The sequence below is a fragment of the Pteropus medius genome, unplaced genomic scaffold, assembly GCF_902729225.1.
Source record: "Pteropus medius unplaced genomic scaffold, Ma_sr-lr_union100, whole genome shotgun sequence".
Classification (NCBI taxonomy): domain Eukaryota; kingdom Metazoa; phylum Chordata; class Mammalia; order Chiroptera; family Pteropodidae; genus Pteropus; species Pteropus medius.
Genome location: NW_024352785.1, coordinates 63,300 through 135,288, shown reverse-complemented (window position 1 = coordinate 135,288; position 71,989 = coordinate 63,300). Strand labels below are relative to the sequence as shown.

The window sequence follows — 71,989 nt, the reverse complement described above, 5'->3', positions numbered from 1 at the left end:
TCCCACTTCCAAGCCCTCCCCACCCACAAACTTGTGTCTCTTCCTTACCTCCTCCATGCCATCTTGAGCTCCCTTCTGCCCTGGGTGTCCGAATCCCAGCATTCAGGTGACATTCTCTCCATCTTCTCAGGAACCTTACAACATGGCTCTTTAAGTTTTCACTGTCTATTGGCTTCTACCTTTCAGCATATAAATGCACTCAACTCTTCCTTTTACCTTGTGTCCTTTTCTATATCGATGTTCTCATCCTATATCTTTCTTTTTCTTAAAACAGCTTTATTTAAATGCAACTCGCATACCATACAATTCACCCATTTAAAATGTACAACTTAATCATTTTTCTTATAGTCAAAGTTGTGCAACTTTCACCAAAATCAATTATATATATCATTCTTGACATAGCCAAATAGTTTGCTAAAGGGCTGTAGGTATTGTCTCCTGTCTCATCTCCCATTAACTCCTCAGGGCACTACATTCTGCCTTTTGCTTCTACCTCTACTATAGCTTAGATCACCAATCATAATCTAACTGAGAGGCAGATATTAAAATCTCTGAGTATAATTGTGGATTTGCCTATTTTTCCTTGCAGTCCCATCAGTTTTTGTTTTATTCATTTTGACACCATGTTTTTAAGTGAATAATTAAGTGTTTAGGATACTTAAGTCTTCTTGATGAGTTTACCCTTTTGTCATTAGGAAATAACATTATTTATCCCAGATAATATATTTTTTTGTTGTGAAGTTTATTTGGACTGTTATAAATGTAACCAATCCGACTTCCTTTTATTAGTATAAGCACATATTATTTTCAATCTTTTACTTTTAGACTATTATCATTTATATTTAAATGTGTTTTCTGTAGGCAGTAATTAATTGGTTCTTGCATTTTATACCAGATCTGATAATCTTTTCCTTTTAACTGGAATGTTTACTATATTTATACTTAATGTTATTATTGACATAGTTCTAAATCATCACCTTGTTACTTGTGTACTTTTTTTTCTCAGTTAATCATCTTTTTATTGGAAAAAATAAAAAGACTAGCATTTACAACTTGGAATGAATGTAAATTATAATTTCTTGAACAGCAGTGTTGATGGTTATGCTGAAGTCCGCAGCAACAACCTACCTCTGTTGGCTACAAGTCATGGTTCAGGAGGTTTTAAAAAGAAAAAGGCCAAAGATGCTCCCTTGGTAAAAGTTTCTTTTTAAAAATTTGTGTGAATGGTGACAGCCTATTTTGCTCTAGTACAATGCGGATGACACTAAACCAATACACGTGGGCATACCACCAGGGCGTGTCACCGTCACCACGGGTCGGAATACATGGGAATACAAGAGGACCATCCTGTTTGTGGGAATATGTCTAGAAAGTTTATCCTTCACCTATTTTTCTACATACATCCTGAAGTAAATCAATTTTAAATATGTTTGCTTTCAGTAAACCAGCTATGACAATTTATACTAACGAACTGAACTAGAATACATTTGAATAGGTTTTGAATTTGTTTTTTCATTTTTAAAACAAATGCTGAGTGTGCTCAATTGTCAAGGTCCATGCATGAAAAACTGGCCAGCCCAGTGTATTAATCATTAGTAAATGGAAATGCAAAGAGTCCACTAAGTGCTTCCTTATCATTAAGGGGGTACAAGTATTTACATCATAAGACTAATGTGTAGCTTGATCTTTAGGGGACAAGACTACCAAACAATACATGCAACCAATGTCACCATAAAAAAAATTAATTAAAAAAGAAAACAATACATGCAGATTTTTTGTGAGTGTGGACAGAAGGTATTTTTGACATTCAGTTTTGCTATGTGGAAACTAAATGAGTAAATGATTTTTTTTATTTTTTATTTTTTATTTTTTTTGGGGGCAAGTGGTAAGTGAAAGATTCAATTCAATTCTTCGAGGTAGTGGTGGAGGAGTTGAAAGTAGGTCTTTGTTTTGCAGTCATCTGATTTAATTCTTCATAGTTTACTTGTCCTTCTCCATCAATATCTGTTTCTCTGATCATTTCATCTGCTTTCCTGTTAGTTGTTCTCCTAAGTTTGTCATAACGGGCCATAATTCTGCCACAGTGATATAATCACTGCCATTCTTGTCAGACTCGGAATGCCTCACGGATTTCTTCTTCTCTGTCTGTATCTTTCATTTTTCTAGCCATCATAGTAAAAGATCCTGGAAAGTCAATGGTGCCCTTACAGTCAAGCATCCTCTTCATCCATCATTTCCTGAAATTCGGCTTCTATTGTGTTCTGACCCAGTGACCTCATGACAATTCCAAGTTCCTTTGTTGTGATGGTGCCATCACCATCTTCATCAAACAGGGAGAAAGCTTCCTTGTATTCCGCAATCTGCTCTTTGGTCAGCTGATCAATCACGGTGCTAGCGGAGGGTGGAAGAGCACAGGGATCCAGTGGCTACACCAGCGCAGGGACTGTGACGTCAGGAGTGCCTCGCTGCCGCGACCACTGCCGCGACCACTGCCGCCACTGCCGGAATGTGAGTAACAGCGCCCGCATCCGTGATACTCCTCAGCAACAATGCTCCGCTTGTTTTCTTTTTGTTGTATCCATTTTGTTCTCTGGTCTTCTTTTTTTCTGCATTCTTTTGGATCAATCAAATATTTTTTATGATCCTACTTCATTTCCTTTCTTGGCTCTTTTATTGTTGTTGCTATTTTCGAGGTTCGCTAGGGCTTATGCTCTGTCATTATAATCTACCTTGACTTATCACTTCATATAATATAAAATGTATATCTCTTCATATTTAAGACATTTACAATAACATACTTCTGCTTTTCTTTACCTGGTCTTTGCATTACTGTCGTCATACATTTACCTTTACATAACTTATGAAGTCCACAATACATTTTTATTTTTGTTTAAACAGTGAGTTATCCTTTAAAGAAGCTGAAATAGTTAAAAAAAAATCATATATATTTCTCCATGGGTCTTGAACTCCATTTCCTCATTTCTGATGTTCTTTATTCCTTTGTACAGTAGCAATCCCTTAACCCACAATTTTGCTTTCCGTAGTTTCAGTTACCCACGGTCAACTGAGGTTCAAAAAAATTAAGTTGAAAATTCCATAAGTAAACAATTCATAAATGTTAAGTTGCATAGTGTTCTGAGTAGTGTGACAACATCTTGCGCTGTCTGCTTGATCCCACCCAGGACATGAATCGCCCCTTTGTCTAGCACATCCACACTGTATGTGCTACCTACCCATAAGTTACATAGTGGCGATCTCACAGATTGGTTAATGGGGGGAGGGGGAGAGGAAGCTGCACATTCATCTAATTTTTATTGTAATACATTGTTATAATTTTTCTATTTTATTATTAGTTTTGTTGTTAATCTTTTACTGTGCCTAATTTATAAATTAAACTTTATCATAGGTATGTATGTATAGGAAAAAACATAATATATATAGAGTTTGGTACTACCCACAGCTTCAGGCATCCACTGGGGGACTTGGGATGTATCCCCCAAAGATAAGGGGGACTATGGTATACATATCATTATTTCCACTTGATATTATTTTCTTTCTGCCTTTTAACATGTGCAGGTGCTCTGGGTGATTTATTATTTTAGGTTTTCTTTTTTTTTAATGTCTGAAAACGTCTTTATTTTACCTTCATTTATCCTTTCCTCATTTGAATACTGGCCACTGTACCTCCAAAATCTTTGGATGATTCTATCCCTGAAGTAAGATAGTTTCTTCACACACATGTGCTGTCTGTACTCAGCTGAGTACTTGAGGGGATCCCCTGCAGATGAACTCTGTGCAACTTTCATGTCTCCAGTACGCGGCCCTGCACATTCTAGACATCTTGGTTTCCTTGGACCTTTGGCTTTATCTCCTCAACTCAGAGAATCTGCTAGGTTTTCTGTGGATCTCACATCCTGTCCCACCCTTCCCATTCCACCACTTGAAAACTCTCTCAAGGCCATAGTAATTGCTCACCTAGTTTGTTTCCCATGTCTTAGAGAATACTGGCTTTCATTATCTGATGTCCAGTGTCTAGAAAAACTTTTTTCCCATATATATATATATATATATATATATATATATACACATATATATATATTTATATATATATATACACACACATATGTGCATATATATATATTTTTTTCATTTTCTTTTTGTGTGTTTCAAGTGGAGGTTAAATTCACAAAACTTTTTTCCTAGTATATATATATATATATATATATATATATGCTGTATATATATAGAAGGAGCATAATGAGATGTGTATATGTATATATACATATATATATTTTTTCATTTTTCTTTTGTGTGTTTCAAGTGGAGGTTAAATCTGGTCTCCATATTGGCTGAAAACAAAAGTCCATTCATTGGCTGTACTTTTATTGCCAGTTTTTTTTATATTCCATTTTTTATATTTAAAAAAGTTTAGTACTTATTTTGCCACTGACTCAAAAGTTTTTACTTCTGTAAAGTTTTGTTAAGTTTTACTTCTTATGGTATTTTTGGTATTATTTTCTATTTCTAGTCTAGCAAATTTTCATCTCTGATACACTGGAGTATGGAGATCCTTGTACCTTTTCTTCAGTTAAAGAGTAGACAGTTGCTTCTGTGAATTTTCTCATGCTTACTTAATTCTCTATTTTCATATCACTTTTGTAGGGTATACAATCTTTGCCCTTGTCTTTTAGGAGCATCTTCTGAAAGCTTTCACAAATAAAGTAGAATTATAGGGGTTTTTTTTTTTGTTCGTTTTGTTTCATTTTGCCTATGTCCACTCTGTTCCTTAAAGCTCTTGTGTTTACAAGTAAATTATTTTGCTAATAGTAGCCTTCTAATTCCCTCAGCCGCACACTAGACTTCTCTCAATTCCCAGTAAATTGTGAAAAGATTACTGTGAAAGAATATACAGAAATTCCTTACTCACCACTACCAGTGTTTCTGTTATTGGCCTATTTCCTGCTTCTGATTGCATTAAGCTTTAGGGTGCTTTCTAGAAGCAGGCTGCTGGAACAAATTATATCTTGATATCCCTTATAGTTCTATAAAACTAAATTTTAATAGCCTTCATCATCAACTTTCCTTTGTTAAAAAAAGGGTACAGACTCCCAATCAAGATGGTGGAGTAAAAAAATGCTATGCTTGCCTCTTCTCATGACCACATAAAATTACAACTAAACTACAAAACAACCATCACTGAGAATCGCCTGAAGTATAGCTGAACAGAAGTCCTATATCTAAGGATATATAGAAGACTTGCATTGAGAATGGTAGAAGGGAAGAGGCAGAAACACGGAATAGGCTGTTACAACAGCCACATGTGATGCTTAAACATCGGGAGCGATATCTTGGCTGCAGAGGTCTCCTCTGAGGAGTGAGGGGTCCCAGCTCCAAACAAGGCCCCCAGCCCAGCCCAGAGTTCTAGTGCTAGGAAGAGAATCTCCACAACTTCTGGCTGTGAAAACCAGAGGAAACTGTAGCTGAGTGAGATGAAAGGCTGCTGGAGTCCCAGGTGTTCCTCTTAAAAGGACTTTCTCACTGATGGGCTCCAGTACCAGAGCAGTTGTTCGAAAGGCACCAGCGGCATACAAGGAGGAACTGAATTGTCTGGATTCAGGGGGAGGACTGCAGGGGCAGCTTTCTTTCAGATGGAAAAACTGGCAGAAGCCATTTTTCCTTTGTTGAGCTCTTCCTCACCTAGCCTACATGAGCAGGCAGGCACCACAGCTGAGTCTCAAACAACTTGGCTAACACCATTCATCCTGGTGATTCCCTGAGACCTCACTCCACCCAACTTGCAGGCCCACCCAAGCCACTTCCAGTAGCTTTTCCATATAAATGGCCTGTCTTGGCTCATGCTGTGGACTTTTCTAAAATCTTTCAAGATTAACAAACCCCAAACAAGCAGCATCTAACCTTGGCATGCCTATTATCTCTTGCTGATCAGCCCCAAGCCTGGCACTAGCAGCAGCTGACCTTGGTTCACAGCATGGCCTCACAAGGCACCTCCAAGCCCAGTACAGTTGGCCATCTATGGATTGTTTGGTGGTTCATGCCAGATGGCCCTGGGTAGGGTACAGGCTGGGGCTAAACTTAACCTATGTTAGGCCCCCTCCCAGAGGCCCAGGGCCAGCATGCTCGGTGGCTGGCTTTAGACTGAACCAGAGCACCATTCAGGGTTGCATCTGAGGACAACACACTTAAAAAGTAGGCTGGGCAGGCACCAGAGCCCTGCTAAAGTGAATCCTGCTGCATAGGGTATGCTCCTGCATAATAGTTCCTCCACTGTAGTCACCAGCCAGTCTTACAACCAATCAACCTGAGGATCAATCCCTCCCATTGACATGCCAACAGCAATCAAAGCTCAACTTCAACAGCAGGGCACATACAACCCACACAAGGGACGCACCTGGAGAATCCAATTCAGAAGACCAAGGAGACTGCACCACTGGGTCCCACAGGACACCTACTACATAAGGCCACTCTACTAAGACTGGGAGAATAGTAGCTCTACCTAATACATAGAAACAAACACAGGGAGGCAGCCATAATGAGGAGAAAAAGAAACAAGTCACAAATATAAAAATAGAATAGAGCTCCAGAAAAAGAACTAAACAAAATGAAGACAAACAATCTGCCAGTTGAAGAATTCAAAACACTGGTTATAAGGATGCTCAATGATCTCAGTGAGAACTTCAACAAAAACATAGGAAACATCAAAATGGAGCTAGAAAACATAAAAAAGAACTAGTCAGAAAAGATGACTACAATAACTAAAATAAAAAATACATTAGAGGAAATCAACAGTAGATTAGATGAAGCAGAGAACTGAATCAGTGATTTGGAAGATAAAGTAGAATAAACACACAATCAGAAGAGCAAAAAGAAAAAAAAAAAACAAAAAATGAGGATAGTTAAAGGGACTCTGAGACAATATCAAGGGTACCAGTATTCATATCATTCATATCATATCATTCATATCATTCATACCAGAAGGAGAAGAGAGAGAGCAGGGGACTGAGAAGCTTTCTGAAGAAATAATGATAGAAAAATTCTTTGTCTTTAACCTTTTTCCTTTTCCCAACCTGGAAAAGGAAATAGACGTACAAGCCCAGGAAGTGCGATGAGTCCCAAGCAAGAGGAACCCAAAAAGGCCCACATCAAGACATATCATCATTAAAATGCCAAAGGTTAAAGACAAAGAATCTTAAAAGCAACAAGAGAAAAGCACTTAGTTACCTACAAGGGAAATCTCATAAGACTGTCTGCTGATTTCTCAGCAGAAACTTTGAAGGCCAGAGGGACTGGTAGGAGATATTCAAATGATATTCAAAGTGATGGAAAGCAAAGACCTACATCCAAGATTACTCTACTCAGAAAAGCTATCATTTAGAATGACAAACAAAGAGCTTCCTAGATAAGAAAAAGCCAAAGGAGTTTATTACCACCAAACCAATATTACAAAAACAAAAAACAAAAAACAAAAAACAAAGAAAAACAAACTTGAAGAGACTTCTTTATAAAAATGAAAAAGAAGAAAAGATCAAAAATATGAATAATAAAATAGCAATAACTACATATCTGTTAACAATTACTTTAAATATAAATGGATTGAATGCTCCAATCAAAAGATAGGGTGGCTGAATGGATAAGAAAACAAGACCTATGCTGCCTACAAGTGACTCACTCTAGATTGAAAGACACACATAGACTGAAAGTAAAGGGATGGAAAAAGATATATCATGAAAACAAAACAAAACAAAACAAAAATCTGGGATAGCAATGCTTATACTAGACAAAATAGACTTGAAAACAAAGGTTACAACAAGAGAGAAAGAATGACCCAATAATTCCACTTCTGGATATTTATCCTAAGAAACCCAATATATTATTTCAAAGGGACATGTGCATCCACATATTAATTGCAGCATTATTTACAATAGCCAAGATATGGAGGCAACCTTGGCGTCCATCAATAGATAAATGTATAAAGAACAGGTGGTATATATACACGATGGAATATTACTCAGCCATAAAAAAAGAATAAAATCTTCTCATCTGCAACAACATTGATGGACCTAGAGGATAGTGTGCTGAGTGGAGTAAGTTAGAGGAAGACAAATGCCATATGATTTCACTTATATGTAGAATCTAAAGAACAAAACAAAAAACCAAACCAAACAGAAACAAACTCATAGATACAGAGAACATTTTGATGGTTGCCAGATGGGCGGGGAGTTCAGGAAGTTGGTGAAAAAGAGGAGGAGATTTAGAGGTACGAATTGGTAGTTACAAAATAATCATGGGATGTAAAGTATAGCATAAAGAATACAGTCAATAATACTGTAATAATTATGTACTTTTAGATGAGTATAGATTTATTGAGGTGATGACTTCGTAAGTTACATAAATGTCTAATTACTATGTTGCACACCCGAAGCTAAAATAATACTGTATGTCATCTGTAATTGAAAAATAATAAAATGGGTAGGGATTAAATGGTGAGTTGACAGGACTATTAAGAGTTGTAGTATGTCTATTTATTCAGTAACAATGGCATTTTGTCATGATCATGACATTGTGAATACATATATGCTACAGAATTACAGAATATTAAAAACTGTTTTAGGGCATCAAAATCGGATCTTGAGTAGAAAAGAAATATGTTTCAGAAATATCCTAATTACTAATTAAAAGTAGAATAATTTCTTCTAAAGCATTTCTTGAGATATAAATCCAACTATGCTTTCTTCACTATATCTAATGTTGTGATATTTATAAGTATGCTTTTATAGAGTTTATGTGTTTTGAATAAATTATAATAACTTGAGATTATAGTAAATTTTACACTAATAGTATATTTTTCACTACCTACTGGATTAGTTTTCTTATAGAATTATTGTATTGTTTATTTTCTTTTTAAAAAATTATTATCAGCCCTGTTCATGGATATATCTCTTTCATAATGATTTTAAAAAAGTATAGTTGAATTTCTTTTCAATATAAATATCTTTCTTTGCTATTGCAATTCAAAACAGTATTTAAAATAATCTAGTTCAGTATTAAATTTTTTCATAGATATCATATGTTATTTCTAATTATACATTTTGTAGAGCATTTAAAATGGAAAAAAAAAGGAAGAATCCTAAGATCACTTAGACTGCTTCATTGGTTTTATTTAGTTAATAAAAGATCTAGTGGTATTAATAAATCTTTAATACAGGGATTTTTTGTTAACCTCAACAATACTTGCACTTGACCATCTTTATATTCAGGCTGTCTCAAGGTCTATCTAATTTTAATATTCTATAAGCCTCATAGTGTTATACTGCTAAAGGATTCACATCCAGTCTGCAGCTGTAAGGGAACTAATAAAGTATTAAAAGCATGCAGAAAGGAAAATGATAAAGTACTCAACGTAGGCATATAAGTACATTTTCATCTTATAAGTATATCTACATGGAAGGTAAAAATATAATTTTTAACACTGTTTTTAAGCATGGAGTCTGAGCAAGGGGAGTTAGTGACATAATCTTGATAGCTTTTGTCCATTACGATACTTTACTTTGGTTCATCCAATTCCTGATAGGGAAGATCTACTATATATCTACTATATATCTCAGAGAATGATATCTATAGGCAGAGGCATCTGCTCCTGGGTACACTGTTGGAACTTTACTATAAAATTTGGAAACTGTTCTTTCTCTCATTCTCTACCCTTCAAAAATATAGCAAATAAAATCCACTAAAAGAATAGCAATTTATTAATTACCTTCTGAAATTTAACATTGTATATTTTGACTATATTCACTAGGTTTACCCTAGATTGGTCAAAGAATTAAAAAATGACAGTTTTCTATAGAATTATGAGACAAAACCTATCAAAGCTTTTTTTTTTTTTGGTCTTTGTTGCAAACCTGAACCTCCTTCCTTCCATCATTGCAGCATAAAGGGTGTAGAGGAACAGGAAAGTGATGTTGATGACACTTTCAGTAAGTGCAAGATGTATTTAAAATGAAGCAATAGCACTTTTGCTAATGTTTCAACAATACTTTACTCTCTAACACTGCGAGTAGACTTTTCCTTAGTATAGATTTAAGTGTGTGATGATTGTGCTAATTTGATAGTATAATTTGAATTTATTAATTCGAAGCTGGAAAAGTCTTAAGCTGTGACTGCATATAATCACATTTCATCAAAGCAAAATTTGCTTGTTGGTTAAATTACTTCATATTTCATAGAGAGAATGGCGCTCATATATATTTACACCTTTAGATACCACTTTAAGTCTATTTCTGTGTTAACTTTTTTTTTTGATAGAAGGCCTAGGAGGATTACATACTAAGCCTAATTTAGATATCAGCAAAATCTGGGGTATTCAGAGCAGAATTAGTCTTCTAAACCTCATCACCATCGGGTAAATATGAGTTTTGATCTCTCAGAGTTGCTATGTAATAATTCTAACCAATAGAGATAGGCTGTAGCAATTAAGAGAGAAAATACAAAGTCCGGGGAAGATATTTGACTGAGAAAATTGAGTTTATATCTTTAATAAGTGGCAGGCCATTTATTAGCTGTATGATTTTGGGTGAATTACTAATCTATGCTGAATATAGTTTCTTTAATATGTAACATGTAAATAATAGCTACTGCTCTAGTAAGGATTAATAATGGAGTACATAATAGACATTTAAAAATGTTATTTCCTACTTCTACTCTTTCTCTGTGTTCTAGGTCAGTCTAGACTTTTTTTGACTGTAAGGGAACAAGGAAAAGGATGTACATCTGTTCAAAGTAAGATTTTTTTATATCTCAATTCTTCGACTCAGTAAATAAAGCATATATAATTGAAACAAAATTTTCACAAAATAGTACTTATGTGGCATGTACTGTGTATTTTTTTTTCTTCTGAATTCTAGTTTATTTCATTAAGAAGTAACAATGTTTGAAAGATATTCCTCTAGGCCATCTTAAATGAGCCTAGTGTCTACCGTTAGAAGAAATAAAAACATCTCATTTCATTATGAGAGGGGACCTTTCCATCACCATATTCTCTTCTTTGGGTTTAAGGCTACACTCGATATGACCATCATATGCTACTAAATCATTGCTATTCAAGAGGTATTAGCACTGAATCCGGAAGTAGATTCTTTGGCAGGAAATCAAGCAGGTGTTAAATGAAAATAGCAAGACTTGAAAACTCTCCCTAGAACTTAATAGCATGATTAATTAATATTTAGTGAAATACTCTAACATCTAATGAAAGGGTCCTTATGTGTGAATAATAGTACTAGTGTATGGAAAACAATATAATATAGCATTATAGTATCCAGTAACATCTGAGACCTACTTTGAGATATTTTATAATCAGTAATTAGATTTAGGGAAGTAGGTTCTTTAACACTCGAGCAGCGGTCCCCAACCTTTTGGCACTGGAGACCGGTGCTCCTATGAGAAACTAATGCCGGATGATCTGAGGTGGAGCTGAAGCGGTGATGCTAGTGCTGGGGAGGGGCTGCAAATACAGATGCAGCTTTGCTCATCCACTCACTCACCACTTACCTCCTGCTGTGTGGCCTGGTTCCTAACAGGCCACAGACAGGACCGGTCTTCGGCCCAGGGGTTGGGGATGCTTGCTCTATAGTCTTATGAAGCAAAACAGCTTTGTGTATGTAGCCCTGATTACCTAGCAAAAAAATATATGTATGGTTTTATTATGTTCCTTATTGGAATAAACATTTCAATTTAGGGAAAGATAAACATTCTGAGATCTTGATATATGGCTTTAAAAATGTCTTTGTTTAAAATATATTACTTTGGGATGTATTAGTCTATCTTCTGAAGGGGAGAGAGAATGGAGATCCTTTGAAAACCTAATTATGTCACAATCATGTCACTCCTTGGCTCCATTTCCTATTTCACAATAAAAGCCAGCGTCCTATAATGGCCTACAAGGTCTGGCCCCAATCACTTCTCCCCCACCCTACCTGCTCTCCTTTACCTGCTCCCAACTCTTACTGCTCTGCAAGCATCTCATTTCACCTCAGGCACTATTTCCCCAACATATCAGGCTCCCTCCCTTACCTCCTTCAGGTCTTTGCTCAAATGTCACCTTCTCATTGAGGTCTTCCCTGACTACTCTATTTAAAATTGCATCCTATTCCTCCCTTTCTCCCAACACACACACTTTCTAGCCTGTCCTTGCTTTACTTTTCTCCATAGCACTTATCACCATGAAATGTACCATATATTTATTACTTACTGTCTGTCTCCTATAAATGTAAGCACCATACGGCTAGGGGATTTGTCAGTTTTTATGCACGCTTGTATCCCCAGAGCCTAAAAGCGGTTGGCATCCGGTAAATAAAATTTTTTTGATTAATAAATGAATAAATTGTCACTAGCGCATAAAGGTGTTCAGTTCTTCACAGTGTTTTTCTTATTCCACAAGTAAAAATTATTTACATGATTCTCAACGCTGTTGATCTTAGATAATATACTGCACAAAGAATCTCATACATATGCTTTTAAAGTTTCTTAATTCATATTTCTTAAGTTTTAGGAAAGTAAAACCAAAAGTGTGGCAATGTCGTGATGATAATGGCAGTGGTGATGGCGGGTAGGGGTGGGAGGTGGGGATTTATCTTTTTCAGGGAAGATGACAGGTAAAAGTCTTACATGATGCTCACAGAGTATTGTACCTGTGGCTGCTTGTTCTTGGAGTCTAGACCTAGCTCGGTTTAGGAGGCAGCTAAATAAGAAAACCGCAGGTTAACGTTTGTTCTTGAACGATCTCCTGATGCAACCGTGTTTACAGCTTTCCTGCCAGCACCCTGGGGGAGCTTTACGGTCACCAGACTCCTACAGCCTTTATTTGGTTCCCAGTCCCTGGGCTCCACGAAGGAGCGCAGCCGGCTGCGAGCCCAGCTTAGGGGCCCGGGCCTCCTTACCTGGCGGCGGCCAGGCCGCACGCCCACACCGAGCATTCGGGTTGGCCCCAGCGGCGACAGGTGAGGCGCGGCGGAGTGCCAACTACATAGCCAGGAGGCGGCAAACTTGAGGAGGAGGGTTCCAGCGGCAGCCTCGGCGGAGGCGGCGGCGAGAGCCCTAGAAGAGGAAGGCCGGGAGGCGGGGAGTCTTCCCGCACGGGGGCGCTGCCACCTGCCCAAGGGTGGAGCCAGAGCGGGACCTGGTTATTTGCTGCTCCGACGCACTGGAGTCGGGAGAACAACCGGTCCTGACCATGAAGGGCGGCAAAGGCATTGAGAACCCGGCTTTCGTCAACTCCAGCCCAGACACCCCGCGCCGTTTCTCTGCATCACCCTCTTACGTCGAGGTCTCCGTCTTGTGCTCCAGTACTCAGAGAGAGGATTCGCAGCCACATGAGCCTCAGGAGCCCCCTTTGCCTTCGGCAACACACCCTGGCTCCCGAGAGCCTCAGTCGCTGTCGGAGTTCGAGGAGGGGCCGTGCGGATGGGGGAACTTCCAACCCCAGTGTCTCCAGCTCTGCAACACGCCCCAGGGGTTTCTGGTTCTCTACTGCCTCTTGGCTCTCACGCAAGGTAAGGTCCAGCGCAGGCTGGCGAGGGCGTGGGCCTCGCGGAGGGCGAGGAGGGGGCGCGGAGAGCTGGGAGAGGAGAGGGCTGGTGCCTTGCGGGCCAGGTGATCCACGCGCCCTGCTTGGCGACTCCGGCTGGGGACTTGCAAGTGCTCGCATCCACATTAACCATCTCGGTCCAGACTTCCACATTTTAGCTTCTCCTGTATCTCAAAACTATTTAAAACTTGCCATACAGCCTTTTTAACTTTTTTTTTTAACCTCAGTTTGGCAGATTCGAGTTCTCCAAGGAAGGTGGAAATTACGGGAGCCTTCCTGGGGGAACGGTTTGCCCTGGGGGAATCCATTCTAATGACAAAAGCAAGCGCTGAGGAAAACTCCCGATTAAAGGGAAAGAAGGATTAATTAATAAATTATGCAGGTGGGGTTAGGGTGGTTCTCAAAGGAGAAACTTGTTGAATATGTATAGTATATAGGTTAGGTATAAGCGTTCATGTTTCTGCGTATGTTTAGTTTGAGTTCTATATGAAAACAAGCAGAGTCCAGTAAGTTAGCAAAGGCTTCAGGCGTTGTTGAAGGGTGAGGTCTTACAAACACTCAAGAGTTATGCAGCATCTGTTTTTTTCTAGGATCTCTTTTAGTTCTCTTGGGAGTTACTGATAAAGTCTCGGATTATACCCTCAGGAGTTTGCAATCTAAATCTGGTTGGGAGGAGAGGTAGGGTAGAGAGAATTGGTCCCGTGAAAGAAAGCATAGTGAAGGCAAAAGCTGCTGCCCTGTTGCAGGAGATGAATGAAATGGGAAGTTACACTAACGTGACAAATTTAGGCATTAAGGTGGAGCATCTTGAAGGACAAGCTGAAAGTTAATTAGAATTTGATGGTATGTAGATAATTCTTGGACACTTGAATCATAGTTTTAAAATATTTTGTAAGAAGGCAATCAAGGACTGGAAGAAATACATCCCAAGAAGTATTTGGGGAAATACTTCTTGGAAGTATTGGAAATTACTCTTTCTAAGAAAATCAGAAGAATAAATCTAAATATATTTTTCCTGCTCTTATTGGAGCTCCCCTTTCTCAAAGAAACACCCTGTGCCTTGGTTTGCACAAGTTAGGTGTTAAGTATTTGTTGATTACAAGTAAACTGCAGCTCTCCTACTAAAGGTGGTTTTGTGCTGAAGAGTCATTTGTCTTTCTTGTCCCCACCAAAGTTCACCTTCTCATAATGTCTTGATATTAGTTGTCCAAAATCCATGATTGTCAAGCATCTCAGTGTCAAAGTAATGGAAAGTTCAAAGAAGCTGGACACAAGTAAAAAATTTCTTGTTTTGTGTTTCGTCTTAAAACATACTCTGAAATTTCTATATTATCCTAGAATACATCATTTTATGTTTAACATAAAATATTTTAATAAATTATCAAATGTAATTGGCAGTCTTAGAGAAATGTGTCAGATGTACCCTGGAGATACGTCTACCCAGAGGTCCCCAATTTAAGAAACATAATCTGAAATGAAAGTGACCCAATAAATTAATTCTTGTTTCAGTTTAAGTTTTAATGACTGAGGTCATTATTACCATGTTTCTCAAACATGGTCTTTGGGAGTTTTCATGGTATAGTAATAGGTGTTTATTGAGAAAGGAACAACTACAGAACTTGTCAAGGGAGTTTACTTGACCCAACATTTCTTATAGATAAGCAGGATTTCTCTTAGCACTTAATTTCTTCCTCCTAGCTTCATGCATTTATGATGGAGGGACATAGTATGCAGGACATGGTATGGAATTTTCTTTGAAAGCAGAGTTCTTGGAACTTCTGTAGCATTCCAATGTGAATTCGAACTCATAGCCTTAAAGTGCTATACTTCCACAAGAGGTTACAAATTTACTTTTTCAGAGAAGTTTTACCATAAAGGCAATGAGTGCTGATGACTGACTTTTGATCAGTATGACAAGTGTGTTGGGAAGTTGATATTTGGATGAGGAAATTTTCGTATTCTCAGATAACTTTATCTCCTTATAAGTCTGTCATTCCTAAGTTCTTTTGATACTTTATCTTGAAATATTAGGAATTGTAAATGGGCTTATAAACTTATTAAACTGGCATAAGAGTAAAAATCATGTTAGGACTTTTAAAACTTGTTATATCAATTTCCTCGAAATATATTTCCAGTTACAGTCTTGATAAAGCAAAGTTTAAAGAAATTGTAGAGATCATGGCTTGTGTATACTCTTTCTGTTAATGAATGAAATGTATCCTCTTAAGTAAAAGGGGTAACTAGTTTAAAACTTTATAATTTGATCAGATGCTTTTTATTTTCAATTTATAGTAATATTTAAACTGGAAATTTAATCTATATCTGGACAGAATTTTTAAGTCAGTTGAAACTAGATTTCCAGCTTTTTCTTGTTTACATTATGTGACTCCATCATAATTATAATAAACAGATGAAGTGTTAAGTATCTTTGTTTTTCTTTTACTTTGGCTATGATTTAGAATGTCAGTGGTTTAAATAAGACTCTTAACTTTATGTTTATTTTTGCTCCAGGACCTTTTAAGTGATAACTTTTGTGTATATAAGTGTTAGAAGAAAAATGAGGTTTGAGAGTTCAATTTCACCTTTCTTAAGACTAAGTCAAGGATCTCTTGTTAAAGAGAAATATGTTTAAAGATTGAGTAACTTGGGAAGCAATTGAGCATTTAACTCAAATGACCTCAGCTGTCCTTTTGTGCTTTCAAGTGAAGTCCTTGAGAATGAGAATGTTACATTTGGAAACTTGCTGGCAAACCGAGGCTTCATAAGACTTTACCAGTCTTTTTGTTTGTCACTTAAAGAGAAATGAAATTTCTCTTGATTGAATACCTGAAAACTCATAAGTGTACAATTTAAAAGCAGACTAATTTGTAAGGAAGTATGTTTGGGTTGCCTGCCTTTGAAACTTTGGGTCCTTTAAAATTGGTACATTTAAAAATATCAAAAGTCACCACCAAATGTTAGTACATTGTGTTAATAATCATAATCTGTATGGTAAAGTTGTAATAATGCACAATTTCCTTTTTTCTGTTTTAGGTATTGTAGTAAATGGCCTAGTAAATATCAGCATTTCCACTATTGAGAAGCGCTATGAAATGAAGAGTTCCCTGACGGGTCTGATATCATCAAGCTATGATATCGCATTCTGTTTGTTGTCTTTATTTGTATCATACATTGGTGAAAGAGGACACAAACCAAGATGGCTTGCATTTGCATCCTTTATGATAGGACTGGGAGCACTTGTATTCTCATTGCCAAAATTTTTTAGTGGAAAATACCAGTTGGGATCCCCTTTTGAAGGTAAGTTTCTATTGTGTTTTTGTTTGTTTTACTTTAGGAAGTAGTATGAAACTAGGCCGTTAACTATATTGCAACTCACTTGTACAGGTAAGTAGGGTAAGGGCTTAAGCCTCTTTCACTGCTCACTGTTTGGCTTTGTTGTGATGGAAATTGTGTGAATTAAGAGATTAGAGACAGATGGTGCATTATTCATCACTTCACTAGTTCTCCAATTTATTAATCCTCTGATACTCATTCCCCATATTACACACAATCCTCAAAAAGTGATGACTTATTTTTCTTTGTGATTATAATGTCATTGATATTCTAAGGTAAATTGTTTTTCTGTTTGTGGTTTTATTGGATGTGCTTACAGCTCTGTACCCAGACTTGTTGGTTCCTGATTTGAGTTAAAGAGGTGAAATTTATAGGAGAACTGAAGCTTTTCCTAAGAACTGGCTCTACTTTTATGACTGTCTAGTTTAGAGACACAGAACTTTGTGAGTTATCTAATGTGTTGTTCCAGTTAGACAAAGAAGCATTATTCAAAGGCTCAAAAAAGAAATTTGATTATTTGTATTTCTTTTTTTCCCAAATAATAATTTTGTTTTTTAATAGAAAAGCAATTAAAGCCAGAGGAATGTGCTAATGAAAGTAAACCTTAGCATTTCTATTGTTTTTTCTGGAACTTTTAATAACAAATATAGAATAAAATTAGAAAGCTACAAAATCAGAAGCTTTCAAGGTGTAGGTAAGTGGCGAAAAGGCTTAGAGTAAGAAGAAAGGAGAATTGGGGCCTGATGCAACATAGGCATTATTTTTTAAAAGTTAAGATTGTTATATTGTGAGATTTAGTATTGAAAATATTAAAGTGTTAACATTTTCCAATTTCCCAGTTATAGAATGATAACAAATAGGAAAATATTTTAAATAACAAAATTTATATTATGCAGCATGGTTTTAGGAGTACAGTTATTATGTAAACATATATCATTTTGGAAATAAAAATAGAATATTCACATTATTGTACACTGTGCAACTTTTCACCAAAATCTTACTGATATTTCTTATTGTCTTAGTTAAAGTAGATTACATAGAGGTATTGGCTGATCTGTAAAATTTTTGCTCTCAATTAAGACTCGTAATTTAAATAATAGCTTATCTGTGGCAAATGAAAACAAAAACAAGGTTGCCTTTATGATAGTCTGTCATTCATACAATGAGTATTTGTTGATATGAACTATACATGTTGCTGAGATAATAGCAGTGAAACAGTTTCATGCCATCTGGATTTTATATACTAGTGGGAAGACATACAAAGTTAACAAACAAATAAACAAGATAATTGAAGGTTGAGGTTAATATATAAAGAGAACAAGTAGTATGGAGTAATAATCTACAAAGGAGAAAATATGTGGGCAATGGGAAGGCCATTTTGATAACTGGATAATGAGGACTAGCCTTGAAAGATACTTTCCAGGCTGGAGAAAAGCATGATCAAGGGCCTTCAAGCAGTAAAGAACTTGCTAGGTTTTGGGGGTTGTCAGTTTGGGTCAGCATGATCAAAGCAAGGGAGAACATGGCATGAGGTGAGCTTGGAGAGGCAGGTAGAGGCATGAGGCACTTAGATTTTCCTTTAAGTGTAATGGGAAGTATGAGAGAATTTTACACAGGGAAGTGCATGATCTTATTTATGTTGTAAAATGATCATTTTGGCTTCTGTTTTGAAGGACAAGGTTAAATGTAAGGAAGTCACTCAGGGTTTTTACTATAGTCCAGGTGAGAGAGAAAGGTGGTTGGGACTGGGTTGATAGCAGTAGAGATCTAGAGGAGTGACTGATTTTTCAAAGTATTTTAAAGGAAGAAGAAATAGGACTTTCCAGGGAATTGATCGTGAGGGAAGAATGAATAATGACTGCTTGTATTAGGCTTGACTAACCGGGGGCTTTTACTAGAATGTGGAAGACTGGCTAGAACAGAATTGGGAGTGGAAATCAAGAATTCAGCTTTGGATTTAAGTATGAACTGCATATTATATATCCAGTGTTGCAGTACATATCTTTGAACATATATGTTTACATAAATATGTAAGTCATTCTTTAGTCTTCATTCCTAGAAGTACAAATACTGGGTTTTTTTGAAGGGCTTCCTCATTATAATTTTTCATAAATAACGTCACACCAACTTTTAACTGCCAGTTATTCTCACAGTCAATATATGAAAATGCAGTTGCTATTTTGATTTTTTATATTCTTTTTATCTCTGAATGTTTCCTTTAATAGAAATATTGTGGTGTGTTTGTGTGTATGTGTAGGTGTTTACAATATAGCAGAAACAAAACTCAGGACTGAAGTTGCATTACAAATCTAAAAACTTAAGACATTTAGAAACATAAGGAATGTTAGAAATCATAATCTCCCTCCCCTGTTTTTTTTACAATGTCGACTCTTAGGACAAGAGCTGAAATGACTTAATAGTGATTGTATAGATGGTCAATAACAGCTGAAACTAATACTAGTTTTTATGCTTTGTTTAATGTTTTTCAAATTTTTATTTATTACTCGTAGTAGGTTTTTAACTGTATAGAATTATTGTAATATTTTTATGAATTTTAACCACTGCTTCCCCAATTTTAAGTAGCCAGTTATAATGGTCTGTGCTTTCTTTAAAATATACATTAACTTGTCTGCTCCAGTGAATTAATCCACTTTTGCAAATATGGGGTCCTGTAACCAAAAATCTGAATTATTTGTCCAAGTTTAAGGATAATGTAGAAGAAAGCTGGAGATACATGTGGTAAAAGTAAACAAATGAGTTGAAAGCATTCTGTAAATAAATTATAAGCAAGGGAATGTACAGTCTTCTTAGGTAACATAATATAAATAGCCCAAACAGCATAACATTAAGAAATTATTTTATTAATTGAAATCATACATGTAATTTAATTCGAAAGTATCATTGAAATAATTAACATATTCCCTGTGTGCTTTTTTTTTTTTGTTACTGTTGTTTTCGGATTCGAAGGAAATCAGTCGGGGCTCAGTTTGGATGAGTAATCTGTAAGAGGAGATTAAAGTAATGTAATATAGTTGCTAAATAGAAGAAAACAAAATATGAAATATCATAAGCATGTCTAATTTCCACAGATGTGAGAAAAACAAGATTATGAGTTAGCGAAAAAATATAAAAGTGTCTTTGGAAACAGCTCGACTTTTCTATTCTGGATTTTTTTTAAGGGAAACTCTTACGGAGACTTAAAAGTTAGGAGCGATTATTTCACTTTGAATGGAGATAAAAACATTTATCAAAGGAAAGTGTTGGTGGTTGTTATTGGATACAAAAAAAGGAAGAATTAAAAGAAATGCTTTTAGGGGTTAATTTTTGCATATGTTAACCCGAAAATGGAATAATGTTATAAAACATTTTCAAGTAAATCATATTTGCCACTTGATATATTTTAACATAAAATTAACATAACATTTTAATATCTTTTAAATATTTTTAAAATGTAATAAATAAATAAATCTTTACCACATAACATTTTTTCATCCAAGCACCTTTAATTCCTTTCGGATGAGTGTTAATTTAATGTTGTTAAGCAAAATAATCTTTTCTCTCTTTGAGATTTTGGGTAGGGGGTTATTTAGTTATTAGTAAATACTTAAGAATTGTAGAAAAATAATTACTACATCCAGTAAAGCTCCTTTTCTCTATCGACCAATCTTTGGATAACTTTTCCTAAGTCATATTATTTATTTTATTTTTTTTCACTATCCCTTTCTCCCCCAAAAAGAGAGCTCTCAACACTTTCCATTTGCTTCAGCACTGAATTTCTAATGTTGTAGATTGGTATTTCCGAGAGAATTCCACACCACAGGACTTGTGACTACTTACAAAGGTCAAACTAGGAAAATGATTAGAGCCAGACTCAAAGTTGGACTTAATTTTTAGTTACTGTTTTGTCTTTTATCTTGTACTCTTAAGGAGTTTTTTAACATGGAATGCTTGACTAGATTGGAGAAGATATACATAAGGCCAAAAACCTTAGAGGTTTTCAAACACTAATTCAATACAGCATGCTTTAATTTTGCTTTTTTAATTTTGCCTTTCGGTGTTCTTTCTTGATATTACTTCTTTCTTGTGGAAATCACTTTTTTATATGTATTTTAATTTTATTGTAACAAGTGAATAAAGAGGAGGGGTGACTTATTAGAAGACATAATGGTGTAATAAAACGAATTATTTGTTTTAAAATTTAATACACACAATAAAAGAACTCGAGCTAGTCAGTGGTCCAAGTGAAATTATCACGTTTTTAATATCAGAGGTACTTCAGTCTTCCCCAACTTCCTAGATAATATGAATTTCCCTGGATGGTTGCTACCTTTATTTAGTGCCCCATTGGAGATCCTAATTCAGTAAGTCTAGAGTAGGACTCAGGAATTTATATTTTTAAAAAATTACCCACATTCTTATCAGTTTTGAAAAATACACGTCCAATGTAGAGTTTAATTATTTTGTAAAGTTTCAACTGTGGGCATAGAGAGAAAGGTTTTTTATTTTCATTATTGCTTTGTATCTTCCTTTAAAATATTAATTTCATGACTATCATGAAATACCAGGTACCTTAATATAGATAGTTTTGTTGAAATTCAAATGACCGAACTTCTGAAATAGTGGAAACTGACAGAAAAAGATAAATAGGAAAGCATGTGTCAATGAGATGTTAGTACAAACTCAGTTCTGCTCACAGCTATAGTTTGCAGATAGGTAGACATTCGAAAGATCCGTGGCTTTGACCAAGAGAATACGTCTGAGCATTTTCCAAAATATATTCTGCAAAGCATAGTTTCTGAAGGTATTACGAGTGTGTTAAAAATGTTTTCTGTGGCTCAACGAGTTTGGGAAAAATTGAAAGTTAAAGAGATGTCTCTATTACATTACTGTTAAGGTGAATGCATTTTGTGACTCATTAGCTAGGTAAATGATATGTAGGGTTCTGAACTTATTGACAAAGGGAGTCCATTGTTATGGTTGTCACCTTTTACCCTCTTTCATTGCTCACTTTACGTTCTCTCCTTCAGATTAGTGTTTCAGTGAACAGGCTTTGGGGAAATCTCTTCTATGCTTTCTTGTATCTAAGTATGTAACTTTGAAAGCTCTTGTTGAATTTAGAAACTTCATTATGGCCAGCACCACGAACAGCATGTGATGCTTAAGAAATGTTTGTTGAGTTCTCAAATAGATTAATGAATGAATAGATTTCTGATATTAGGAGTCTGATGACTTGTCCTTTCACAGAAAGTAATGAGTAGATAATGGCAGATAAAAGCAGTTTGGGATTCTCTGTTCACATTTTTCATAAACTTTGCCTAACGTATAATGGGGCTTTTTCTCTTTTTCTTGGCCACTGAATTGGGAAGAATTATATTCTGTTATCAGAGGCAAAAATTGTTTGCCATAAATGACTTTTATGGGTAAGATTTGGGATCTGAAAGATTTGGAATGTGCAAAAAGAACCTAAAGTGAGAAGCATATTCAGAAATAGTAGCAAAATGCTTTCATATTTTACTTTATGTTTTCATCTTATTTTCTAAAATATTTAACCATGTATCTACTGTACTTCTAAGGTGATACTAAATGTCAGGATTTTTTTTTTTGATAGACTATTATTAGTGATTATCCTTATTTATCTTCATGTATAAAATTTAAAAAAATGCTCTGACAGGTCATTCAAGTAGACCGTAGATATAGTTGTAGTATCTAAACAGATATTATCTGTGTGAGACATAAAGATTAAGCAATGTGTTTTGAAGCTTCCTCATAAAGGTTGGTAAAATGTGGTTTGTGACAAGAATGAAATGAGGAAATTCTTTTAGTTGCTGTTCTTAAAAATGCACAAATAAGCCAGTATTTTAATGTATTTTTTCTTAAATTTTAATGCTTTTAGCCCATTACATTGAGTGAAAGTATGCAGCAATATAGCAGGGATTTTAAGGTCAGACAAAACTAAGTTAAAATTTTTGCTCTAGCACTCACTATATGATAGTATTATGTGACCCCGGGCAAGTTTCTTCAACTATAGATCATGATGATAATAACTGCTACCTCACAGGAGATTGTACACAAGCAGTGCTAAGGCAGTACCCGGTGTTTGGTAAGCACGCATTAGATAGTAGCATTGAATGATAATGATGTTCATGATAATTAAGTAATAGCTGTATTAATGTAAAAAAAACCTGCCTTTCTTGGTTTGTTTAGTTATTGGCAATGGTACTTACAAAATAACATGAACAACTAAAAATCTTTCAATATGATACATATTTTTTTTTTAGGTACCACTTGATATTGACATATCCCCAAAGTTTGGCCAACCACTTTCAAAGTCATATAGTAGAGAGCATTTTAATTAGATGTGTTTCCAGGATTGTATTCTTCTTATGAAATAAAATAAATTTATTTGGTGTAGGTCAGATTAAAGTCTCATGTTGTAATATTGCCTTTTAAACAGCCACCTTGCCTATTTTAAAATATCTTTAACTTTTTCTAATTTTAAACATGATATGTTCCTTGCAGGACACTCCAAAGTTAGAAAAACACAAAAATAGAATCAAAGAAAAAAAATGGAACAAAAAAGGAAGTAAAATTTCTTATGATAATATACCCTAGTTATGCACTGTTAATATTGTTCAGCCTTTTTAATGTATAAAGACACCCGTACATGTATTTACAATCATACATAATTATACATTATTACATTACAGTCATTAACACACACTAACATACACATTCACACCCATGCACTCTTACTAATATTCATACATAATAACCTTTACATTACATTTACACATACACATTTAGCTGCACATTTTAAGACAAAATTTTGAACTTAAGGATATCTACTCTTTCTTTTTTTTACTTATCCTTAGAATACACATTGGACATTGTTATATGTGAGAAAAAAGCTGCAGAATATTATTGCTTTTATATTATTATATTTTATAGATAATCTAGCCAATCCTCCTTTGTTGTGTTTTTTATTAATATTTCGTTTTTTCTGGTTAGAGAAGTTTTATTGGTTATTGTAGACAATTTGGATAACAATAAAAAATGGAAAAGAGAAAAAAAACCCAATTATTATTATACTTTTCTCAAGGAGGACAACTTTGGGATTGTCTTAATGTTTTTACTCTGCCTTTATTTTATGGAGTTAAAATATTTTGCACAGCTTGCAACCTGTGAGCATTCTTGTTTCTGCATAACATTCCATTTTATATTTTAACCATTCTCAGGGTTGAATATTTACATTTACAAAGTTTTCTATTATAAATTATTTATTTTTATGTTTAAAGATTTTATTAAATTTTGGTAATTCTACAATATTTAACATTTTGTAGTTGGGTTTTTTAACTCAGAATAATTCTCTGAAGATTCATCAGAGCTGTGTTTATCAATCGTTCATTCCTTCTCATTGCTAATTAGTAAGTATTACGTGGTATGGATGTACTACGATTTGTTTAACCATAAACCTGTTAAAGAATATCTGTTTTGATCCACTTTTTTGGCTGTTAATAATAAAGTTACAAATATAATTACAGATTTTTGATTGAACGCAGTTTCATTTTTCTGAGATAGACTCCAAGTACTAAAACTGCTGGGTCATACGATAGTTCTATGTTTAGGTTTTTGAGAAAACTGTTAAACTTTTCCAGTGACTATAAAATTTTAAATTCCCATCACCAGAGGTCCCTTAAACTATCCTTATTTGTTTTTTTTAATTCTTTTATATTTTTGCTCTTTTGATTGGTTGATTTCTTCTATTCTGTCTTCCAGGTCATTAATTTGTTATGGTATTCTTTAGCTCTGGTTGGTTCTTTATTATATCTTCTAACCCTTTGTTGAAGTTATTATATCTTCTAACCCTTTGTTGAAGTTATTATATCTTCTAACCCTTTGTTGAAGTTCTCACTTTGTAGAAGTTCCTTCTATTCTACTCCTAAGTTCTGTGAACATCATTATGACCATTACTTTGAATTCTTTATCAGGCAAATTACTTATTTTTGTTTTATTAGGGTTTGTTTTTTGTTGTTTTTTTTTACTGGATTTTTTTCTTGTTTCTTCATTTCGAACATATTTATTTGTCCTCTCTTTTTTTTTTTTAATTTTCTTTGTTTGTTTCTATGAATCAGATGAAATAGCTCTCTCTCCCAATCTTGAAAGATTAGCCTTGTGTAGGATCTACTTTCTGTACACTGCTTGTGTATGTGCCTGCTTGGGGAATCCTGGGGGGCTGGCTGGCTGGCTGGTGCTGGCTGAAGCAGCCCGAGGCACTAGTCTGGGGGAGGGGAATTGGTAAGTACTAGATCTTTGTCAGATAGGTGATTTCCAAATCCTTTCATCCAGTCAGTAGCTTGTTTGTTTTTTATGAAAACCCTTTAATGGAGTTTTTCCACCGAGCAAAGGTTTTGTTTTGATGAATTTTGATAAAGTTCAGTTTATCGATTTTTTCTTGTATGGGCTATGCATTTATTGTCAAGTCTAAGAATTCTTTGCCTAGTTCTTAATGCCAAAGATTTTCTCTTATTATTTTTCAAAAAGTTCTATAGTTTTCCATATTACATTAAAGTCTGTGATACATTTTGAGTTGACTCTTTATATTCCCAGTTAGCTTTCTCTTTTAAAAACCAAATATATAAGAAATGTGTTTGTCATAGTAATTATTACTTGTTGGAAAGGAGAAAATACACAGGAATCATTGTTCAGAGAACTCCCGAAATCCCACTGAGAAAATGTTATGCTTGTTCCTCAAGTAAACCCTATTTCTGCTTCTTGGGAGGTGCTTCCTAGTTCATTTTCCTCTGGGGATTTTTTTTTTTTTGTTATCATCCTTGACTGCATTTGAAGATGGTGAATAGAGAATACACTCCCTGGATGTTTAGAAGCTATATCAGCCTGTTCTTGTCTATATAAATTTGAGAACTATGGGTCACTTTAATACTCAGTCATAATCTCTCAGAAGAGACTAGCAGTTCATTTAGTAGTGCAATTGTTTGAAAGACTAGTTTCTTATCTAATTGATTCAGGTATATATGTGAAAAACCATACTCATCGTTTTGCTATTTGTCTTATCTTAATCTCTGTCTCTCTCTGGACTTAATAAAACCTATCAGACTAATGGGAGAGTCATACCGTTAGGTACTTTTCTCTGAGTCATATTTTCCAATTAAAAGTATTTGCTTGGTGCCTCCTTAATTTATGCAATAGTATTTACAATGGGTGAGGCTGTAGCCTTGATTTTATCCATGCCACAGTCTGTTTTAATTGATCTTTATTGCTCAAAGGTCTTCTGAGTTTTATCTTTTATAGAATTTAGATGAGAAGCAGTTGCCTCTTCCAACTCTAAAGTTCTAGTCTTTCCAATCCCTTTCGTTCTACCCAGCATATTTGACAAGGATCCACTGACCACCAAAAAGACGTTACTGTCATTTTAGTTATTGGAAAGGATCAGAAGCTTAGTGTCCCCATAAAGCTCCGCAGGGTGTTACAATGTTACATAAAAAAGACTTTTAGCACACAAGCTCATACCATTATTACATTATCTGGCATACTGTCAACAGTAGATTCTTGTTGAATAGGGGAGGGACATCCTACAATGCAAAGGAGAACCCCTCCCCATAACACAGAAGGGAGGGGAGGAAGAACCATTTCAGAAAGGTAAGGAATAAACAAAGTTAAAGGATTTCTTTATTAAAATAATTCTAAGAACCTTTAATATTACTAAATTGTTCATGGGGGTCTCTAGGAATAAATTTATTTGAAAAATTGGAACATTTTTCTATAGCCATGCCATTTTCTTTTTGTAAATTGTATTTACTATTATCTCCATTATCAATCTAGTCATTTTTCCAATTTCAGTTCCAAAAATAAAAGCAATTAGTAAGTCTAATAGAAAGTATTTTACCTTTTTTATGGACTCGGTATATAAGAAGCAGGCATAATATCTACTAGTGTAAAATAGTGGTCTTTTTGTTTTTGCTAGATATGCCATTTTCCAGGATACGATTTTTGTGACAGCATTCTGGTTACCTCAGACGGAAGTGTATTTTCTAGTCCTAATAGCATTTAAATTTCACTTATTACATTGCTTAGTCTATGATTTCTATTCATTCTTTTTCATATTAATCTGTTATAGTCTGACATTTTTATTTTTTTTATTTTTGCATTTCTTCCTAATATTCTTTTTACTTCCGTTACTATACTGTTTAAACTATATTTGATACTTGTTAGGTTTTAATTTTATAATATGAATTACCATTGTTACTAAATCAGAATGAATTTTGCGGGGAGTACAGGAGCCATATAATTTGTTTGTTTGTTTATTTATTTATTTTTAGTTACTAAAATGCCTGGTTTATATTAGCTACTCTGTGAATGTTTAATAAATCGAATTAACAATCATGGCTTTCTCCTATGAAATCTAATTTAATTTTCCATTCTTATAATAATCCTTGCTTTTCAGAAATTCATAAAGACCTATGGGCTATATATTACACTAGATAGTCTTCATTTGCCCATCCAGATCCTGGAGAGATAGAAACTAAGTGGCTATGCTAATCTTCAGAGGCAAGGTTGGCTCAATTACCCAAACAAGTTACAGAGACTGAGTTGAAATATAAGGGGAAAAATTCTAAGTCTCATTGGTAGAAACCCCATCTGAATCAGCATGGTGAAGTTTCACAACCCTTTAACCAGTTCCAGGCCTAAGTGAGTTTACAGATCCAGAGATCATTATTGATAGGGAGGCGAGGTCTCTTTGAAGACCTTTACAACATAGCCAGGAGTGTATAATGTTTCTCTTCCCCTAAACCCATCCTGAAACCTTTAATCCCGAGTGTTGTTGGGCAGGGTAGTATTCAGACTCCCTGGAGGTGATTAGATAATGGTTCCCTGCCATGGTTCCCTGGTAAACTGAGGACTTAGGGAGTTTCAATAATAAAGGTGACCCAAGACTACTCTGTCTTGCAGTAGGTTCAACCTGTAGTTATTTCCCTAGTCTTAAGATATAGAAAGGGTATAGATATATAGCTGACAGAATCCCCACATTAGTTTCCTGACTTGTGGATTAGAGATATTATTGTAGGAAGAACTAAGTAGAAACCCCCAAATGAGATAGTAAACCAGAAACAATACTGTATCCTTAAAGGAACTATGGAGCTTGGTGACACCGTCAAAGATTTGAAAGATAACAGGGGTGGTGATTTCTACTACATTCTCTCTCTCCTTTCATGTATTTGGTGCAAATGCAGGGTAAAATCGCGGAAAATGACTTTGGATCATTATAAACATACTCAGGTATTGATGCTAATTACAGCCATTTGGTACCTCTTCTAGAGAAAATCATCATAGACCCTGACACCTAATATGTAGTTGTTGATCTAGCAAATGTTTTCTTTTACTTCTCATCTGCAGAAACAATCTAGTTGGTTTGCTTTTCTGTTAAGGAACAAGAGTCCACTATCACTATCTTATCTCAGTATTACACATATCCTCTTGTTCTTTCTCATAATATGGTCTGGAGCACTGGATCTCAACTGGGGCCAATTTTTTGTTTCTAGAGACATTTTTGATTATTACGACTGAGGTGGAGGGTACTTTTGTTATCCAGTGGGTAGAGGCCAGGGACACTGGTATACATCCTCAGGACACAGGGGAGCCTCTCACAACAAAGAATTATCTGGCACCAAATGTCAGTAGTACCAAGTGAAACTCTGGCCTGGAGGTACCAGTATCATCTTAACTATCCGTAGAACACAATGCTGGGCTTTGCATTCATGGTTTTAAGTTAATTGAACTTGATGAGGTGCAATATTTTAGATGCTTAATAAAGCATATACATGCCAGAGGATAGGAGATAAACTGCAAAAATATTAAGGGGTCTACTAAAACAGTTAAATTTTTAGGGCTCCAGTGGCCTGGGCCATGCTGCAATATCCACTTTGCACTTTGCATACTCTGTATTTGCATAGAGGTTGGGATTTGGAAGACATCATCTACTTCATTTGTGTACATTACTCCAACCCACTGACTAGGTAATGCATAGGCTGCCAGATTTGAGTGGGAACTGGAATAAGATAAAGTTCTTGGCAGCATATACAGGTGTCGTCAGTGGCAGACAGGAAAGGTATAGGAAGCCTCTGGCAATTCTTCACAGGGAAATCATACTGAGGGTCCCTAGGTTTTATAGCAAGACCATGCTTTCTTCTGCTTACACTGTTCTCCATTGAAAAAGCAACTCTTAGTTTGCTCCTTGATGATGATATGATGGACATAAATATAATTATGAACACCATGTCACCTGAACTCCCATCGTGAAGTGTTAGCTACTGTAACAAATTGTAAACCTAGACAGGCGAAGTAGCATTCGTTATTAAATAAAATCATAGATGCAAGTGGTGTGGAAGGCCCAAGTATTACAACTGGGGTGACAGGCATCTCAGACTGCTGTGCTATTTAATTGTATTGCCTGATGCTTACCTCTTTTCAAATGCGGAAAGGTTATCATTATAGGCAGAAGTTAGCATGGCGTTACTACAAAAACCTAGCTGTCCTCAATGTGAGGACCTAACAGAGTTCCCTGCAGCTGGCTAACAGAGGAGGAAGAAGTATAGCCTGCTTTACTGACAGTTTGCGAGGTATGCCAGCACCCACCAAAAGCAGACAGCTGTCCAATAACAGCCCTAATCAGTTATGGACCTAAAAAGCAATTGTAAGTGTAATTCACTTTTGAGAGAAGAAAGACCCGAGGTACAGATTAATATTTATTCATGGACAACACTAATAGATAAGCTGTTCAGCCAGAAACTTGGAAAAAACAAAAATGAAAGTTGTTTACAAAGAATGAGGAGCTAAGAGATGTGTAGTATGCCTATCGGCATGGGCTCAAAATGTAAACATATTTTTGCCACTTGTTAATGCTCACTTGAGGGCATTCTTTGGAAGAGGCCCTCAAAAGAAAAGGTGGTCTGTCCAAGAAATCTCAATCAATGTTTTTCTCTAGCTACTGTGGTGCTTGTCAAATTGTTCCATGTAAAAAGTGGCCATATAGCATAAAAAGGAAGCTGCTTCAGCGTTCAGGAACATGACCTTTTCCTCATCAGGGCTGGTCTAATTACATCCACTGCAGATTGCCCAATTTACCAACTGCAGGGGCCAGTTCTGAGTGCTCCTGATATTGCATCATTCCTCAGGGCAACCAGCATACCCCAGGGCAAATAAAATATATCTATCCTGGTTGGAATTTGTCCTCCTTGGATAAGTATATATTCTAGACATGCATTTATTTTCCTTCCAACAATACTGCTACCTACACTCAGGATTGTTTGACTTACAACAACGTAATGTCTAACCAAGAAGCTCGTGTACAGCAAAAGAAGTATGGCAACAAACTATTACTCATGAAATTGACTTGTGTGTCTTACTTTGTATCCCAATACCCAGAAGCCTTTGACTTGCTCGAATGATGTCTGTTTGTTACCACTTACAGAATAAGATTTCCTTCCCTACAGAACATGGTGTATGAATTAAATAAGACAGAAACCATTCTATGTTGCTTGGTCCTCTATAGCCAGAATACATAGGGGAGGGACCTAGGGAGTGTTCATGGATTAATATATAAAAGCAATGCACCTAAAAATCAGCTTATGAAATTTTTGCTTCCTGCCTTGGTCCTGTTGCGTTCTAGTCCCCAAAGGGTGAATGCTTCCATCAGGCAACACAATCGTTCCCTTAAATTCAAAGCTGAGACTGTTCCTTAATCAGTTTTGATCTCTTCATACAAAATAATCAACAGGAAGAGAAGAAGATGGTCACTGAACTGGTAGAAGTGATAGATCCTAGTTAAGAAGAAGAAATTGGGTTGTTTCTATACAGTAACAAAGAAGATGTAATTTGGACTAAGGGAATGCATTTGGGTACCTTTTAACACCCCCATGCCCGATGGTACTTGTTAAAAAGAAAACTGCAGCAACCCAACAGAGATAGAACAGCTGAAGACTTGTAAAGACTATGTAAAATCTCTGACTAGGGTACAGGCAAGAAGTTGAGGGAACATGACCTGGATGATAAGAAAATAAGCAATGATTGTCAACTCAGGCTTTCTGACCTGCTGTAGAAGGAAGAACTGTAGAGCTTGTTAATCGTCCTACTGCCTTGGTTTTCCTCCACCACTTAGATGAAGCCCACTGGTGGTGCCTGTTTTCAGGTGGGAGAATAATCGGATTGACTTTACCCCAAGATGATGTTTTGCTGATAGGTTTCCGTGGATTTCTGGTGTTGGAGATATGTTTTTTGTCTGGACAAAGATAAAAGTGGATGCAGAGGTACCAAAGGAAAAGAAAATAATTGGACAGTGCTAGATAGTCTCTGTCCCTCCCAGATCCATTATTCACTTTATCACCCCATTGTATCACCCACAGAAGCCCCTTAGACTAAATTGCACCGGCTCATTTCCCCCTAGGTTTCTAGTTAGGTTCGACCAAAGTGAGTTTGCATGTAGAAGGAAGATGTCGTGGTGCCTACTGCCCTGGCGTGCTCCCCACCAGGCATGTTGCAAAAGGTGATGTTTGCTTCCACCTAAGCCTGCAGCTCTTGGAGGATGCCCCCTGCAGCTGCGCTTCTTGTAGGGTTTCTGTAACTGCCTAGTGGTAGTAGCCTTCACTGTTTGTTCTCTTAACTCTGTTTTTGGAAAAAATCCATCCCATAAAACAATTTACATTCATAAAAAAAATGTTAAGTTTGCTTTCGTTATTTCTTTTGTCTATCCTACTGCTGCCCTAACCGATATATAAAAATATCCATACACATTCTAACTTTAGTCTTTTAAAAAATGAAGTTCCTCCTTACAAGTGAATGCTGTTTTGAAATGAAATTGTGCTAATACTTTATAACAAGTTGGGAACTTTTTATTTTTACTTTTTCTTATTGGAGAATAACAGAAGGATTGTTTTTGATTGAGCTTTCATATAAATTCTTCAGAAAAACTATTTCAGATAGATTGATTTTAGAGGTAGACCTTTGATTCTCACTTTAATTTATTGCAGAATCATAGCTTCATTTCAAATTTTATATATTTTATAGTCGATATTTTTTATTTTAAGAGATTTTCAAATTTCTTGGTATAAGATTATACATAGAATTTTCTAATGTTTACAGTTTTTTATGCATTCGTAGTCATTCATGTTATGTAACAGTATTGGATTGTTTTCTTATTTTTTAATGGGTTAATGGCCAGTTAGGTCAGGAGTTTGCATTTTAGAGATGATAAGGAGGTTGACTGTTAGATTTTATATCAAAGCTTTTGTCTCTCTTTTATCTTGATAGTCAGAAAGTTATAGAAATGTTTTGAATTCACATTTGAAATTATTTTAGTAAACTTTTAATTTTACTTTATGTCACCATTAACCATGAGATGAATCTATTAAAAGCTAGGCTGTTAGAGATTTCGTAGAAGTTAATCTAATCCTGTCTTTACTCATCTGTAAATGAGGAAAGTAATATTATCTCCTTCATAGAATATTTCTGGGAATTAGATAAGATAATACATACCACTGAAGGACCTCTCATAAGATAGACACTCAGGAACTATTACTGTTATTACTGCTATTATCGTACATGAAGATAAGAGATAAGGCATGATAAACAAGAACCCAGTGAGCCATACAAGCAATAAAAACTTCAGAGCTTATAGTCATGAAATAAGAAAGAATTTCCTTTGGGCAATACAGGGAAGAACTTTTAATAAGTAGTGGAATTTGAGTTCGCTTGAATGGGTACAATTTTAGTAGGAAAAGTGTATAGTGTGGTCATTACAAGCAAGGAATATAATATTGAAAAATTTTTATGTTTTAAACTTGATTAGAAAATGGATGTTATAAACAGATATTGGAAACTCAGGTAGAAAAGTTGGTTTTGTGAGGAAGAGAGTGGGTCTGTTTTAGGTTTAGGTGGAACCTTGGAGTTAGAAAATGTACTCTAGAGCCTAAGAGATGATGGAAGTTCAACACTGAGATTTGGGGTCATCTTCACAGTTTCTTCATTGATGACAGTGGATGTTCATTCTAAATTAAATAGAGAAGAGGTGAAAGGCAAAATCCTAAATCTTGGCAATAGGAATCATTAAGTGACTGATCATTGATAATACTAACTCTCTGAGATTTAAGTCTGTGTATACAGGGTTAAATTTAAAAATATTTAATTATTTAGGGTTGTTTTGTTTTACTTCACATCTTTGTCATACTTTTAAACCAGTATTTTTCAAAAGTGTGTTTTACAGAGCACTAGTTCTTTGAGGATAGATATTAATAGAGGAAAACATACCTTGAATATATGATGGATAATATACAAAACTTAATCATATTATCTATACATGCATGCATACTACTCTCTTAAGAGGACAGGTGCAATAATATAGTGTTTTCCAAGCTAATTTGATCGTAGAATTCTTTTGTTCATGGAAATTCTCAGAAGCCTGGTGTTCCATAAAGTAAATTTGGGGAAAGCATGCTTTGTAGTTCTTTAGTTGATGGTTCAGCTTATTAAATTGTAACTCAAAGCTCATGGAAAATACATTGGAGGATCAGAAGAATAGAAATCAGATTATTGGATTATATTGCAAAAACTGTGTAAATGTGACTTTGGGCTTTAGTTTCTTCATTCCTAAAATGATTGCAGAAAGCTGTTGTACAGATTACGTTAGGAAATGTCTGTGAAAGCTTTGAGTATTGAGAAGCATCATAAAGTCTAGCTATATTTATTTATATATTTTTTTCCCTCCTGAACAACACAATGCGAGTAAAATAGGTTATGTTTCGTTGTGTAAAAGATCAGTGTATTATTTGTCAGAAGGTGCTATTCATATTTGCAACTTTGTTGTTTTTCTTTGTACATTCATAATTTGATCATTGATTTTTTTTGAATTTCTTATCTTATTCTTATATTACTTAAGTACTCAATAGTCTCTGTCCATCTGTGTATTCTGAAGTCATTTAAAAGTGCTTGTGACACTTGATACACAGCGTACTCTATAAAGAATATTCTCAGTAGTCCATAAGTCTATGCAATTCAGAGTGTGTCTTCAAAGTCCAGTCTAAGCTATCTATGTCTTGGTGATGACCATTTGTGTCAAGTTTCCCTGGCACCCAGTTATGCAGATTGAAGTATATAGATTTATATACATAATTTTCAATTTTAGGGACATTTTATTCCATATTAGGTTTTTTCTCCTTAGGTATTTCAATTATATATATATGTGATCTCCTTTGGCCACCTTATATATTTAATATTTCCTCTTTTTTTTTCTTTTATCATTCATTATGCTCGTTTCTCATTGCTGTACTATATGCCTATTACTGTGTTTTCAATCTGTTCACATTTATGTCTTTTTCAATTTCACCTTCATTTCTATGAGGTTTTAGTTTTTCCCTTTTACTTCTTTGCTGAGTTCTGCAATGCATGTTTCATCTCCTCTTTCTTTCACCATTTTCTAAGTTATTTTATTTCTGCTTTGCTGTCTTTTCCTATAAATATTGCTTTGTATTCTCACTTTTCATCTGCTCCATGAAACTTTTTTGTGATCAGTGTCCTAACCTTAATTTAATAAAAATACATTGTTCTTCTTACATCTTTGTACAGCTGCTGTAATAGCTTCCTTTGGAAATCACTTTATTGACTCAGTTTGGTTCTCATAGGAGGTGAGTGATCAGGCTAGCCGTCCAGGAAGGTTGGTTGCACAGGCAAAGTCTCTCATCTTTCTATTTCTTGCAAAGGTAGAATCTTAAATTGCCCATGAGATTCCTTGGCAGCCTCTTCCCTCTTACCCTTTCTGTTTTTATGAGTGGTAGTAGCTCAAGAAGTCCCTGCTGCCACCTGACTCATCTCCTGTTCCTATATTGGTTGTTACAAATGAGGGGAATCTGGACTTCAGAGGGATGGTTGCTCCTCATCTTCAGGAAGTGTTTTTCTTGCCTTATCAGATCTCTTGCCGCCAGCTGCCCTTAGGTCTGGGCAATAGGGCCCTGCCCTGACCCACATCACAGACACTGAAACGCAAAGATAATTTTTTTTCTTTAAAGTTTTGCACGAAAGGGTTTTGAAAGATTAGTAACAGGATAGGTGAACAGAGAGAAGTATGTAGGGATGACCTATGCTCTCCAGGCCAGAGGATGCTGTTTAGACTTGGGATGATCAAGTTAAAGCAAATACAACAGCTCTTTTTTCTTCTTCAGGGCAGTGGCTAGAAGGTGGGAAGTAGAGCCGGGAAGGAAAAATTACAGTAACTCCCTGGGAAGGGGAGAGGCTGTTTTGGATTAAAGTTAGCCACCTCGAAGTACCTGATACAAGTAATTAGGCAGACCTGGTTCCCCAGAAAACTTTGCTGCTTTTCAGGAGGCATGGGTACCTCCTGGAAATACTGTCAGAAAAGTGTGGCTGCGGGTGTGGAGCCCCATCTCAGACTGCAACATCCTGCCCTAGCCCAGGCAGCAGGGTGAGCCTCGGAGGAAAACACAGTAGGGTCTCTTTTAATGTCCAGGTTTTAAAGGTAAATGCCTGGAAAGGAACAGGCGGTGGGTCTCTGAGTAGGGATGAGGGTTTAGCTGAGTTTGATATTTAACTTCTAAATGTTCTGGTATGTCAGTTTTATTTTGCCTTTAGTTCGTGCCTCTGTTAGTAGGCAGGACTGGACACTGGTCTGCCGACTAAGTAAAGTTCTAAGCCTTAATTGTATTAGCTCCTCTCCATGTTCACAAACAATGTAGGAGCTCCCTTTTGTGGTAAATTGTCGAATCACATGCTTTTAAATTAGTGTTGAAAGTGTTTTGTCAGAAACATTTTTATGTTCCATTAGAAGTTGAAATTCTAGGTTCAAATAGTTTCTTCAACTAATACCATATAATTCACAAGTAAATCTAGCTATTTTGTAAAGCTATTTATAACACATGCAATTTAATAAATTATTTAATATTACTTATGATAATGGTCTCCTTCTAGTCTCCATGGCATCCATCTCTGTAATGTACCCTCTAGCAGTTCTTTCTTTTCTTTTTTTCTCAGGAAAGGTTAATTCCATAACATTTTAAATATATTTAAGTATTTGTATTTTGCCTTTATGTTTAAATGACTGAGCAAGAAATTCGTGTCACATTATCTTTCACTGATTACTTTTTGTCATTCCTTTACTGTCTTTATGGGATTAAAGTTGCTGTAGAGAAGTCTTATGCCAGCTAAGTGTTTTTCATTTCCCTCTGCATAATGTGACTATCTTTTTCCTAACTGTTCAAAGAAGTCTTTACTCATCTTTAAAAATCAGTAACTTTACAAGGGGATGTCTTGTTGCTGAAAGTCCTGTAACAAATTTTCCTAAAATGTTCTATGCCCTTTTAAATTATAGTCTTCATTTACTCAGGAAAATTTCCTAAGTTTTACTTTTAAATAAATATATATATTTTGTATATATATATTTTTCCTATTCTGATCGATTACTTCTATGTTTGATTTCCTTTGTCTGAATCTCATTTTTATACTTACTTTCTCTCTAATCTTTTAAGTCTCAGTTTTTATTCATTTAATTTTGTTCACATTTCTCAAGCCTATTCTGTCTGTCCTTGTAATTCTAACAGTCTCTAGTCTCTCTCTTGTCCATTCCAGTGTGACTTTTATTGCTATGGTAGTTTTCATTATTTCTTGTCTTTCCTGAGTTCTTTCAGCTTGTTTTTTTCCTTCTCTAATCTCACCACATTTTTGAGTTTATTAAATCCCTGTTTTCAGCCTTTGATTTTAAGAAACAATTGTTTTAATTACTTTTTTAAAAGTATGGCAACATGGTACTTTTAAGTCTACACCACGGTGACATTTTTCTGGAGACTATTCTGCCATGCCATTTGCTTTTCCTTTTTGGTTGTTCACCTTTGAATAAGGTGAATTACTTTTTGGACGGCATTTTATAAGATATTTGTGTTAGTTTTCTATTGCTACATAACATAGCATGCAGACTTAACAACTTGAAACAGCACAAAATTTTATTTTACCAAATTCATGGGTCAAGAGTGCAGCTCAGCTCAGCTGGATTCTCTGCTGAATCTCAAACTCAAGGTGTTAACTGACTACATCTTCATTTTGAGTCTCTAGAGAAGAATCCTTTTCCAAGCTCATTAAAACTGTTGGAGGTAATAGTTTTTCGGAATTGTTGAACTAAGATCCCCATTTCCTTGACGTTTGTCATTAGCGGCTGCTCTTAGTTTCTAGAAGCTCCTCCACATTCTTTGGCTTATGGTCCTTTCCATCTGCAAAGCCAGCGATGGCTCAGAGAATTTTCTTTTGCTTCAGATTTTTCTGACTTTTGCTGCTGCTGCAAGTTAGAGAAAAACCTCTGCTTTTAAAAGGGTGCATGTGATTAGATTGAGCACAACCAGATAATCTTCCTGACTAGTTCAAAGTCAGCTGAGTAGTAACCTTAAATTACTTTGTGGAATCTCTTTTTGCCACTGTAACATAATCAGAGGTGTGATATTGTCATATTCTCAGTTCCAGGAATTATGATGGGGAATTATGGGGGATCATCTTGGAGTTTGGCAAAACATAATATACATGCAGGATAGGGACTTAGAACCCTGTTCTGGACAAGTAGGGATTCTCACTGGTTAAGATGGATGTTCCTCGTGAGTGGGTTATTTAGTTTTTACTTCTTTCCCATATGCAAACGTTGCTGTTCACTTTTAGAAGCTTTTTCTGGCACCTTGCCTCTATGATGGACTGTTCCTTGTTCTGCCCCACTTCACTGGCTACTCCGTGATGCTAGGCAGATAATCTTCATATAGGATGTTCACATTTATTTCTAAGCAGATTTAGTTTATTTTTTCTATTATATGTTGTTTTTTTTCCTTCACTCACATCATGTAACTGAGCTCCATATTTTATTCAGATTCCCCTAGCTTTTATCTGATGTCTTTTTCCTGTTCCAGGATCTGATCCAGGATACCATATTCCATTCAGTTGTCATGTTGCTTGGTTTCTCTTGGCTGTGGTATCTTAGATTTTTCCTTTTCTTTTTCTTCTTTGATGACCTTGGAAGTTTTTAGGAGTACTGGTCAGATGTTTTGTAGAATGTTCCTTAACTGGGATTTGTCTGGTGTTTTTCTGATGATTAGACTGGGGTTATGGGTTTTCTGGGGGAGGACCACACAGGCAAAATGCCATTTTCATCACATTATATCAAGGGTATATGCTATCAATATTGCTTATCACTCTTTATGATAACCTTGATCACCTGGCTGAGGTAGTGTTTTCAGGTTAATCCACTGTGAAGTCCTCTTTTTATTGTCACTTTCCATACTATTTGAAGGAAAGTCCCTGTGTGTACCCACATTTTAGAGGTGGGGTGTTACGCTCCATCTCTTTGAGGGTGGCATATCTACATAAATTACTACAAGTCTTCTATACCAGAGATTTGTCTCTTTCTCTCACATTTATTTGTTTATTCAATCAATTATTTTTCATTGTGATTGGATAGATATATTTTTTATACTTCGGTTTATAATCCAATGCTACTTTATTTTGTTACTCAAATTACCCCAGCCTTGGCTACCAGAGTCCTTTCAGTTGGCTACTGTGTGCCTTTGACATACCTCTGTAGTTGTGGAGTTTTCGTTTATTTTGAGCACTTCCTTACTATCTGGCACTACGAGATGATCCAGGCTCAGTCTGGATATTTCCTGCTCCAGTCCTGGAACCAACCATTTCTCCAAGAGGATCTTTAAGTAGAGAATGAGAAATAACTTTATCATCTAGAATGTAGTAATTATGTACAGTTCCTTTTGCCTGCAGTCTTGCAGGTTTTGCTCGTTTCCAAAGTTACTTAGATCAGCACAGTTACCCCCACTCTCTTAAGTGAGGTTGCTTCATATGTTTCTATTACAGTTAGATCTTTTTATCATGTTCTGCATTTCATCTTGGAACTTTTTGACTTAAGTGATTTTTAAAAATTCGTATACATTAAATTTCACTCTTTGTACTGTAAAGTTTAATGGATTTGGACAAATGCACAGTGTTATGTATCCACAATTAAACCATCATATAGAACAGTTTCACCACCCTAAGAAAAATCTCCTGCGTTTCATTTATTTAACCCTCCTCCTCTCTGCCTGAACCCCTAGCAACCACTGATCTTTTTACCATTATCACAGTTGTACCTTTCCAGATTGTCATATACTTGGAATCATAAAGTATATATTCATTTCAGACTGGATCCTTTTACTTAGCAATATGCATTTAAGATTCATTTATGGCTTTCTGTGTCTTGATATGTCATTTCTTTTCATCAGTGTTATGCAAAGCAGAGAAGAAAATTATTTAGAAAAATACAGAGAGTAATGTGTTGGATACAGTAGTTTTCATAAGTAGATCTTAGGTCTTGTTTATTTGGGAAAAATGATAAGATGTTAACTGTTACAGAGCCTTTCATGCAATACTGTAAAATTGATTAGTGCCAGGCTGAGGTATTGATACCCTCAAAGCTTAGACAGCTAAAGTAATTACAAGAGACTTGTGCTAGAGAGGGATTGCAAAAATCAATGACACAAAACTGAGCACCCAAAAATAAACCTGCAAATAAGAAATGTAATAAAAGCTGTACTCTTTGAGTAATCTAAAGGAATGGTGCATCCCTGTCTCTTCCCACTAAAATATATTACATACAAATTAAAAATAAAGTAATAGAAATGCTAGGATAAAATCATTGCTAATTTATATGTAATTTTGGGGAAGAGAAGGCTTTTATAAGCCAAATATCAAACTCAGAACATACAAAGTAAATTTAAAAAGTTAGATCACAGAAAAATATGGAAGAGACCAGTAAACATATAGAAAAATGCTTAATTTTATTGATAAATTTTTAAATAAAATTTAAAAATTGCATTTATGTGGGGGCTTTTTTGGTAACCAAAGAGCTTGGTACTTATTTAAGTTTTAATATATAAAATATTGCTGCATCGCTGCTGGGATTTCATATCTGTATAACTTTTGATAAAGCAATTTGGTACTATCAAAATATAAATATTTATACACTTTAACATAGCAGTTCCACTTTTTGAAGCCTGTCCTAGAACTAGCCTTGTTATAAATATACCAAGATAAATTTTAAAAATATTTATCACAATTTTGTTTGTAAATATATGTATAACATAATAATACTCATGGTATATGCTATACTATTAGTTATTAAATATAAGTTTTAGGCTAGGTAAATAACTCACAGGATATTTATGTTGTGGAATAATATAATAGCACCAACAAAGAAATTTAAATACAGCTTTAAGTTCCAACATCAAAGATGTCCAGGACATAAGTGAAAACTAGAAGTTGTTGAATATAAGAATAGTATGTTTAGTATGATCACACTTGTGTAAAAAAAAGTAAATGGATATAAAACATGTGAATGTGTGAGAAGAATGTCTGAAAAATGATAAAAGGAACTATTCACAGGGGTTATTACCTTCATCTAAGTTGCATGAGAGAGCATAAAGTGGATGCAGAGTTTTGTTTTTCTCATGTATTCTTCTCTGTTATTTAAATTTTATTTTTAAAAGCATGGTGCAACCTCATGGATTATTTCCTCTGGGAAAAACAACAAACACCAAAACCCCATAGAATACTCATATTAATCAGATGTCTACCAAATTACTACAAAAAGATATTTACCTATTATAAAAAAAGAAATAGGAAAAAATGATAACCCAAGAAATACGTGTTTGTTCACTTGTGCAATGTATCAAATAATGAGATTGTTAGTCTCATCTACTGCCTCCAGGAGGTTGAATTGAATATTGCAATTCAAATGTCTGACATGGCCAAGTAGGTAAACAAATAATGCAGACCTAGCCCAGTTATAAATACACATCATCTGTCAAAATATCCATCAACCTCTTATAACATGAATATATGCAATATTATAAGGTATAGTTTGAATTAGAAATGTTAAAAAATACATTTTTGTGCATAAAATTTGCATCTGGAAATTCGATGGCCATGAACCAGTTAAAGAATCTTTAGATTGGTGCTTTGGGCGCCTTAATTATTTCACCAATGAGGAAATAATAAGTCTTGCTCTGATGTTAAGGAAATGAAAATAGAATTAGCTGATGAGGCTATTGTTAAAATGCAAATTCCTGGATACTGCACCAGATTCAAAGGGCTGGGAATATATTTTTATAAAGCATATTTTGTTCATTAACATTATCAGATGAGTTCAGGAAACAGGGATTTACTATAATACGCAGGGTTTGAATGTGATTTTTACAATTTTAATCAAGTTTTAAAGAAAACCATTTTTCCTTTGATAATATTGCTCTAAAAATTAAGTTAATAAAATAGTTCGAACTATAAAAAAGAACTAGATATAACTTCTAAATATTACTGCTTTGTGGTAAATATTGAGAATTACTGTTTTGGCCAAAGTATCTTAGTATACAAGATGTTGATTGTAAATTCAGTATGGTGGTCATATTGTATTTATGACTTGGAAAAATAAAGGCTATTTTTTTCCCCTTTAATCTGAAAACTGTCATTTCTTGGCACTACTTGCTTCAATTGTGTTTACATTAATTTACCTGAAAACTTGTTAATTTTGATTCTTAAAGTATTGTTTCTCAGTGTCATTCTACATTTTCTAGATTTTAACATGATAATATTTCATAAATTTTCTTTAGTAACATGTATTTTAAAATAGTTAAATATAATCAAAGTGAAGTGATTGGAGGAAATAAGGTTATGTTAGGCAAGTATAATTTGTAAAGATAAGTGTTTCAAAATTATTACTACATTTCTGCATATACACAATTTCATTTTTTCCCCCCTGAAGATACTTGCTTAACAACAAGGAATACAACCAGTTGTACCTCTTCAAGTTCTTCACTTTCTAACTACTTATACATCTTCATCTTGGGACAACTATTGCTGGGAACAGGAGGAACTCCTCTCTATACCCTGGGAACAGCCTTTATTGATGATTCTGTGCCCACACACAAATCTTCTCTCTATATAGGTAAGTTTGCTCTGTAATATAAATATCTCAGTATCATTTCTTCTTATTGCCTATCTAATTTATAAGAAAAACATAATACATGCTTATTAAAAAAAGTTAGTCATAATTTCATGGGTGTTTCCGTGAGATAAATGCAATATTACTTTTTTTTGTTTAATTATTTACTGACATATCATGTCCTTCAGTTGAATTCAGTTGTGAGTTTTGTTGACATCCTGCTCTATTTCCTGCTGTATTGCCATTCAAGCAGTAGATGTCTAGATTGCTTTAATCCCAGGCTAATTTACACAGGGTGTGGAGATTGAATTCTGCCATTCTATGTGATCTATATCCTACTTATTAGTGTCAACAAAAAAAACCACAAGGTGATACTCAGAAACTCTGTGGAGTTTTTCCATTTCAGATTAACCCTTTTGATATATGACTCATTTTTTTTCCTTTTTGATCTAATTTTTGGTAGCATAAATTCCTCTTAAATTCCTTCCCTCATGTCCTAAAAGTTAGAGCTAACTAGACTATACATGACCCTAGAGCCAATTAATGTGTTTTTTATTTGTGTATGGGTTTTCACTTTATCAATTTATTATTCTAATGTAGGGGACTGTCTTAGCCCATTCCAACCACTGTAACAGAATACCATAGACTGGTTGGCTTATAAACAACAGAAATTTATTTCCTACAGTCCTGGAGGTTAGGAAATCCAAGATCAGGGTACCCACAGATTCAGAGTCTGTTGAGGGCTTAATATGAATAAATTAGAAGGCTTTATATATGGTAAATTTTTAAATATCTGAGAGAAACAAAGTCAGCTTAATTCTGTAAAAATGTGAGATTCACTAAGAGCAGGTGTTTAATCGCTTACTTTTAAGAAACAGACTAATGACCAGATCCCAGTTTTTATCAGCTGCTGTAGTGCAAAATGAAGAATGCTTTTGGAGTGTGTTCAGAGTGTAAAAGGCTTATTATTCCGCATTGTTTTCTTTCATAAGAATTGTAAACAATAATTATTATCACTGCCTGTAAAGGATAATAGTATTTGTACCATCCCTGCTGTCAGTTAACATAATGTAACTTTCCATGGATTTATAATTATTGGATTTATTGCAATTATTATTACAGCGTAGCAATTTTTACATTAGATTATATATTTTAAGCTTCTGGACTCTATAAGTGATTCCATTCAAATGGTATTTTTTAATGAAAATATGTATAATTTTCATGTAATTTGAATCATTTCAATTTTTGTGCAGCAAAATATTTGTCTTTCTTTAATATGTTGTTAGACATTCAACACAAAGTTGTACAGATGACCATTTTCCATGTCTTTGTTCTTATTCTAGGAATTGGCTATTCTATGTCAGTATTAGGCCCTGCTATTGGCTATGTGTTGGGAGGACAGCTGTTAACCATGTACATTGATGTTGGTTTGGGACAAAGGCAAGGCAATATCTCTTTTTATTTTACTTCAGTTTATTTCATTTTAATAATATTAACATCATAGACAGAACATTTTTATCATATTTCCTCAATATAGCAAGAGGGAATTTACGAGAAACAGAACTGAATACAAACAATTTTTACATAGTATTTTGGTTGTATTACTTCATGAGTTTTTATCACATCATCTCTTAGTATAATGTATTTATTCATAAATAAAGATGTTTAATAGTTACCTGGTAAATTTTTTTTAAATACTCATATAAGACCCCATGCAGTGTTCAAAAAGAAAAATTTAATTAAAACTAGTTAATGCTTTTAGTCGATTTAGCTGGAGGTAGTAGGTAGCTTGAAGAGTCTCAAGAGTCTATGATTCTCAGACTAAGTTCTATAGTAGCTCTGATAATGTCTTAGAGATCACAACTGTGCAGTTTTAATAACCGTGACAATGAAGGATAGTAATAGGTAATGTTTGTTTATCCCATACTATGTTCTAGACAACATAGGTTTTTGTGTGTATGTGTGTGTGTTTTATCTTATCTTACATGCTATTTTTATTTAATCCTCTTGATAATTCTATAAGGTAGTTGATACAGCTTGGTAGGTGGCCAAGGCATGAGTAAAAGTAGTTATTTTTAACTCCAAAATCCCCCTCTTAACTACTGAATTATCTTTTCCTTTTCCTGATTAGAGAAGTTGGTGACCTTTGGTAAGGCCATATTTTCTCCTTATACCACTGGGAATCATAACTACACAATCCTTGTATAGTAATTATACAGTCTTTGCATGACTGTGAGCAATGACTGTGTGGTCATGGGTATTTGATTAGTCCTTTGTACTGTTAGTCCAAGATTAATAGGTTCATCTTTTAGAGACTATAAAAAAGATATGTAGGGGAAGCACTTGAAGCTGATAGCTGGATTTTTAAGAAAAGACGTTTTAATTTCAGTGGAGAATTACATGTAGGAGTGACGTGTTTTGGGGAAGAGCATTTGCTATAAAAATATGAAAACCATTATAAAAAAATTAATAAGTTATTTTAAGAATTTTACATTTAAATGAATGCTATATAATTGAAGTACAGCGTATGGGCTTTTAACATAAATCAATGATTTGCTGTGAGATATATTTAATATAGTAGAGAAGAAAAACCTAGCCAAAGTTAGATAAAGAATGTTAAGAAATTCTACATATGCTTTCAAATATTCAACATACTTACATTTACTATTAAATATTTTAAATTTCTATGTCATATTTGCCATTCTGAAATATTTTGCAAACCATTATTTTTGTAGCTCTCACTTATGCCTGCTATCTGTTGTCTGATTCATCATAATGGCTCCACTTAAAATTTTGGGTATTATAATAATATCTTCTATATATGCCTTTGAGTTACAAAGTATATAATTATCATATAATTAACGCAATTGAGTTTTAATTAACAAGATAGAGTTGACTTTGACTTTTCATTTTCCTGTCATATAGCACTGGTATCACTGAGGATGATCCACGATGGCTGGGGGCGTGGTGGATTGGATTTCTTCTGGCTTGGCTCTTTGCTTGGTCTTTGATAATACCTTTTTCTTGCTTTCCAAAACATTTACCAGGTAAACATGTTTTGTTTAAAGCCAGGGAGTTGTATTCCAATTCTAGGCCAAATATTACTTTCTCTATGATTGATAAGAAACCTAGAAAATCATTGTTTTATAGAATCTCACTTGTCTGCCTATGCAAACTTTTGAATATCTGTCTTTATTTTAGGAAATATTGTAGCAATCTTAATATTTATGGTTTTCTTTTATTTTCAATTAATAATCAATAAAACTGTACATATCCACCTCTTTACAATATACTTACTAAATTTGTTTCTTATGTGTTATCTGGAATTCTGCTTTATTTATATATGTAAGATATAATATATTTTAAACTATGAGTTGGCAATTATTTGTTGCTGAAAATACAAATACTTTTTCCCCCCATTTTCACCAAAGTCATGCTGTAACATACTCATTTTTCACTATATTTCAGTGCTAGTCAGTCTGTCCAAAAAAGAAAAGATTAATAGAAAAGAATATCCATTTCTTTCTTTGTGAAATTTTGTTTCTTTATAATTATTTAGTTCAAATATATATCTACAGAAGTATTCTTCACTAGGCTCAAGATATTTAGTTGTTTCTATTATAAGAAACAGGATAGATGATTAACTTTTGGAAATGGGCAAAATAAATGTTGGAAGAGTAGAAGTAGGTGGGCACATTGATTTCTTTCTACCCTGGGCCATCCAACTTATGACTCCATATATTGACTATTTTCTTATATTTATTCACAATACCATTATTAAAAATCAAAGGGATCTGGCGATAGATGATAAGTATTATTTCATCTGCAAAGTATGTTAGAATTAAAGAGAGCAAAGGAAAAAAGCCTCAAACATACTCTGTTTAATGTATAAAGGATGAGAAAGAGAACCATATGAAAGGAGGAAAAAAATTTAAGAGACTTTAAAGAGAATAAATGTGTGATTGGAGCAAAACTGTCTCATCTTAATTTTTAGACTAGTTGGAACTTCCTTAGCTAATGGCAATAATATTAGCTCTTAGGACCACCAGATTATAGACATAGATATTTGTACAATTTTGTTGACAAAGAGAAGAACTAGCTTCTTATATTACAGAATTTATATACTTGTAGAAGTGTGTGACAATTGAAAAGCAAGCATTTTAAAAAGTGAAGAATGAAATGAAAGGGCAAGTACATTTACTATCTTTTTAGGTACAGCAGAAATTCAAGATGGAAAAATTTCCCAGACTCATCAGAGTAATGGTTCCTTGCAATACATAGATGCGAATTTTGGAAAAAGTTTTAAAGATTTTCCAGCTGCTCTAAAGGTAAAATAACATTGTTCATAACCCACCCACCCCCTCCACCCCACCCCCAACATGTATAGAAATATGTATATATTACATGTATACATGAACACACATATATATATATACACATGCAAATATTTCCATAATGCATTCTTATTTGCTAATTTACTATTATTCTAGCTCATAAACAACTCTTCAGATTTAATTTTATTCTGCTTTAACTAAATGAAAGCTATGCCAAAGAAGAATGGTTGAAAGAACATGAGTTATCTTATTGGCAGTATCATTTCGGTGCTTCTTCCTAGCATTATATTATTATTCCATGCCATTTTCCTTATGTAATAGATAAGTCAGTTATCGCTGAATTGCAAATATATATTTGAGAATGCCAAACCAATATTTTTCCCTTGTGAAAGAAGTAGCGATTAGTGGTTACTTGGTTTGAATTTGAGGTTGTGAAACAAAAGTGTTCTGTTCTGTTGAACTCAGCAAAGTGTTCTTTCTATTTAGCATCAGAGTTTTGTACCTAAAGGAGTTTATAATTTTACCTTATGTTCTAGATTTGAAATTATTTACTTTTCATTAATTTTTTTTCTCCTAAATGAAAACCTTGCAATGTTTTTACTCCATTCCATCTCACCTTTCAACATTTTCTCCTCCTCTCCCATAGGCACATTTTTGTGTTTTGTGTTTTATTTTATTTATACTATTTATGTGTTTATACTATTATAATAGTTCTGTTCTATTTCATATATTTCTATTTAATTTATTTTAAAAATTCTTATTTGTGTTGCTATCAAGAGCCATCACTTGCCACTGCTTTTTTTTATCCTTATGTTCTCACGCTTCAGGATCTCAATTCCGATTCATGTTTCTATGGATACAGCATTTTATCGCTGGTTTTCCTCAGATAAGATATCGGAGAACCCTTGAATAGCAGAATATTTCTGACGGAACTTCGGGATACTCCTTTAATCCCAGTAGTCTGTGGATGTTGTTTTGCACTCTTCTAATTAAATGTGTTGCACTTGAGAAGTTCCTTGTTAATGTGATTCTTACTTATTCTTCCATCTGCAAATTTGTAAATTTTTTCATTTATCTTTGTTTGATTTGGGGAAATTTACTAGGTCATGCCTAAGTATATGTCTTTTTTCAATAATTACTGCTAGGATTCCATTATCTCTTTCAATCTGAAGACTTAAATATTTTGTACTATGATTTTAAAAAATTATTTCATGTCTTAATTCAAGTATTTTTTTCTTCTTTTGTTACTCTTATTCTGTTAGAATATTTGGCTGTGACTTCTAAATTTCTTATCTTGCTCCTTTGTGACTCTGTGTGTGTGTGTGTCTTACTTGGTTTTATGAAGTTTTTTGTTTTACATTTAATATTCCACAACTATACTTTGGTTTTCACTTTATGGTTAAGTATATTAAAATAACCTCTGTACCCCCCCGATAGATTAATAAGATTCTGAGATTCCAGCAACATAGACACCTATTTAAAATTGCTTAACTCTGTGCCTGTCTAAGGTTCTTAACTACTGTATCCTTTACTCATGGAACAGTACTACAAGTTTGATACTTAAAGACCATTCTCATCTGTGCTCACAGTCAAGTTCTTCATTTACTAGACATTGGAGTTCAGAACATAGTAAAAAAAAAAAAATCAAATAAGGGGTAGATTTATTGTATGGAGATTTATAGTAGGACTGGGAAAGGGAGGCTTTCCAAGTGGGATTTTACCTCCCTTCCCTGGTCTCACATATGATACAGGTATAGTTATCCCACTGATGAATCACCTGTCAATTCCCTAGGTGCTCCACAGATAAATTTTCTCAACATTGTATATATAAGCTATTAACAATCCATATTCAGAAAAAGCTGAAATCTTACAGATAATTATGTTGTGTTTATTAAAAATTTACCATTTCATTATGCTACCACTCTAATGCTGCATTTTGCAGTATTATCATAGTTATTCATTTGGTGAACTGTATTTTTTCTTTAGAATTTGATGAGGAATACTGTCTTTATGTGTTTAGTTATATCAACATCTTCAGAAGCCTTAGTTACTACTGGATTTGCTACATTTTTACCTAAATTTATAGAAAATCAATTTGGATTGTCGTCCAGTTTTGCAGCTACCCTTGGAGGTAAAATATTTTCTTGGTTCTTACTTAATCTGGTAATTTTATTGTACAACATTGAATGTTTATTTGAATAGCTTACAATTTTGGATAGTCCACTTCTTGAAATAGAAACTTTATACTGATTTTGATTACGTTTCTGATTTTCTGACATTACACCATCTATTGTATAACCTTAGGAGATATAGCTAAAGAGAATATATTAATCTTACTATTCAAAACATTAATTTTATTAATCTCTTACTTAATATAACTAAGTCATTTGTACGTTTCTAAAACACAAGTGCTTTTATATGTTAAAACCAATTTGGTGCTTGTTTTTGTTGTTTTTCAATTGTTGGTATGATTTATTGAGTGTATTTGTATATTTTCTCACTGTCTATGTCTTCTTTCTCATTAGGGGCTGTTTTAATTCCTGGAGCTGCCTTTGGTCAGATTTTAGGTGGTATTCTTGTGTCGAAATTCAAAATGACATGTAAAAACACAATGAAGTTTGCTTTGCTCACATCTTTAATCGCACTTGTGCTGGGTTTTGTATTTATTTATGCCAGTTGTGAAAACGAGCCATTTGCTGGTGTATCTGAATCATATAATGGGTAAATATATTTTAATGCTTTTTGATATTAATATCAGAATAATAAACTGTGTGTATTTCCAAATGTATGATACAATGAAGATTTTTTTTTTAATTGGAGGGCTTTTTCCTATGTAAGAATATGTAGTTTGTTGTTGTTTTTAGTTTAAGTAGTGACATCTTAAAAGTTGGGTATGTATTCAGATAGCAGTTAAGGAGCAACTAACTGTTCAGTATTGAGTACTATGCTCAGGGATACAAAAATTAATAATAGCAGAATCTTTGCCTTGAAGGGATTCACATCTTGGGAAGAATTTCACATCATATGTTCCTATTGATTTAAATCTTTTAAAATGGACATGACTTCTCATGGTGAAGTTCTCATATTAAGAGGCTTGAAAATGGGCTAGGAGAGAAATTAAAATGAAGTCAGTCCTAGGTGATACAAATTGTTTTATCTGCTTTAGAAGTTCATGTTTACTGTATAGAAGTAAATGACTTCTGACCTGTAAATACATTTCTACCTATAACTGGTTCGACTGTTTTTTGTTTTGCTTTGAAATTCTAAGCTCTGAGTAGGGGGTAAGGCAGAGGACATTGCACGACTGTGTATTTTATAGCCCACAGTGCCACTGTAATTGTTTACTTACATGTGTTTGAGGCTGTTGATGGAGATGGTACTCCAGGCCAAGGACTCCATAATTTTGTATAATATGACATTCAGATAACCTAAATTAAATAAATTTTGGAAAAGTTTGCCAATAACAGTTATTATGATTTGTAGTTACTGTTCATGTCTGTCATTCTTTTACATTAATGAGATGCTAAGCATTCTAAAGCAGTGCTCCATTACATTTATTCAACATTTGTTGACTGCTTTGCCTGGCAGAACTTTATGGCAAAAATTTATACTCTAAAGAAGTTTACAGTATAGCAGGAGAGACTGGGAAACAAAGCAGTGAATGAACAATGCATTAGGTAATGAGAGATATACAAAGGGCTATGGAATTCAAATGGAGAGCTTTTCAATTTCCTTTGATTAGATTCAAGAAAAGCTTCATGGCCTAAGGGAAAAATGGAGTTTAGATATCCTTTAAGGATGGAAAGAGTTTTGAGAGATAAAGATTTGAAAAGAGGGAAGTGTAGAGGGAATGTGTTAAGGCCAAAGCATAAATGCTAGAAAGCGAAGTCTAGGTTCAGGGACCAGTTGGAATGGGACTTAGGTCCTGTGTCTGGAAATAGTAGGAAAACATTTGGAAATGTTGAAAGGTAGGTAGAAGTAAATTGGGCAGACCTGACTTTCACACATATAAATGTCACCCAAACCTTTCTCAAGAAACCACTTTTTTTAATGTTCCTTTTAGAAGAACAGAAAGTGCTGAATAGTTTAACACTAGTTTACCACCTTAACGAATGATTTAGATGTGAATCCATCTGGTATTTTCTCCCTTAAACAAGAGTTACTCCCAGATAAGCTGTCTTTAGTCTAATCAGAAGAGAAGGGAAGTGAGATGGTGCTAGTTTGAGGTGCATATGGGGGTTGGTCATCAAGACATATCAAGAGCTAGGACATAGAGGTAGTGCTTAATGTACATACGTATTCTTAGCGATGGAAAAAAACCAGTGGATATACACACAAACATATGCACAGTGTGTGTGTGTGTGTGTGTATGTGTGTGTGTGTGTGTGTGTGTAAGTAAATATAGAGATAGACTTTGATGTCACAAAGGAGGTTCAACATTGTCAGATCGTTTTCTTCCCCTGTGGCCCCAAATTCTTAATTTTAGCTCTGTACACTGCATTTTAAAATGTCCAGATCATGCACAGCTTAGTCAAAATAGTCTCATCCAAGAAACATATCTGTATATAAGAAAATATATATGAAAGAACAGACCAAGAAGTTCAAGAAATACCATATTAGTGAGTAGAGAAAGAAGAGGTTGTGAAGATGTAGGGTTGCTAGTGGAGGGGTTGTGAAGATGTAGGGTTGCTACATGGAGTCTTTGCCCTTTGCCCTGCAAGCACTGGTGGGTTAACAAGCTTTCATGGCTGTGAATGATGAATCGGGATTTTTGATAAGTTCATTTAAAGCTCTATTTAACAGTATATCAAGAAAGCTTAAGATCAATAATACTGATTATTTCAGGGGATATCTTTAATATTCATAATATTTTAAATTAATTCATTATTAAATGTTTAATGGGCAAAACACTAAATTCAATTGAAAAGTGATTGTCTAAGTATATTACTACAAATCTATTAATTACTAAAAATTTTCTATTGTTCTCATATTGCCTTGACACAATCTATGGGATCGTTGGGTCTCTTTTGATAGTGTTTATAATAGTGATTTGTGTCTTACTTTACACTTAGAATATGAAATACCATAGTAAGTACACACAGTATTTTTTCTCTATTCAACCTACAGATGGACTTTCATTGCTTATCTGAATAACTCCTTAAAGAGGCATATCTATCAAGCTATTGCCATAGGTTTAGGAAATCTTTGCTCATTCTAGAGGAGTAATTATAGAATAGTTTGGATTCATATAAGAAATTAACATTTAAATTCTATTTGTGATAAATGTATTTCTCACATATACATATATGTGTGTTTATACACTCGGGTATATATTTTTAAATATTCAAAATTTTTGAAATTTAAAATATTTTATATATTTAAAAATATGTATACATTAAAGCAATTTAATAAACTTTGCAAACACTGGCTATTATTCTAACAAGTTTCTCTTTTACCTCATGAAGTAAAACTGTATAAAATATATAGGCTAAAGTGACCGAAGCTTGATAAGGAATGTATGCTATATTTCTTTGTTTCTACTGTAGTTTGCATCATACTGTTTTAAACTTTCATATTCTTAGTAATCATTTAGTAATAATATGAGAATTATACATTGGAAAATTTAAATTGAAAAATTATTGTGCAGAGGCTGTTTCTAGAGTTGCAGGAGTAGTTTTTCTTTTGTCCTCTTATTTTTTATCTATGTTGTAAACTAGTTGTTGGCAGAGACTGACTGTAATGTTTGCTTTTGTGAATAGAATCATTCTTGATAAAGAAATCTAGCAACAGCCTGTGGAATAGATTAGAAGCAGAAGAGACTCTAGGCAGAGTGAAGAATTTCTTTAAATTTACTCTGTAATCACCTTTTCCTTCACACTCCCTGATTTGCTTCCAATTTGTTTTCTATCTTTAAATCTATTTCTTTCATGAACTTCTGTTCTCCCTTACTTTTTTAAATATTGTCATTTTCCAGCATAGCAATTATTATCTTCTAATACTTACATAAATCACTTCATTTATTGTTTTTGACCCCTAGAGCAAAAAGTTAGTTTAATGGTTAATGGGGATTTTTACCCTTCCTCTTGTTTTTCTTTTCTTCCTTTCTCCTCCCCTCTTCCTTCCTTTCTCAGTCTCTCTCTCTGTGTCTGTCTCTATCTCTATTTCTCTCTCTCTCTTTCTATCTCTAATCTCTTTATTTCTTTTAGATAATTTCCACCACTTTGGGTCTAGCACATAATTGGAGCTTACTATGTATTCATGAAATGAACGGACTCCAAGACCTCTTTACCCTCTTCTCGCTCTACATGGGTTGATCTTATATTCTACTGGTTTTAGCTACATGTATATGTGAATGAATATTAAGATATCTAGCCCCAGGCCAGATTTCCTCACCAAATCTGAGACTCTTAATCTTGATATGTATAAAACCATACCTATCATTTCTTTCCCCAAACTAGTTCTTTTTGTCCACCAAAATACCAAGTTACACACTAGGAGTCACTCTTGACTTTTCCATCCTGTTTCCACCTTTAATCAATCAAACACCAAATCTTACTTATTCTACATTCAAAATATTTCTCAATCTGTTTACTTTAATTAAATGTTCTATTTTACTTCTCCTATACATTATCATAATTTATTGTCTGGGATATTATAATTGGTCTCCCTTCAAATTCATATTCTATATAACTCGTAGGATTATTTCTTTAAAATATGCTTTTGACAGTGTCACTTTCCAGTCTAAAAATACTTTGGTTACCTTTTCAAAATAAGTTAAAGCCCATTGTTTTTCACAAGGTCCTCTAAGCCCTCAGCGATCTGTACCCTGACTCTTCTCTAACTTCATTTCCTACATTCTCTGCTTCAGACATCATTTATATTTCTTCGTATATAAAATGCTATTTATATTTATACTTCTTCATATATAGAGTGCTATTTCTCACCTTTATGTCTTTGTACCAGCTTTTCTGAAGTACCACTCACCTTCCCCATTTACCCAGCAAACTTTTATTCATCCTTTAAAATTCATCTCAGGCTCCTGTCTAAACTGAATGAATGAATAAATAAGGGTTTGTAGAAGTATCTTTGGCAATGTCTAGAGATATTTTGGTTGTCACAACTCAGGGGATGGTACTGGCATCTAGGGGGAGGAGGCCAGGGATACTGCTCAATATCCAGTAATCCACAGAACCAGCTCCCCAAAAAGTCATTTGCTATCAAATGAGAAATTCTGTTCTGTTTGTTTACTCTGCTTATTTTTCTTATCACTGACAGACATTATATTATATAACTATTGTTTCTACTGCCTTTCTCTTGCACAAAAAGTTAAGCTCTATGTGAAAAGGCAAGCATTTTATTCGTTTTATTTGTTTGGTAATAATGTGTTGAATGACTGAATAAATGACTAAATGACAAGATATAATAATGCTTCTGAACTGTTCATTAAAAGTTATAGGTCACTTGTCCATGTTTCATTTCTTGTTGACAGAACGGGAGACCTGGGGAACTTGACTACTCCTTGTAATGCCAATTGTAACTGTATGCGATCATATTATTATCCTGTCTGTGGAAGAGATGGAGTCCAATATTTTTCTCCCTGCTTTGCAGGTTGTAAAAATTCTGTTTCACAAAGACAGCCAAAGGTAATTTGTGTCAATATGTTCGTATATTTATGAATGGCATTCTTGATCCCTCTGATGGAGTTATGAGTGCCTATTCTTTCCTTCCTGGCCCACCTCCTCCATTCAGCAGCCAGGCATAAAGTTTCAGTCAAGTAAGATGAATAAACTCTAGAGATCTGCTGCACAACATTGTACCTATAATCAACAATTATGTATTGTACACTTAACATTTGTTAAGAGGGTAGATCTCAAATTCAATGTTCGTTCCTTAATTAAAAAACAAGCAAACTGAAAAAGATTCTTCTTTTATACCTCAGGTGCAATTATTGTTGGAAAATCAACTTGGCAGTTATATACATTTTTGTAATATCACTTCTATTATAGTAGTGAAATATTATTTACCCTCTTACATTGTTTTATTTTTTCTCAAATATACTTCATGCTCCTTGAAGTCAGGTAACTTACTAAGTACAGTGTATATATATAATAGAAACATAAATATTTGTTGTCTTTATTTGATGAACCATGGATTCATTTAAAAGTGTCCAAATCGTTAACTTGTTCTCAAATACAAATTTACTTTTAATTCTGGATTAGATATGATTTCTTTTTAATACAGTTAAATTAAGAGAATCCAATTTTATTATACTATATCTACAGTACAGATTTCAAATTTAAGAACCTTGGGAACAAATTGTTGATGTAAGAACATCCAAACCCACAGAGAATTTTTATAAGAGGTTATTTGAGCCAAACTGATTACATATGCAGGGGAGCAAGATCTCAAATGCTTCAGAAAATAACAGTTTTGCAGCTTCTTTTATGCATTTGAAATTAGGAAGGGAAGATAAGGAAGATTGGGTGAGGGCCGGGAAAGCAGAGTGAGGATTGGATTACAGGATAGTTAACAAGATCATGTGCTCTCTTGAGGGTTTTTAAGGAATATTTCAAAGGTGTGTTAACCTAGATGCATAGAAACAATAGACAGAGCTTGCTTAAGGCAAAGATAAACCTTTTACTAATAAGTTATATGCCTAGGGCATAACCTCACCACATGAGGTTACTTTCCATAGAACCCTCCCCCACCCACAAAGTAATATTCACATTACTAATACTATGATACTGTATGATATGTTATCATTAATAGATAATGTGAAAACTAAAAGGACCTGAGGGAAATATATACTATGATTAAGATACCACAATAAACAAGATGACAAAAGCATATCTGTAATATGGACTAGTGAAATGACATTCCTTTTTCTATATAAAGATAAATTTAAGATTGCTGGAAAAGACTTCTACATAGTTAAGTAGATATAGTTATTTGAAATCTATAAAATTACTTTAGATTTCTTCTAATATGGATGTGCATGTTTGTGTGTGTGGATATACACATTTATATATGTTTTGTGCGTGTATATACATATATACACACACACACATCTTTAGTGATTTTGTGTGTAATAAATACATTAAATATTTATCTCAACAGACTAGATTTAATCTTCCTGCTGGGGGTAAACCAGAATGTGAGAAATAATGTATATTTTTTCTTATTACCTAGCTTATAGATTTTAAAATGACCATATAAGAACATTGAAAAATATGTTAGAAAAAATGTCATAGTAGACTTGGATGATGTATGTGCAGTTTTAATACTTAGAATACAGTTAATTAGATCAGTACTATAAAGTGCGTATGAAAGTTAATAAAATACATCGGGAAGATTGTTACGATTCCAAAACCGAAGGTTATCATACCTTCAAACCAGTGGACATCTGGGATTGCTTTAGTTTCAAAACAGGTTGAGAAAATTAGGTATTTGTGTCTGTTATAAGGAGCATGATGCATATTATAGCATCAGAACTGCCTGGAACGTAACTCATCGATTACTCTGAGAGGTAGATAAGTAGGTAGCATTTTCCTGTATATAAAATGTGATCAATAAGTGCTATTGACTAACTCTAATTAGAAGATTATGACAAGGAGTTAAGTTATTTGAAGGGTTTTACTTGAATAATAACATGCATAGATACAAATACTATCCTGCACAAGGAAACCAAAAATAAACACATAAGTAATAGTAAAAATATAATACCCACAACACACTTAAAATGGTATTGGTTATTTTGATATGGTTAATTTGATATTTATATTTTTTACAAATACTATAATTGTCATTTTAAATAGTACATTGTTTTCTAGAGGTTGTTTAGGAAAAGCAAGTTACATTAATTTACAAATTTTCTATTCATTCTGGCTTTTTTATGTCCATGTAACAACTTTTTTATGTAATGTGGCTTTCTTATTCCATGTAACAACTCAGTTTTTCACAGGATATTTTTATAGAATATTTCAGGTAGGCAGAGTGCATTGATAATAATTTAATAATAAACACCTATGCACATTTGTTCACAGAAATATTGGTTTCGTATTTCACACCAGTGACCTATACTATAAAAACAGATGCTAACAGCTAGCTATATTTAGGCAAATGGATACATTTTTTATGTAAGAGAATAGTAAAGTTTCATCAAGACAGATATTACTGTTCTTAAAAAATTTAAAGGCTACATTACTTTATTATTTAACATATCTGTTTGCTGAGGATAAAATAGTCTGTTTTGGGGATGTCATCCACATATTTGGGTGTCCCGAATTAGTACCAGTGGTCATAGAATACTTTTACCACCCAAAAAAGGTCTCTGGCCTCCAGAACAATAAGAGCACCACTTCCTTTGACTTCTCTGGCTCTGCTCTGACTTTCTTGAGGCCTTAAATATGTAAAGATTTTGGTAAGGATGGAGTTGAGATGTAAAAAGCCCTTAAAAAATAAATATGCCTAACTTTTAAATATGTAATTTTTCATACAAAAGTAATACTTGTGATTTTTTAACATGTTACCTTCTAACATTTTGTATTATTAATTTTTATGTCTACAAATGTGTATATATGTGTATTTATATTAAATAGTTAATATGTTATTTATATATAAAATAGCCTCCTGGGTAATGTAATATCTTCTAGTTTTTGATTGTCATAAATATGTCATCTTAAGAGGGATAAAGTTTGCTTTTGGTAAAGCAATTCAAAAAGTTTAGAAAATTATAGTAAAAAAGCTTAGTTGAAAGCAGCATTTCTCCCCCAAACTCCTGTGACATATTAATTTTACTATAGCACTTATTAAAATTATAGTGTTCTTTTAAACTAGTGTAAATAAAGAGATTGTCACTATGTGTTTTCTTTATATCCTATAATGGAAAAGAAGAAAATTAACAGAAGAAAATTAAAAGAAGAAAACTATTTGAACAATTATGGTCTATTCAGAGCAATCTAGAATGTGCACAATCATGTAATTGTTATCTTTTTGTCAATTTGTTTTACAAATCATGAGTCAATAATAGGTTTCAAGTTGAAGTAATGGACACAAAAGTCAAATACAGATGATTCTACTTTGTAAATATGGCCCCTGTTTTCCCTTGCTTACTTTCTTAGAGTTAATTACTCTTTCTTAGCAGCATTTGTTGTGTATGGATTAAGACTGTGTAAGAGTGCCATGTCTAGAGATCACCTAATTTACAATGATAAAACATGTCTTCAAGATAAGCACTTTTGGTATTTTTATGTCTAATATTCTAGATATATTACAACTGTTCCTGTATTGAAATGAAAACAGAAATACCTACAGCAGCAAGTTTTGGCTTTGAAGCTAAAGCTGGAAAATGTGAAACTCAATGTACAAATCTGCCCATATTTCTTGGCGTTTTCTTTGCTACAATTGTTTTTACCTTTATGGCTGGTACTCCTATAACTGTGTCCATCCTAAGGTATGTATTATATTTTGAAATTTGCCATCCCTAAGGCAACATGTCGAGTGAAAAGAAAATGGAATCAAGGATTCATCTGGGTTTATATTGACCATCGGTTCCAATACCAATTAAGTGCTTACAAGATCATTAGTTCTATGGCATTAGGAAAGCTACTTCATTGAACCCCAGAAGTATGAGGTTTAAATGAACTCATGTATGTGAAAGTATCCTAGCATTGCCCACCTGTTATATGCTTGATGTTAGTTTACTCCTTCATTTATGAGGCTTCAGTTGTAAGCTGGAGATATGTTCATTTGTACTTATATGATGGAAATACAGTGTACTCCATATATATCAGAATCAGAATGACATGCATTCTACCTTATACAGTAGGTGCTGTGATAGTAAACCGTCCTGTGAACAGTGCTTGTAGATAAGAAGCTGGCTGTCACCTGGTTCTTCACAGTGTTTTGTGCTTTTAGTTGCTCTTCCTCTTCCTACACTGCTTTGTAAAAATATTTCCTGTTTGCCTTTCCATAAGCTCATCAGCCTTTACATATTTCTTAACAAACTCTAGCTTTTTTCCTTTTCAGTTTTTGTCCCTTGATACTCACTCACTACATTTTCACATACTTTTTGACAAATGGAAGTTTTAGTGATTCTGTCTAAAAGCATTAAATAGTCTGTTAACATTACTCTGTATGGAAATTTGGGTTATTTTAGAGAATAGGGAATATGCTTTTTAAAAATTCTGAATATTATCTAAGTCATCTTTCAACGGCATATTTGTTTCTAAGGACTAGTTGATCTCTTTTATATCTCATCTAACTTGCTGGTGTGCCAACATCATGTATCATTCATATTTGATAGTTGTTATTTAAGGAATTATTGTTGACTCAAATTGAACTTCAGCAATTGTTTTACATTGTTTCATATTTGTACTCTTATCCCATAGGTATGATTTCTCAAAGTTAGTAAGAGAGTAAAAAATTATTTGCTTGAGACTTAAGTCATGTGACATGTGACTTATGCGACAGTCAAAAATAGATCTCGCTAATAAATATCCTTTCTCTTTTACATTTGTTAAAATTCATACATATTCAGTATATTCATTAAAATTTATTTGTATCTTTTTGGTGGTGTTTGTGGTATTTTAGTTCAGATAACACTTTTCTTCCTTCATGATTCCAGAAAGGTTGAACTGTATATAAGCTGTTACAAGTAATTTGTTTCTTTCATGTGAATAACATTTACTTTAATCTAGAAATGCTAACCTGGTATAAAAATGAATTTGTTCAAAAAGTGAATATACTACACAACCATTTTTGGCCTCATGTGTGTTCAATATCTCCAGGTGTGTTAATCAAAGGCAGCGATCTCTAGCATTGGGAACACAGTTTATGATGCTTCGATTATTAGGTATGCCATTGTTTTTACTTCATTGCTAACTTGGTTGTTTTGTTCATTAGTGATAATGATTTGTTCATTTATAGTATACGCCAAGAAAATAATTAATTTAAATGTAGTGGAAAACTACATAATTATACTTAAAGAAAGCTGTTTTCAAGCCTTTAAAATATACTATTTGTATATCATTTAAGAAAATAATGACTTTACTTTTCACCTACCTGATTGGTTAGCTATACTTTCTAATTCTGTTGTGAATATAACCTTAAAGAGTATATCCTATTTGTTTGAAATATATGATAATCAACACATTTCTAATGGAGCGCAGTAAAATACACACTTTTTTCTATTATATAAAACCTATTACCAAAATAAATTACGATAATGTCTTATTTATAACTTCTGTAATTCCTTTTCTCCCTGCATTTTTCTCCATTTGGGACATAATTATGTTACATTAGCAATGAAAATTAGTAAAGAATTGATGTAAGAAAGAATTTATACCAGAAAGTTGTATAAGATTCCAGATATAGAAAGGATAAGAAGACAGAAACATTATGTCATACACATAATTATGTGTGTATACTTTTACACATAATATTATGTACATAATACTAAGATCATTTTAAAAACCAAAACCAAAAGCAGGAATATTAGAAATCACCTAGACCAACTTTCTCGTTTTTCAGATGAGTAAATTAAGGCCCTGAGAGAAAAAAGGGATTTTCCTATAATTATGCAATTGCTGGTGAAAATGGGAGTAGGAAAATGGTCTCTTTACTCTCAGTCCAGTGCTCTCCTGACTCGATCATGCCACAGGTCAGGAAAGAACAGGCTGAAATCTTTGTCTAAGAATTACAACTTCAAATCATGTATTTAATTTGTAACAGTTGGAAGCTCCTTAGCTATCTGAAAGTTTAGTGCCTCCTGCTTGACTTCATGGAGGGGAGAGTGCGTGTATTTGAGACAGCAGTACTCCTAGGCATGTTAGTATTAGTATGTGTGTGTGTACGTACATGTGTGCATTCTCATGCATGCACATACATGTCATCATATGTCCATATATGTATACGCATGCCCATGTTAGTTTATACATACATGCATACACATATAACACACATATTGTAGTTTAGCAGAGTTATATTGTGCATTGATAATTTATTTTGATTTTTTAAAGTATAAGAGCTAATTTCAAAGACATTCATTATATTAGAAAAGCAGTGAATTAAAATATTTACTTAACTAAATGTTAATGCAATATATACCAGAGATTTGTATTAAAATAATTTTTTGAATTGATTAGAAATACATAATTATGTGTAATTATTTTAGAATGTTTTCTCTGTGTTTCCTTATATCCCTACTACTTGTACATGAACCAATTGGTTTGCAAAAGGACAGATTAATACCTATTCTTATTTATATAAAATATATGTATAACCATGAATATAAAAATCTATAATTATAAACTGTAATCTTTACCCATGTATATTTCACATATAATTCTTCTAGGCTCAATACCTGGACCAATTATTTTTGGCGTCACAATAGACAGCACATGTATTCTCTGGGATATTAACGAATGTGGAATTAAAGGAGCTTGTTGGATTTATGATAATATCAAGATGGCACATATGCTAGTGGCCATAAGTAAGTAGTGACTTCTTGATAATTTTAGAGTAAATTGGTGATGTATCAGAAGAAAAAGAAATCTTAAATGGTTACTTACTTAGGTTTTAAAATGTTCGAGAATTCTTAGATAAAAATATAATATATGTACTTATATAATATGTGATATTCATTGCAATTTTGATCTCATTATTTTGGCACATGTATTAGATAGCTTATTGCTCTTACATGTTTTTAAACCCAGAGTATGCTGTCTGAATTTATAGTGACAGTAATAAAATATCGACCAAAAAAATAAATACATAAATCCAAAAAAACAATGGGAGAGTAAATATTGACTAGATCTGGCAAAATTAATCATCTTACCACTTTTACCTGTTAAAAAAAGCACTTTTTTTCCCCAATGTGTTTTTATGTTTAAAAACTTAATTGGTTGTTTGTATTCTTTGACCAAAAGATATAGGGAATGAATTGTTCTTTTTCCTACTTTGTGATGGACATGAGAATTTTTTTCTCAAAGCACACATACTCTTAAATTTTCCAAAAACATTGTAACAGTAATGCTATATAATTAATCTTTCTATAAATCTAGAAATGCTTAGGTCAATAAGCATTACTGTTTTTCAAATACATGTTTTTGAGTAAAATATTAATAATTAACACAAAGTAGCTACTGCAAAAACTACATCGCAAAGGCCATTTAGCTTATTTGACTGTAATTTACATGCTTGTACTGTGCCAAGGACTAGTTTCTCTTCTTTGGCTGAGCATGAAACAGAGTTTTTTGAAAACAAAAGCTGGTGAAGTGAATCTTAATATTTCATGTTTTAATTAATATTTAAAAGTAAATTTGGTTGAGTATTGTATGTGATATATTTCCATAGAGGCTTTCCCTTAAGAACTCCAAAGCTTAGGGGGTCAAATATGGGGTGACAGAAAGAAATCTAACTATGGGAGGTGAACACACAGCATAAATGTATATATATATGTCTTACTGTTAAAGTGTACAGCTGAAACCTTTGGATTTCGTTAACCAATGTCACCATAAAAAAAATTATTAAAAAAACTAAAATAAAATTTAAAATAAATAAATAGAGAAAAGAAAAAAGAAATTGTTTTCACCAAAGCCAGGTGGCAGTGCCACTATTATATAGCCCTATCATTCTGAGTTGGTGGCCCATTGCTTCTGCACTGCTGTCTACCTGCACAGGACTTTCTTCTTGTGATTATTGGGACTATTATGCTGTTATTTTAACAGTCACCATTATTATAATTTAACATTTTTTTTATATCCTAAGGAAAAAAATCTCCAAAGCTTTTTTATTTTTAGAATTATTTTCTATCATGAACATGAAGATTCTATACCTTTATTTCAGGTTCAAGGATATTATAAGCTGTTTTCCTTTGTCATTGACTTTTGATTGCTTGCAATTAGATATGGTGTTGTGTAAATGAAGTTAGAAATAGAACATGGATTTATTCCATTCTATAAAACATTTATTTTATAAGAATATACATTCATAACCAAGAATAGAATAATTATTGTACATTTTTATTGCTTAGAAAAAAACAAAGGCTAGTTCATTGAAATGTATATAGATTTTTTTTATTGAAGAATATCATCTTTCTCTCTAAAGTTTTAAAAATTTAAAACACTTAAGTGTAATGCCTACGTTCTCCTTCTCTTTAAACTAGTAAATTTCTATTTGTGAAAAATTTCTCCATGAGAATTAATTTTTATAATAATTTGTAAGGCCCAGATACATGATTCATTCTTCTTTTTATATTTAGGTGTTGCTTGTAAAATTGTCACCATTTTCTTCAATGGGCTTGCAGTATTTTTGTATAAACCGCCACCATTAGACACAGATGTGTCATTTCAAAATCCGAATGCAGTTGGGACTGCTGTTTCAGTAGAATGTGACCCCCACCAAAGCAGGAAATGAAAGGTGAAATAGAAAAAGAAGAAATCATTTTACAGGTGGAAAATTGGCCTCCATTTGTAAGAATGCACATTGCCATTGCAGCATTATCTACCCAATATGGACAATCATTTTAAAATTGATATTTTATAATTAAGTGTATTTTCTGTATATGTATGGACTCTTATTGATTTTTGTTTAAATGTAAGATATAGACCTGTGCCTTCAAACCCACCAGAAGCCTCTTAAAACATACACACACATATTTCCCATTGTCTAGATACAAAATACCCAACTAATAAACTAAACTAGAAGAAAAAAGCCAATGATTAGTTAACTTTACATTTTAAAAACAAAGTGTTGTTTCCATCCCTCTAACAACTTGTTTTATTTTAATTATCATTTCAGTAGTTGGGGCTTATTTAGAAAATTTATAGTGTAAAATTAAACTAATCAAATTTATGTAATGATTTTCAAAGACTTATTATTGAAAGCCCACGAATTTAAAACCAGCTAAATAATATTTATTTTTAAAATTACATATACTAATCTGTCCTTTATCACAGAAAGTTACCCAACTATTAAAGTATATAGTGAATTCAGAAATATTATCATTATATACACACATTTTCACTTTAACTCAAGAATTCCAGGAGGTAATTTGTTGTATCGTTGATTTTTAACATTTTCCTCTAATGAATCTGTAATAGTGTTATTCAATTACATGTCTTCTGGAGGAAAGTATCAGCTTCAATAAAGAAAATAACCAATTAGACACAAAAGGTTTCTTTTTTTTTTCCTCCAATGGCTTAGGTGCAGTTTATTGTTTTTCTTTGAAAAAATTTCTTAATGAACTATTTATTGATCAATGTTTAGATACTCAGTACTTTAATTTCATTGTAAAAACTGATTACCTAGTACATTACTTATAGCACCTGAAATAGTGCTTTGCTTATAGAAGGTATGTATTATTGTTGTTTGTTTAAAACACACTCTACTCTTTAACTGATCCATTTATTTGAAAGGTAAAGTATTTCATGTATCTGATAATGTTATAACATTCCATTTATTCAGGTCAGACTTCAGCCAACTTTGTCTACTCAGCATACAGAGGAAATAGATCAGTGAACATCAACAAAAATAACTTATACCTGGTCAGGAATTTTACTGATAAGAAAAGTGTTGATGTTCATACTCATCTGAAATTTTTGTAAAATAAGGTTACCAATTCAATCAGATTTCTAATTAGCTTTCCCTGAAATTACTTTCTTATAAGCACTGTGATCAGAATAACAAACTGAGTGTAATGGCCTGAAATCCAGGATCAGAAGCACTAGTAATTCACAGAGTTTAAAAGATTTCATGGTAATCTGTGGCCAAAGATGAGTCAAGAAACTAGTAGCATTTATAAATTGAAATGCAATAAGGAATGAATTAGAGTTAGGCAACCAAGCATACTCTAATACTTTGAGTATTAGAGAATTAGAGGAGCAATGGGGTCAGGAATGAGAGAGAGAGACCTACTTAAACCAAGAACGTATAAACCCCAGTTGTTGAACCCAGCTGGGTAGTCAAAAACTCAAGTATTTGGGAAGCAGGAAATTCATAGCAACCAAAGAGACAGTGCAGGGTAGGCAGGGGAACAAACACGTGATACTTGGATTCAGAATCATTCTCCTCACCCAACAAACACATTTTAAATGCTGCTTCCTTTTGGAGCCAAGGCTAAAGGAGAGTTTAGGTTTTCTGTGTCCTATACGCAGAAATGTGGAATTGAAAATTTTTCTGGATGTGAAATAATGTTAAATCCTGAGGAACTCACTGATAAAGATGTGAAACCAACAGCAAGAGAGGAAACACAATAACTGAAAACATATTCATCTAAGTCCACTTAATTAAGAGAAAAGAAATCACCCCATACATAGAAATAGTTTGATGAACAAGTGACTAAATAGTTGGCATTTATAATGAATTTTAGTTATTAAGGGTTTCATTGTATTCTGTGTACTCAGTTTGATACATTTTTACATTGCTTCTTACTAATGATTAAAGTGAAAATGTTTTTGGCGCTTGAAGGAAGTCAGTCTCTTATTTATAATATATATATTTATAAAGAATACCTCCTTTTATAATATGGCAGGAAAGACACTACTGTAATTTATAAACATTGTTTATACTTTTGGATTCTCCTAGATTATATGGGTTGGTATGCTACTTCTAAAACAAAATTTTTCATAGTATGTATTTTTCACAATTTGTAATGATTTTTAACTTAGCTTGAATCTATAAGTCGACCTATGGTGATTTTTGTACATAATTACATATATGTCTTAAGACTTTTATTTTAACATTTGGATTTCCTTAATGCAAGAAATACAAAAGTAGTAAATCCAAACTCATACATGGAAAGAACTGTATACAATTGATTTAGCTATGTAAATTGGAGGAAACTATAAATAAAATTTTAGCTCTATTTTCTTTCAAGATTTTCTTTTGTAAACAATTATGCAAAATGTGTATACATGTCTTTTTTAAAAAAATCAGACTACTGGATTGTTTTGAATGTTTAACCTTATTAAATGGTACAGATTTTAAAATACGATTTATCTGTTTATGAAAACATGCACACGTGGTTGGGAGAGGGAAATCAGTGTATTTTTGAACTTGGTGAATGTAATTTAGTTAATCCGATGATTTCTGGTATCTCAGCAGGTGAATTTAATTCAATATAAAGCACATACATTATGAAATATGTACTAAAATTCTTCACAATAATCCCCATCTATGACAGATGGGTATATAAGATTTATATGAGTAGGATACATGTTTCAAATGGCTGGCTGTAAAATATCTGACCCTGCAAAAGTAATGTGTTTTGGAAAGGTTATATTTAATTCATCTTGAGTTGTCAAAATAGTATAGCATCCTTTAAACAGATCAGATTGGACAGTAATATGAGATGTAATGTCTTTTACCCCTCACTACAACACATTCAGGCTCCTTCAGCATTTTTTGTACCCAAAACAGTAAACACTAACTTACACATTATATGTAAGTGATCAAAAATAAATAAAAGACATATTTTAAAAAACAATCTGTACATTGGATCAAAATATTTTAGTGTTTTAGCTAAAATTAATTTAGCTTCTAAAAATCATCCTCAAGAATTTACATCCTAATTTTAGATTTAGCTTGTCTGACTTTGTTTTTAAACTTTATAATAATTTTATACTTTTAAAAAGTTATAAAAATAGTACGAACAATTCCCCTATAAGCTTTACTCAGTTTCTTCTAATGTTAACATTTTAAATATCCATAGAGCAATAACCTAACCCAGGAAAGTAGCATTGGAGAAATAGTTAATACCGCAAAAGGGCATGCATGGCAGAGCTATTTCCTGCGATGGCAATATTAGTTTTTTTGAATGGTTGAACTCTATATATTAAAATGGTGCATTTTACAATAAGTAAATTATACCCCAATAGAATTGATTCATAAAGAAGAAGTGATAGAAATAATGTTAAAAACAAAACGAAAAATACATTGCTGGGCAAATAAACAATAAAAAACCTTGCTGGGTGCTTCCAAGTCAAATGAGAAGCCCCTGAGAGAATCATGGTAATGTTGAGGATGTTTCTAAGAAAGGAGGCTGGTATCTTCCCTAACTGGATGTTTGCTGAGTTCAGTCCCATCAGAATGGAGTATGTACTCTAATATGTTGAGAGAGGAGAGGAACACAGAATTGGGTTCCTGGCTTAACCCTAGTGACACACAAACAGGAAGCCTTGGAGAGGTAGCTCACGACATCTGAAGATGAGAATTTCGCATCCCGTGAGACATGTTGGAACACGACTTTGTCAAGCTGTCTGGATGGGACTCTGTCCCCAAAAGCGGCCTACTGGACGGTTCCTGGCTGACGATGATTTGACTTAAAATTTTCTGACTTTAAGATGGCATGAAAGCGGTAAACATTCAATAAAATCCATGCTTTGAATTATGATCGTTTCCCAGGCTAGCAAGAAACAGTCCGGTGTTCTCCAGAGGCTGGGCCTCAGAAGCAAGCTGTGGCTCCCCGGGCAGCAGGAAGGTCAGGAGGGTACGCAACCCATACGCTATGGTGTGCTGTGTTGCCTGCGTTTTTTGTTTTTGTTTTTGTTTTAGTTCAGCGCTTCAAACGTTCTTCAGGTCCAGTGTGCTTTCAGCTGTGTGCGTTAATGGTGAATACCCAAACAACTATTTTTCATTTTCAGTATAGTATACAATAAATTACATGAGACATTCAACACTTTATAAAATAGGCTTTGTGCTAGATGATTTTGCCCAACTACAGGCTAATAGAAATGTGCCAAGCATGCTTAAGGTAGGCTGGTCTAAGCTAAGATGTTGGGTAGGTAGGTTAAGTGCTATAATGTATTTGAAGGTAGCAATGAGTTAAGAATAAGGCCCTTACAGATTGTTTTCATGAGTTTCATCTTTTCGAGTTACTTTACTGTCTTTGTGTCCTCCTTTTACTTGTTCGGAAGAAATAAACAAGATTTGCTTATTTAGTAAATTTTTTCCTCTCTTACCTGTGAAAAAAGTCTTCTTTTTGAAAATCATTAGCTAGAGTTTGAGTTGAGTGAGTGGCAACAAAATCACCTGTGGAGCTTTACAATTAACAACGTTCAGGCCCCATCCAGGGCCAATTAGATTCACTTGTTAAACATTTCCTCTGTGATTCTAAAGTGAAATCGGGGTTAGAAAATGTTAAATATAAACTAACACACTGAAGATGATGTGAAGGTTATGAATCATATTTTGTCAGTGATTTAATTATTTTTCTTATTTCTGATTTTGATCTTTAAGAATAAAAGTTTGGTTTGAAAACAAAGGATAGAAAATGAATAATGTGGTAATTTTAAGGAGTGAGGTACTTTTGAGACGTCTGAAAGTATGAAAATCATGTTCTCCCTGGGACAGAGTAAGTAAGGTGAATTGGCGAAGAAAGGGCTAGAAAGTTGGAAAGCAATGGAGAGAAACTTACCTGATTTTAAAAATTTCCCAAGGCTCTTCCTTTCAGAAATAAAAATTAGCACCATTTGATAATTTTCTTCTTTTCCTGCATTAGTAAGCCACTTCAGTACTAATGGGGGCATAACACTCACTACAGTATATATTATGGAGAGCTCCAAGAGTAGGTTGGGTGCAGGGCATCATGTGCTGATGGTAATGGGAGAAATTCTGACAAGGAAAATGGAGCAGATTTGTCATAACTAAGTGGAGATGCTTAACACACTGATGGACACAAAACAAAGACAGTCTGGCACATGCTCCTCAGCTGTATTCTTGAGATTTTTCAGAGAATATGGAAACAACTGACCCATCTGGCTTTCCAGTGACAGAATACTCTGACTAGTCTCTGCTAGTTGTCAGCAAAACAGAAGCTTGCCCCAGAAGAGGAAAAACTAAATCACTGTATCAAATATGGCTAATTTTTTTTTCTCTTCCCCACTCTTTTCTATGTTTTGTATATGTCCTTCTTTTGTCTTAGATTAAGTCAATCTATTACTGGCTTTCCTTTTATTCGTATAGGTAAATGATGTAATGATAATTACCATATATCTTTGACAGGGAATTTGAAGGTCAGAAAACTATAAGCGGCAAAACGTGTTGAAAACACTTTAAAAACAGATAGCAAAGATCAGGTAATTCTAGTGAACATGAGGCTGTTATTGCTTATTGAAAAATATTAGTTATTGCTTATCTATTGAGTATGAGGAAGTGTGCTAGATGTATTACACGTTTTATACTCACTACAATGGTAACAATTATTTCATGTGAGAGACAACTAAAGCCCAAGGAAATTAATTTTTTAAGGCCAAAAAGCTAGTAAGTGTCAGAGCTGGAATTTGAATCCAGTTTTTTGTGGCTCCAAAGCTTAAGTCCTCCCCCATATACTGAGGATAACCACATAAATTTAAAAAACAAAACAACAGAACAACAAAAAAACACAATTTTTAGTTATGGGGACTATCCAATATCTCTTTAAATTCTAAAAATTATATTTCATGAAATTATAGTTAGTAAGCAAATTTGAGGCACTAGATATAAAAATGTGCCCGTCAAAATTAAGAAAGGTGTTAATTTTAAATCCTTTCATATACTTCCCAGATTTGCAATTCATATTTCTATCAAAAGGTGGCGGTGTTGTTTTACTACCAAAGTAAAGGTGCTTTGCGTTCTCAACCTTTTCCTTGATGGAGCATTTCTGGCTCTGGTGAAAAATGCATTTACATTTTTTTTATTATCATTGTTCCTAGTCTAGTGATTTTGCCAGAAATCTTTTCTCATTGCAGATAATCGGAAGGATTTTCAGTTAGATGAGAAATTAATAACTAAGGAGAATTGTTTGGCGGATGCAGCTTTCACTGTACTGACTTCTTTTCTCATTTCGAAAAGAAGTAGAATGGGACATATTTCTGATTTCACAGGTTTTCTTTCCAGATACTGGCCAAGAGTGAATTTTTTGATATTCTATATTTTAAATAATATCAAATAGCTCTTTAAATTACCTTTCATAGAAAGATTTTGATCCTTATAAAGCATAGAAAAGAAATACCAAAATAATAAATTTCAAAATTTTGACCAGGTTGTCTTTCCTTTAGTAAGCATGAATTCTTTACATACTAAGATTATTAACATTTTTTACTATCTTATACTTGGATTTTCTGCCATTGATATAAGACTCCCTCAAAAAAGAATTAAAAAAAAAATAAATCTGAGGCTATAGATAATATGTTCTCATACTTATTATATGCTTTTATTATATACAGTTATATACAATTTATTATATACAATTGTGTTTACAATTCTCAAACTCTTTTGTCTAAGAAATGCATTATATTCTATAGTTTTCTTACAAAACTGCTTCTCTCAACGTTTAATTTTTAAGGCAACTGTCATACACAGTGCTGTGACTGGAGTTACTCTCCTCAAAAACGTAGCATCTAATTGTTGAACAATTCAAAAAGTCAAAACATTCAGCTTACAGAAACATTTACTGGCCCTTTACTTAATGCCAGGAACTGTTTTTGAGTTCTAAAAATACGGGGCTGGGGTGGAGGACTGAGAGGCACTCTGTATTTATTCTTTAGGGGTTCATGAACTTTTGTAAATTGAACTATGGCTAATCAATTATATTAAAATGTAGTTCAATTTTATCACCATGCTTTTTATGTAGAGGAGTTTGGTGTCAAGCATAGCACTGATAGTATAAGAATATAGCTCCTCCCCTCTCCCGCACTTCCCAAGCTAGTGCTTACAGTCAATAAATCTATAAAAATTTAATGTGGAGTGTTCAAGTTGTTACCAGAACACACAAGAGGTGTGACTTGACAATTCTATTTGGAATTTTTATGCAGGAAAGTGACAGCTGTGTTAGTGATTTAGAAGATGATGGATTGACATAATGTTACAAAGCAGTGCCTGATCACAAATGACTTGCACAGCTCTGTGCCCACACTGGTTTAGTTAGAGCAATGGAACAGACAGAAACCCCGATTATGCATTCAATCCTAATTTTTCACAGGTGATGCTGCTTTTTACTTCACAGAGGAGAAAGAGAGACATTAAATAGGACTGTTTTCAGCTTCTATTTACATCTCTTTACATCCTGTTTAAAAATTAACTTTTATCTGTTTTTTTTTATCTCATCTCAGTGGAAAAGAAGCCCTTCCTTTTAAAAGGTAATCTATCCGCGCCTAGCTCCTTCATTCCTTCTGAGTCCCTCTGATCTTTCTCAAGACCTTGCTCAATTAATTTCCCTCTGTTCTGTAGATTACATTAATCTCTTCTGTCTTCTATCTCTTTCACATTTAAAGAATTCTTTCCCTAGAAAATTCTCTCCTTCCAAATGCCCAACTGTAGGCCTGATCTGCCTCCCCCTATTCAGGCTTATAGTGGGCATCTCCCTTGGGCTAATTCACAGGCATCACAAACTTGATTTGTAAACAGTTGAACTCACCATCTACCCTGCCTCCTCCAACTCAGCCTCTTTTCTTCTCTAGTTTTCTCCATTTTTATTAATGGCCGTTCCCAGCTGATTCCCAGACTCCCTCTGCCTTTGCATTCTAAATCCATCAGCAATTCTATTCTAAACGCTTAAACAATCCCTATGTCAACAACAGGTTATAAACTAGCAACAAATATTGTATATAATGGCTATAATTTTAATGAAAGGATAACATAGAAACATAATTTTAAATTTCTTCAATAACTATGTATTGCGTTATACTATGCGAAAGCAAATAAGTAAAATGCCGTATCTAGATCTAAATTTTTATTTCTCCATTATCTGTATATATTATCAAGAAACAATTGAACTAAGGAAAAATCAAGAATGATAAAATACTAAATTTAATTTCTTGGCTGAATTTTGATTTCCAAACATTAGTGCTTTCAGCAACAAAAGGCAGTATCTTTTTTTAAGAGGTAGGGAGAGAGGACATCATAGACTCTCGGTGTCTGACAACTGGCTTTAACCAATGGAAAAGTAAACTTTGTCTTCGCTGCATTACAACTCAGAGCAAGGAGCCCACTGAAGATGCACTCGTATCCTTCCACAGAAATGGGGGCCATGGGGGAAAGGGGTGCTATCTTCCTTGATGACTGCATTTCAAGAACTTGGGAACCAAGTTCTTACAAACAACATTCCTGGGTTTCAAAACAGGCAAGAGACTTTAAAAATATTTTACATCTCTAAAAGGCTGAGAAAGAATTCACAATGATCAGGTTTCTAAAGTAATTGTTCTAAGAAAAGAGAGGCAGGGAGCCTGCTGTCGGGAAGCTTTTCTAAACTTAAGTCAAGCTGAGGGCAATGTTGAGGCTTTCTCTGTAGATAGGATGCAAATTCTTTCACTTTATTTCAGTTTTCTCTAAAGTCTCTCTAAGTACATTTTATACAGCATATCCTCGTGGTTGCTTGGTATATGAATTTGGATTTAGAGAATCCATAATCCTTTTAAAATTTTAGTTGATTTACTCTATTATTTTTTAATTAAACAGTACATTTATCAATGGATTTGTTTTTAATTAAAAGAGTGTAATAGAGCAATTAGTTGCTAGAAACTGAAAAAGTAAGCCACAGTCTTTTCAATAGACATTGATCGTATTTTGACTCTTAAATTCTCATGTAAGAACACTCATAAAAGACTGCTGTGAACAGAACAGGCTGAGATAACACAGGCTCAGATGCACTAAAGCTAATTACCTACAGTAAATGGTTTGAATGTGGGCCAATAAGAGATTGGGAAGTAAGCGTATTAA

The 71,989-nt window shown here is 33.8% G+C and overlaps 1 protein-coding gene and 1 pseudogene across 1 annotated transcript; one reads left to right on the top strand and one right to left on the bottom strand.

The window, feature by feature from the left end:
* Positions 1 to 1,903: 1,903 nt before the first annotated feature.
* LOC120590746 (calmodulin-like) lies at positions 1,904 to 3,806 on the bottom strand (annotated as a pseudogene).
* An 8,840-nt stretch (positions 3,807 to 12,646) lies between these two features.
* SLCO4C1 (solute carrier organic anion transporter family member 4C1) lies at positions 12,647 to 63,169 on the top strand. The gene is made up of 13 exons (XM_039848357.1): positions 12,647 to 13,562; positions 16,631 to 16,894; positions 41,781 to 41,963; positions 43,304 to 43,400; positions 44,886 to 45,007; positions 46,173 to 46,288; positions 48,281 to 48,425; positions 48,820 to 49,015; positions 53,784 to 53,937; positions 57,559 to 57,746; positions 59,083 to 59,147; positions 60,648 to 60,785; positions 62,556 to 63,169. Exons 1-13 carry the CDS (start codon positions 13,244 to 13,246, stop codon positions 62,708 to 62,710), a joined length of 2,142 nt encoding a protein of 713 aa, XP_039704291.1. The 5' UTR covers positions 12,647 to 13,243; the 3' UTR covers positions 62,711 to 63,169.
* The last annotated feature ends 8,820 nt before the right edge of the window (positions 63,170 to 71,989 follow it).

What these genes read in the sequence shown, in the direction of transcription:
- SLCO4C1 (XM_039848357.1), top strand. Translation starts at nt 13,244, where the DNA reads ATGAAGGGCGGCAAAGGCATTGAGAACCCGGCTTTCGTCAACTCCAGC. An exon ending in TTTTGCAGCTACCCTTGGAG is followed by an intron (nt 48,426 to 48,819) that starts GTAAAATATTTT and finishes CTTTCTCATTAG; the next exon opens with GGGCTGTTTTAATTCCTGGA. An exon ending in TTTCACAAAGACAGCCAAAG is followed by an intron (nt 53,938 to 57,558) that starts GTAATTTGTGTC and finishes CTAATATTCTAG; the next exon opens with ATATATTACAACTGTTCCTG.